This window comes from Solanum verrucosum, unplaced genomic scaffold, assembly GCF_900185275.1.
Source record: "Solanum verrucosum unplaced genomic scaffold, falcon-dt-bn FXZP01000008.1, whole genome shotgun sequence".
NCBI lineage: Eukaryota > Viridiplantae > Streptophyta > Magnoliopsida > Solanales > Solanaceae > Solanum > Solanum verrucosum.
Genome location: NW_026020195.1, coordinates 1480054 through 1552142, shown reverse-complemented (window position 1 = coordinate 1552142; position 72089 = coordinate 1480054). Strand labels below are relative to the sequence as shown.

The window sequence follows — 72089 nt, the reverse complement described above, 5'->3', positions numbered from 1 at the left end:
ATGTCAGATTCATGGTGATTTGATTCGGGTTCCACCGAATGAGCTAAATGTGACGAGTTCTCCTTGGCCATTTGCAGCTTGGGGCATGGATGTCATTGGCCCTATTGAGCCAGCCGCCTCAAATGGACATAGGTTCATTCTGGTAGCTATTGATTACTTCACAAAGTGGGTAGAAGCATCTTCATACAAGTCTGTGACAAAGAAGGTGGTGACAGATTTTGTTCGCAATAACATCATTTGTAGATTTGGGATCCCCGAGTCAATTATTACAGATAATGGAGCTAATCTCAATAGTGGCTTGATGCATGAGATATGTGAGAAGTTCAAAATTATTTATCGCAATTCCACTCCTTATCGACCTCAGATGAATGAAGCAGTTGAGGCCGCCAACAAAAATATCAAGAGGATATTGCGGAAAATGACTGATAACTACAAGCATTGGCATGAGAGTTTGTCCTTTGCCCTTCTTGGCTATCGCACCACAATCAGGACTTCGACTGGGGCAACACCTTATCTTTTGGTTTATGGAACCGAAGCAGTATTACCAATGGAAGTTGAGATACCATCTCTAAGGATCATCCAAGAAGCTGAGTTAAATGATGCCAAGTGGATGCAAAATCGGTATGAACAATTGATGCTCATTGATGAAAAAAGAATGAATGCAGTTTGTCACGGGCAACTTTATCAACACAGGATGGCCAAAGCTTTCAACAAGAAAGTAAGATTAAGACAGTTTGAACCAGGACAATTGGTGTTGAAACGAATATTCCCGCACCAAGATGAAGCTAAGGGAAAGTTTGCACCTAATTGGCAAGGACCTTACATAGTTCACCGAGTACTGACTGGAGGAGCTTTGATTCTAGCAGAAATGGATGGCAAGATATGGCCAAAAGCTATCAATGCAGATGCGATTAAGAGATGCTACATCTAGAGGTTTCTATTTCATTTTCTTGTAATATTTTTGTCATGTATTGGAACTACGTCTTGACCTGATTCCCATGGCGGGATACGTAGGAAATCCACATCGGATTTGGCCTTTATATAGGTTTTGCAAAATTTCTTTTCTATGTAATATGAACTACGCTTGGCCTGATACCCTTGGTGGGATACGTAGGCGGCCTATATCGGCTTCGGTCACTTTATTAGATTTTTTTTTCATTTTTCCATTTCTTTGTATGTAGCGAACTACGTATGGCCTGATTCCGTTTGGATACGTAGGCAACCCGATGAGGGGTCGGCCCATTTATTTCAATTTTTATTGTATCCTTAGGTTATGTTTGGCTTGGTGCCTTAATAGAATAGTGTGCAGCCTATAGAAGGTACGGTATTATCGTGACCAAAAGACAACGTATCTCTTTTGCCAAAACTGGGACAATTTTTAAGGGGCATCACTGCAAGAAGATATCAAGATATTTGAAGAGTATATGGTCAACCGAATCATCTGACAGAAGAAAGACTTCAGATAAAGGACGTTCGCTTTGTTTCATGACATGTCACAATTTGAAGTTCGACAAAATTCTTACTATATATACGTATATAATTTTATCTTATTTTCAAATATGATTTTCAATCAAATGTTTCCTTTTTTTTTTTTTATGTTATTCATTTAACCAAGATTTAGAATGGACGGAGGTTATAAGTCCAAGCAAAGATAGAAGAAAGAAGTATGAAGAGCCAGACCTTCCAAGTCAACGCAAATCAACTTCCCCCAAAACTTATAATATTTCTTTGAGTGCAGGTTTGTCAGGATTAACAGAAGTGGAGAAGTCAATAACATCTATAGCATCGAAAGGACTATATGTCGAGTGGTTTGAACTACTCACTTATAAATTTATGACTCGAAAACTTATAAGTAAAGCTTTATAAATTTTCAAATGTGTTGATAGCAAATACTATTTAATAAAACATTGCACATGATTTTGCTCTACATAAATGCCTTTAAATGCACTGCACTCCAAGCGCACTGCACATTTGCTTCGAGATATATTTCAAAAGCACCGCACAAATGCTTTCAGATTTTTCGCATGCATGCTTTCAAATACTTTATATGCACTGCACAAATGCTTTCAGATATTTTCAAATGCACCGCACATATGCATATTTCCAAATGCACTGCACAAATGCCTTCAATTATTTTCAAACGCACTGCACAAATGCTTCTGAATATTTTCAAATGCACAAATACTTTCAAGTATTTTAAAAAAGGAATCCCACATTGCTTTATCGCTTTTCTAATGCATTGCACAAATGTTTTCAGTTGATTGCACATATGTTTTCAAATATTACTTACTAGTCTGCATTGCTTTCAATGACCTCCTTTTCACAAATCACCTGACTTAAAAAGTCTCATTTTTAAATCATTTGGCTAAAAGCCTCATATACATAATTTATTTGGTTAAGGCCTCATTTTCATTAATCATCGCTAAGAAGCATCATTTCTCATGAATCATCGGCCTTAAAACCGTTTTCATAAATTTTGCAAGATTTCATCTCATTAAGTCATTTCGGCTTGCAAGGCCGCATTTTCATAAATTCACACCCAGGAGGTGTTATTTCCATATGTTTATCGCACCATGCTTTTTGTTTAATATTATTAACTATTTTGTCAAGTTTGAGTTCTGCAGGAGTTTTAGCACAACATGGAACTTTATCTAAGCAGTGAATTGGGGCAATTTGTTGAGAAAGTTCAGCTTTCCAACAAAGGTCAAAGGTCTACCTCGAACTATACTAGACTCCAATCTTGAATACTCCCCTAGATCACAATACCAATAACATCATAGTTTAATACTGGGGCGACTTTTTTAAGCTTGCGACTACCTTGTTTTCAAATCCTATATCTCATCAGTTATACAATGTTCATATTGTCTCATACTCTCTCAAGGTCTTATTTGTTGGTCGGGACAAAATTGGCTATTACGTCAACTTCTTTGCCCAAAAACTCTTACATCGTCTCTGGTCAAAGAGGGACAAGCTGTTGACACCCAATTTTGACCCTCCTTTCTTCTAATTTATTGTTTTCGAGCTTCTAATTTGATAGCATATAAAATAATCCTTTTTCACAACTATTTTTACTATTACAACTATTTATCTATTTAAAATTATACGTTTATTGTTGAGATGATTGTTATCACTTTCTATACCTCTTTTCTTAAATAATCAATTGTCGTCATCTTATTTCTAGTTTCGTATTTATTAAATTAATTTAAGTCAATATTTTGCACATATATTTTATATTAGCGATGTTTTATTACGTAAATTATTAGTTGTCATCTTAGGGTATATTTTATATTAATTATAAAGTAAGAAGCCCAAAATAATTTAAAAGAAGAAAGGAAAAGGCTAAGAAATTCGGCCCAAAACCCCTCAAATTAGCCCAAACCATCTTTCAACCCATATAATTTCCTTCTAAATATCTCTGAAAAGCCCATTATCCCCTGGGAAATATAATTTCAAAATTTTCAACCCAGTAGTCGTGTCTTGTCTTGTCTTGTCTCTCTTCCACCTTCCATTTTTAGAAAAAACAACAAAAACTTGTCAGCCATGGACATGGCTCAACTGCTCTATTTTCATGTCAATCACGCAACGTTCAAAAATTCAAACGGGTGTCTTGACTAGAGTTTAGAAAAATCCCGCTCAAAATCGCTAACCCTATCACTTCTTCTCCTATAAATAAGCAGTCTTGACATTCATATTGGGGCAGATTTTTCAGCCTCCATGAAAGCCTTGGCAACATCCATTTTTAGAAGCCTTTTCATGTCCCCATATCACTATTTTAACTACTATTTTCTTCTCTAAAATATTGCCTTTACATCCTTTTTCGATCTCGACCGAAACTCAAGTTTCAAGCTTGTTCGAGTTTGTCATTGTTCGAATATAGACACTTGATCGCAGCAGCCCCGTTCACTGCTCTGCAACAGGTGATCTTCGTCCCTTTACTTTTACTTCTATTATTGTCTTCGTGAAAATGTTATGCCTATTGTAAGAAAACCACGCGTCAAGTATAATACTCACTTATTTTTAGCTATCATGAAAGTGATGTTTAAAAAATATGTTTCTTTTTATTTAGTTTGAGGCCTGGAGAGATTTGAGTTCATATTTCCTTCACATTTTAATTTAAAGAATGATTTTGTTTTGGAAGGGGCTGGTGATATGTAATCTGTTTTTTTTTTGGTTCAAAGTTTGGTATTTATTTGTATCTCTATGTGATAAACCGATATTGTTTTCGCTATTCTTTATATTTTAAGATTATTATGTTGTGTTGAGAATCATGTCATAGATATATCTATTTGTTTGTTTTATATGCAGAGAAATTGAATACAAACTTGCCGCATTTATTAGTAATCTTGGTATTTATAAGCTGTAGCCTTATTTATGCTTAAACTTGCCAATGAATTTTAAATTGATAAAAAGCAAAATCCTTGCGCTAAAGTTTATTGCTATATGTATTTTTATTTTTTATTTTTTCTCAACAGTATGTATTAAAATACATTTTGGAAAAGAAAACTTGCTTATTGGATTTAGATTTGGTTCTAATTTGACTTGTGAATGCTACTTTATAAATATATATATAGTTCGAGCTTTAGTTTCTTCTTACATTACATATTTGAACCAAAATGTGTTATATATACATTGAACTCAATAATATTACCTAGAGTCTTTCTATAATTGATTAAATAGGCCTTAGACATTAAATAGATATATTTGTTTATATATTGCATCCATGTGAAGCTATTCTTTCTTGTTTAATATGTTGTGATGATTGCTATCCTTTAATGAGAATGGTATTGGTTTAATTTAAAGGCTTTGAGATATTTATTCACTGTAAGCATGCTTGTAAATATTAGTTAAAGAAATTTTATTTTCTTCCTATAGAAGAATGTATAAGTTAGTTGGGCGTTACAGTTTATTTCATACTTACTATTAAGGTACTTATATTGGAATTGAATAAATAGAATGTATATTTGTTTCACCTATTAGTTACCTGCATGTCTAATCCTTTCTTATTGTTGTACATGTACACTTTGGGAGGAAAAAACGGAGTTTCGATTAGGACTCTACCAATTATCGAGTCTCATAGACTCAACATTATCCTCACACTCGCACATGGAGTCTTCACTATATCTTTGACCATTCGAAATTGCAAGCAAAACAAGTGGTCCTATCTTGGAGTCACTTATGGCTACTTACATTTTGCATTATTTGTTTACGTGTTTGTCTTTACATGTTATACTTGCTTGTGTGATTTAGATATTTCTAGTTTGGATTCATGATAGTTGACTTAATATAGGTATTTGGATTTGGGTTCCTTTAGTTAGAAACAAATCGTATTAGTTACTTTAGCTTTTACGAGCTTCATTTGGCAAACTTTTTTTAAAAAAAAAAAAACACTTCTTTTTGCACCACTTTAAACTCACTAATTTATTAAGTTTTGTTCACACTTTGATATGTCTTTCAAATAATAATAATAATAATATATGTTTGTTCTAAATTCTTATTTTTCTAAATCTTTTTCTAAAGGGAGCACCTTGTTAGTCAATGAGCAATTGTCTATTTTTTTTATTACTTATTTTCAGTCATGGATTTATCTAATTTGATCCAAAGAAATTACTCTTTCTTAAAAAAAAAAAATTACAATTGTAAAAAGAGCTTTGAAATAAACAATGTTTTACAACTTGGTTACTCAATTACTTAATCTTTAGCATTCATATCTTCTTTTTAAAATTAATTAACCTAAGTTTGGTCGGTAATCGTATTTTTAACGAATCTTAAAGGATGCCTTATCCCTTCCCTTTAGGATAAATTAGAACTCTTACCTAAAATCTTTTTAAGTTGGTAGACCTTAATTGAAGTCAATTTTGGCATTACTTAGTTGAATATTTAGATGTCCTAATTCACCATAATTAATTCGGTGGCGACTTCTTAAGTTAGTTAATAATTTGGAACTCACCAATATGTTGTACACGTTTTGACCTCGAGTTAAAATGGGGTATAACAAACACGTTTGTAAAAGACTTCTTAAAATATGGTTCATACCGAATTATGGACATGAACTACTCAATGCAAGGTTTTCAATAACCATAGATAGAACTCAAATACTTGGAACTCAAGAACTTCAATAATACTACTCATTTCAAGAATGCTCAACTCAGAGTTCATGCGGAATTATGAGCATAAACTACTCAACTCAATGACTCAAAGATACCTCTCATCTCAAGATTGTTCGACTTATAAGATTCATGCGGAATTATGGGCATGAACAATTCAACTCAAAGACTTTATGGGTAACATGTAATAGTCCCATGCTTAGAAATATAATCTCAAAGGGTATTAGGAACTCAATACTCAAGACTTAGAACTTGAAGATACTACTCCTCTCAAAGATACTCAACTTCTGGAGTTCATGCGGAATTTATGGGCATGAACGACTTGACTCGTAGGTCTACATAACATTATGAAACTCATGTATGTGACTCTTCTCATTCTCTGACTTACTTCCTCAAAACTTAGTTCAAATCGATAGTTGATCTCAAAGGATTCACAATTGAACTCAAAGGCTTTCTTGAACTCTACTCTTAACTCTCTCTTGAATTTGAATTATGAATTATGAATTCAAGAGTTATGATTCATGATATGAAGGATCTCAATAACAATATAGCTATTCGATAATTAGGAATATAACTTTTAAAAGAAACATGAATTCAAGAACTCAAAATCAACTTATCTCAAGAATACTCAAATTTAGGGAAAGTATCCTAGATTACTCTTTTACTGATCTGAAAGTAGATGTAGGGCGTAAGGATGAACTAGTCCAACACTATGATAACCTTACATACCTAGAAGAACAAGATTCTTGAAGAATCTTGAAGAAGAACTTGATTAGAAGCCTTGAAACCCTAACTTGAAGGTAAACAATCAAGAAAACCTTTCTTGAGATTTTTGAATTAGTTTCTTGAAATCTCTATGGCCAAGAATTATGATTTTCATTAGTGAAGATGAAAATCTGATTGTTTTGAGCTTTTTATTTGTCAAGAAATTCGTTGATGGTTTTCTTGGAGGTAAAAAGACAAAAACCGATTATTTTCAATATTTTCCCATCGGCTAATTCGTAACAGCACTGTATAGGTTACTAAAATAGTCATAACTTTTTACTCAGATATTGGACTGACGTGAAATTTGTGGGGTTGGAAAGTAGATTCAATTACCTTTAATTGGATAGGTTATGGCTCACGTAACTCTTAATATTCTAAGAGATATGGTCGTTTAAAGTTGACCTAAGCAGAATCTTACTTCAAAACTTAATAAACTTCAAGAACACTTATCAAGAACTCATCAAGAACTTAAATCCATAAATTTCAAGAACAAAATTACGCTGAATAAATCATGATTGGCGTGTGGGTGAAAGAACCCAACACTATGGAAGCTTACATACCTCTTAGGGATCAAATCCATGGCGAAAATCCGCTACAACACGCAAAAATCTCGACGAACACTTGATCCTCTCCTCTTTTCTCCTCTTTCTCCTCTTTTCTCTTCTTGAACTCTCAACTAAAACCCTAGGTGTATTTTACAATTATAAACTGAACCTAATCAGATTAGACCCCTAAAATATTACTAAAAACGAATTAAATCTGTTTTGGTAAGGAAAAACCAAACTACCCCTCTAAAACCCGGTTTTGACTTTCCTTAACTGGACAGCCTAACTTCAAAAGGCCAAAGCTCACTCATACGACCTCGAAACTTATCAAACTCGGCGGCGTTGGAAAGATAATTCAAAGATGTTTCCTACGGTAACTGGTAGAACGCCTAAATCATCCTGAGCTAGGAGTTATGGTCATTTGAAGTCAACCCAAAACTCATACTTAGCTTAACTTGTAAAATTTCAGATTTTGCTATTTCCAATTTAATTCTTTTTGGAACTCAAGGTGCTACATCTAGTGACCTTAACACTTAATAAATTTTAATTCCTCGGTAAAATCTCACTCACTACGAAGAATGGTTCGAGTCTTAGTTCAAAAAAATTTCTGGGGTGTTACAGATGAGGCCATAAGAAGCAAAAAATTGGAGTAAATGACATAAATAATCTCTCAACTGTAAGAGTAGGTCTAAAATAGTCCCTGAACTATACACTTAACAAATTTAGTCCTTTAACTATTCAAAAATTTGTCAGCTTTGATCCCTTAACTATACACTTAACGGTTTTAGTTCCTTAACTATAAATTTACCAATTTTAGTCTTTAAGTATTCACAAACTTATCAAGTTTGGTCTTTGTCCATTTTTTTTTAATACAAATAGCTTTCGTTTTTAATACGCACCATCCTAAACTTTGATAGTTTTTATTCGAAAAACTTATCATGCATCATGCTAATCAATGCGAATTTTATTTAATTTACTCAAATTTCTTTACGTAAAATAAAATGAATAGAATAATAAAATTGATCTATTTTTTAAAAAAAATTAAAAAATTGCAAATCTACCATTTTATAAATTACCATTTCTGTAAAATTAAACAAATTCCGTTCAATGAAATCGTTGGAGTACAATCTTTGGATTTAACGGATAATAACTTTTTTCTTTTAATAATAAAGTTTAACATATTCAAGTCATTAGTAACAATAATATGCTTTTGGATTCACTTGAAAAAAATGTCGCACTAATGCAAAAGGTGTTTTGGAGGGAGTAAACTGTTAAGTATTTTGAAATAGCAGAATAGCAACAGCCACTTTATAATGCAGTACTTGACAAAATAGAGCTGAATTTAAGAACTTGAAGGACTTGTTCACCTTCAAATAAGGACCCAAAGAATTAGCTTTAATCCAGGGAATAACAATAAAACGTTCTTAGTTTATAGTTCAGCTTTTGACAAAATGTACTGCATTTAGGGAAAAAAAATAGCAAATCTGGTATGTTAAACCTATTCGATAAATAGAACAAGAGGCGGTAATAGCAAGATTAACCATACAAGAGATGTTCGCATTATTTGTTTTAGTAAGAAGACAATTATTGTGTCTCAATTTTGGAGATGCCATTTTCACAGCTATCCATATTACAACTGTCTTCAGAACCTTTAACTTAATCAACATTTAAAAGTAATAAGTCAAGGAAACAACAACATAGCACTAAACTTGGATAAATATCCACAAAATAAAAGAAAGTACTTAAATAATTAATTGTTTGGGAATTTTTTTGAACTATAGATGGATAATAGGTATAGATTAAATTGATAAACGAAAACATGGCCTTTTTAAGGGAAGAAATCCCCGATTGAATAGATGGGTAATTTCTTGAACAAGTTCTATTTTAGATAATTGAAGCACCATTGGACAGAGACAATTAATATGACAACACAAATAATGTCAAGGACTATGACTTATGTAAAATAAAATTTAATAAGGTCAGGCTCAATTTCAATGAGTCTTCTCATTTTGTAGTCCATCTCTTAGGCTAACCTAAAATATTGTTCGCTTCAGAGTTCAGACAAAGATTCGAAGAAACTACACATTAATTAATGATGTTAAATTTATTATTGCTTGTTATTCCCTCCGTTTACTTTTACTTGTCCATTATTTTTAAAAAAAAATAGATTTTCGATTATACTTGTTACTTTTAACATATCATTGAAGTCATCATCAATCAATATATTACTTGATTTGATGTCTCGATAAACAACTTTGGGCTCAATATTCTCATGCAAATAGGCAAGACTGCAAGAAATGATAGCACAAGGAGAACTTACGCTTTAGCTGTCCCAAAATAGATTTATCTTAACTGAATGACCTTACACTTTTGCTGTCCCAAGGAGAACCTTCATCCTAGCCTTCCAAGTGAGATGAATGTGGTGTCGCATGGCTCCATGAAGCCACTGTTCCAAATTTCCATTGTTGACATACTCGTAAACCAACATCTTGTGGTGATGCTTTAGAACAAAGCATTTTCAAATGCTAAACAAGAATACTCATTCAATTACTTCACATGCGCATGAAAGTAATTGAACAATCCAAAGCTTCATATTTCGTACCCATAAAAGGTATAGGACTATCAGGGACTTCCAAATGGGGAAATACCTGTGCATTCATTCAATGCAGTATCCTAGAAGGCTAACCAAGGTTTTGTGACGTACGTGGCCAATGGCTTCAACCTCCACTTGAAACTCCTTCTCTGGGACAAAGATCTTAAATTCAAACTCAAGTTGGCAACTAAAACAAAAGGACCATTAAGGAAAGCATATAATTTGATTTTATCAACTCACAGATTGTTGAGGAACTTATTAATATCTACCAGTGTTCCATTAATCAAATTTCCTTGGTAGACCATGCCATATCCTCCCACACCAAGAATATTCTCCTTTGAAAACCTTACTTCAAATCCTCCAAAAGTAGAATCTTTTAGGATGATCCAACATGGGTGCGCCAATACTTTTGAAGAGTCCGAGCAACATACTCTTCAAAAATGTCAATAGGTGCATATCGGATCTTCCAAAAGTAGTGCATGTGTAATGAAATGGATCTTGGGCCTAACTCAACCCCAAAAGCTAGCTCATAGGGTGAGGATTGTCCAAGACCATCCAAGGCGACCAATTTCCCGTCCATATCCGATATGGTACTCTCAATAGCTTTTTGGATGATTTGACATGAGTGTGACAATACTTTTGAAGAGTTCGAGCAACCTAGTGAACAAGTACCTTCCAGACAAGCCTGATTAATAACATAGATATAGAAGAGATAGAGCATACTTAATGTATAAAAAGCGTGTAGTTCATGTAGATGCTAAAAACACAAAACTTTGGAAATTGCCTACTCGTATTGGCATTCACTTAAGTCAAAATGACAGTAAATCTTAAAGCCATACCCTTATTAACAACTTTGTCTTCATCAATTCCTAAAAAGAGAACACTTGAAAGGATTAAAAAAAAAGATTAAAGGAAAACTAAGTATTTAGCTTCCAAATTCCCACTTCACAACAAGCAATACCAGTGGCCATTTCCTCATCCCTATATTATGTAAAGTTATAACAGTTCATTTAATTCAAAGTTGTGTCGTCAAAGCACAGAAAGGTTGAGCTAGTTCATTCTGAAATTGGGGGTTCAATACTGATACACTTTCTGGCCCCCTTGGCATCAACCCTTAAATTTTCATACACAATCAATTCTCTTGAAAACCAAGTTCTAAAACTACCTACATGAATTCATGCTCCTACATAATTTTTCAGCCCTCAAACCAAAATAGGTAGGATTGTAAATAAATGTTAATGACATTTATTGATTGCTAAATTGCCAAAAATACAAAAAGTTACTTACCTCATCTTTGTAAGAAAGATTCAACTTCTTCATCAAGTACTTTTAGATGAATAAACGGGGAATATTGTCATCCCTGCAATAGAATGTAAAAGATATGAATACAATCATGAGCTATGCATTTCAGTGAATATAAAAAAATGTGCATATAGTTGCTTCATCAAATTCTTCAGCAAAAAAGGTGCACACTTTATGCAATCAAACATGTTGAGCACCAACTTTCATTTTCAACCACAGAAGTTGTGAGATTCTATGGTTAAACTTTATATTCTGAGGCTAGATGACGTACAACTGTAAATACGTACGGGAGGTTCTCAATAAATCATAGATATGTTATTCACATTAGATTACATTTCAGATGACTTGAAGGAATTAAACTAAATGTTAAGTTTGTAAGGAAGGTCATCTGTGCCTTTGCAGCCACGTAGAAAGGAAAGTTATATAGCAATCTCAACCAATAGAAATAATTATAACATTGGCTATGAATTTAAGCCATCAAATTGGGAAATCTGACGATAACGGAGAGAAGATAGGACAAATATTGAGAGCTAAAAGTTTTCTTATGAGTTCTCTGTTTTGTTTCCCAGAGAAGCAAATATTGAAAAAATTAACTTACCCAAATTCGGAAGATTTTGTTGAGAGACGACAGAACTAAAGAATTGTACTTGAAGTGCCAAGAAATTAGGTTTGAAGCAAAATAAAAAAATATGGAGATTTTTGAGTTGTATTTGTTGATGGAAGAAAGTACAGAAATGGTTACTTCTAGAACTATATCGAGTATTTTTATTAGTCACTCTTAAGACTTGTGAAGAATCATATGATTCATTGTTGTAATCATTGTTGGGGTTGGAGGAAGAGAAATGGAAGAACTTGATTCTTCTATTCAGAGGGGTTAGAAAATCTGGAGTCCACTTTGTGCTAATGAGGAAGATGTAGGGTTCTAGAATTATGGAGAAAGTGTAATGTCAGGTTAAATTTATCGTTTTGTCCTTGGTCGTCCTAATATTCTTCACTCTTCTATAAAATAAAATATGCTAAATGGTGGTTGCAAACACCTTTTTTTATTAGAGCGATTTAAAATCGAACTAAAACTGATAATTCAAATAAAAAAAGTTATTGGTTTAAAGGTTTTATTTTTTAATCATTGGATTGTCGGTTTTTAACGGTTTGAAGTTTTTTCTTAACGGGTTAATCGATAACCTAATAGTAAATTAAAAAAATTATATTTATAGCATTCAGTATATAAAGTCCTCGACTTAGGATTTAGATTCATATTTTTATTTCTGGCAGTGACAAACTTTCGATTATTCTCCAATGTGTTAGTGTTGCTTTTGAACAAGATGCAATCTATCAACTCATATGCATGGTTTATTCAGTTTGTCATCGTGTTTCTAAGTGATTTTGATTATTTAATTTTTGTGTCAAATCTTAACGGTTAAATAGATAAGTCAATATCTTAATGGTTCCATAATGATTTAGCATGTCTATAAACCAATAACTAATAAACTTTAAAATCGAATCGAACCAACCGATAAACAACCCTTTTTTTTATTTTATTCTTTGTAACTCTATTTTTCTTGAGAAGAAAAATTAGAGTCGAAGAAAAGAGTAATTTTATTGCCACTTATGATTTTGCATATTATTACTCCTTATTAGAAGTGAGACTTAGATGGACGAACACAGCTATACATATTTGTACAACAACCAATAAAGATAGTACTTTTAAAGTAGCAACATTCAATATGAACCCTTCAATTTTTATTTTCGGTACACGTGTCTACCTTTTAGTTCAAGGGGAAGACAGTTGTTTTCCACTTCTATATGCTCCTTCTACTTTAACTCTATTACTAAAAATTTATGGAAAATTGATGGTTCTCTAATTTCAAATGGATTGATTTTACAAATGACTTAAAAAATATTAAAAATTACAATAATTATCAATTTAAAATATTTAAAAGCTATATAATACAATACGTTGACTCTCAGAATTCTATCAAGCTCACATATATTGGGACAGAAAAAATAACACATATCATTTTCAAATGAACAAAAAAGTATTATAAATAATAATAATTAACAACTTAAAATATCTGAAAGACATTTTAAAAGGGTTAATTTTGTAATTTTATCCATATCACATAAATTAGGACAAAGTGACCAGTAATGTACGTTATTTGAAAGTTACATAAAAATATTATAAATCACAATAATTAATAATTTAAAATATTTTTAAAAAAAAATATCAAAATTTACATGACTCTCCAAATTTCATTTGTGTCACATAAATTGAGACAACAAAAATAACATATATTGGGTCCATTTTAATTTATTTGTCTTTTTTTTAATTTTTTTTAATTTAAAATTGCGTAAAAATACTATAAATCATGATAATTGACAATATAAAATATATTTTAAAAAAATACAAAAAATTCCACTGATTCTTGAAGTGAATCTATCGTAAAAATACTATAAATCATGATAATTGATAACATGAAATATTTCAAAAATGTTGTATGTGGGTAGTCTTATTATGCCTTAAATAGCGTCAAAGAAAGTACAGGTTTGTGATAAAAAAAAAACTTATTCCTTTATCCACGCATACAATCGCTTCAAAAACTCAGTTATTAACCCCAAAACATACCATTTATATTATTAGCACAGGCCACATTTGTTGGGACGAACACAACATTAAAAAATTGTACCGAAAGCTGTCCAAATTGAACACAACACTAATTGATTATACGAACAACAATTTAATTCCTATTGTACAAGTGGGCTCCATTTCATTATTAATTGAGATTTATGGTTGTTACGACCCGATTTCGAAAACTAAGGTTTCGAAACCATTTTCGCAACTTTGGCAATTTTGTTAAGTTTTTTTTGGGAAAATGGGTAATTTGGAAGTCCCCACTTAATTTTTAGGGTAAAATTAAGACAACCATTTAAAAGGTAATTTTGAAGTAAAATCTTTAATAAACCAGAGTCGGGTAAGGGTTCAAATAATTCTCCAAGGAAGGGTTTAGGCATCTTAGAGAATCCGCTAACATGTGGTTGACCGACGGATTGAAAAGTTTGGCTAATTTTTTAAAAAAGGGTTAAAATATCTATTTTGAAACTTAAATAAAAATCTTTTGAAACTTGTGAAATCTCAAAAATAATCCTAACTTAAAAATTTATCCATAGTCAAATTTTGAACTTATACAATTAATTTAAACTCATAAATATGGAATAAAGAACCTTGTTTAATGACTATGAAAGGTTATAAAGAATCCTCAAGTCATTCATGCAAAGTCCTAAGTTAAATTAAAAGACAACTAATTTATTTTAAGAAACTTAACAATTTTATCCTATTCAAAAATTTGAACTAAATAGTTAGTTCAAACTCATAAACATGGATCCAAAGCTAATTACTAACTATGAAAGAATATGATAATTCTCAAGTTAGTCTAACAGCTTAAGTTGCCTAACTTGCAAGAGTTTTGAAAATTTAAATACTTAAGGTAAACAACTAACGAAATAGAAGAGTTATATAAAAACTTCCAAGGATTCACCTAAGTTAGATAAAATAAATGTTAGAAATAAATGTTAGAAGTTAAAAGCAAATATCACAAAATCACAATATAAGGAAAATAAAGTGCGAACAAAACTTGGACAAATTTAAGTCCTTTTGCTGCTTCTTAGCTGCTGCTGCTGGCGCCATTTTTGAACTTTTTTAAGTCTGAAAAATGTGAGTTTCAGCCCTTCAAAGCTGCTGCAATTCTGCCTCATTTCAGCTGTTCAAATTTCGGCCAATTTGAACGGAAATACCCTTTTGTTTCAGCTCTTTTGAGCTGCTGTTGCTGCTGGTTTTGGGGTCTCAACCCAATATATCGGCTTCCCTTTCGTAACTTGGTGGAGGTTTGACTCAAAAAGAAGAGAATGCAAGAGAGGGGGGTCCATTGGACTCATTCGGAGAGAGTTCATGCGCAAGAAAAGAAAGAAAAAAAAGAGATTAATATTCTAATCTAACATACGAAAATACTAAAGGAAAATACTTCAAAAAGTCATAACAATTAAACCAACATAAGAAATAAATAAAATAAAAGACAAAACACATAAACTGAAATTTAGCAATTAGACGAAAGGAAATCATGCAATATTTATTAGCAATAAACATAATGATACAAAATGACATAAAACAAAATAAAACAGTGAACACTATCGTAGACATGGATGTGAACACATAGAAATCAAATCCTTCACTTGATCATGGTTTGGAAACACGTTGGTGTTTAGACATTAAAGTAAACTTTATTACAATCAGCCACAAATAACAAAGGGAAAGCATTGAAATTTAAACAAGAAATAACAAATTTTCACTCTAAAAATATTTTGTCTAATCTAAAATATCCAGAGAACTAAAAAAAAAAGGCTTAAAATCTAATGAACACTTCTTTCTGTGAACTTTAAAGAACCTGAAAAAATAACAACATTGCAACACAAGCTTTCTTCTCTAAACTATTATCCAAAAGCAGACGTCAAGCTAAGACACACATAGACCAAGATATTAAAGGAATATAACTAAAGCAAACTTGAAAGAAAACATATGCATGCTTCTATCAGTATTGTACTTCCAATAAGACAGATAAATTTTAAAAATAAACAACTTTTGGCAAAAACAGAGAACAAACTTTTGCAACATGGTAAATGAGCAACTTTAGAGCCAACAAGCTCAAAATAGCATTTTCAGACCAAGCAACCCAATGTTAAAGAGCACAACTTATATTTCTAATTATATGCATTCAAACAGGGTAGATGGAAGGGAGGAAACCATCAGTTTTATAGCATGAATTCAAACGGCATGTGAGGATAAAATAGTAAACGGACAAAAGAGGATACACTCCAGTCAGCCAAAGCATGATAACAAACAAACGGTAAATGGAAAGGGTCCAAAGATTAGATTACGAACAAATCACATCTTTAATCTAAACTAGCCAGTCCGAACTCATCAAGAACAACAACTAAAGCACACACTAAAGAAGATCATTTTAGCTATGGAAAGCGAAATCGAAACTAAGAGCTCGACTTAAGATCAACATAACTTATAAAATAAGAATCTGAAGAAGAAGTTGTTCAACATTTAATCCCCAGAATCTCAAAGATTGGCATAGTAGTCATATGCATATCAACATCTAGACAACTGAATATTCAAATCTGGTAGCTCACTAGATTTGCTTAACTGTTTATTTACACATATTGCTCGAATGTCAACCTGCTCCCTTTTTTCCTTCACTCTGCACTTTGAAAAATATTTGTTGTCTATGTATTTTGCATCTTTGTTGTTTCAAATACAAGTACTAACACCTAATCATTACTTTATAATTGTACAGGTATTCCATTTCAAGTTTATAAGGAGGCTACAAGAAGTCTAATTTATGAATAGTTACCTTGTGTGTGATGTTAAAGAGTGTATTTTAGCATTTATCAATATAAAAATGAAGTCATGGACATTGTTCCAAAATGTCTATGAATTATGTCTTGAGTTGCTTTTCAAGGAGTAAGGTGTGAGAAAGTATTGTTTAATGAAGAAGGTAAAAAGGTGCAATTCAATTTTGAGACCAAGTGTTGAGTTGGTCTTTCACATTAAACTTGAGAAAAAAAAAAGGAACTAACTTCAGTGAATGCATATTAGTACTGTAGGATCTTACTCATTCATGATGGCTTTCTTTTGTTACTTACTTGTAATTTTTCAAAACTTGTTTTTCTTGAACAGGGTTCATCGTTTAGGGAAATATCAGATCCGAAAATGTTTTGCCACGAATTGACAGGTTTGTTTATTTGCTTCTTATAAACTTCTGTAAATTCTTCCATACCTCCGCTTTACTTTTTATTGTTCCGTGAATCTGCGAAAGTTTTTGTTGTCACTTTGATAATAGAAGTATAGTAAGATTTATAAATACTAGGATTAGTCTAATAACCTCTAGAATTCAAATTTTCGCTAATGTTTGAGTATATTTATAGTGAGGGACATTCATGTCACGAGTTTCAACTCTGACGTCGACCCAAAGTTGGGGAAAGTATTTAAGTGGAAACATAACGGAGGGGCATGTGCATACTCTTGAGTTTTTCTGATGAACAATGAGGTTTGACTAGCTAACTAGAAGGGAATTTTTCAACTATTAAATAAGACTGAGTCTTTACTCGACTAAAAGGATGTCTTTTAGTTTTAAACCATATACTTCTATTGTTTTCTCCTTAGAGTTGTTGACCTCATCCAATCCTTGTCATTTTGATCAATGTATTTGTTCCGCTAGATTGTTGGACAGATTGTAGGAGAAACAACACAGTAAATTGGATAATGAAGCTTATTTGGATGAGAATCGCATGCTATTTAAAAATATCCAGTTCCTTGTCGAAGTATTGCACCCTCTACTCTATTTTATTTCGTATGAAATCTCTTCTAATTGCTGATTTCTACACTTCAGAATCGCACACATGGGCACATTGCTGATTTCGTATGTTGTTGTTATCGTCGTCAAATTAGTAATGTTTTGCTCCATTTTTAAGATTCTTATATTTGAATCTGTGCATATGATGTGTCTTTTACTGTAGTCTACACAACACATCAAATTGACACATATTTTGTTAAGTGGTTGGGGAAGAGTACTCCTGGTTTGTCATATGGATTGGCCCTGAGTGAGGCTTTGATTGCACCTGCAATGCCCAACACTACGGCAAGAGCTGGTGGGGTATTTTTGTCTATTATTAAGTCTCTCACTTTCAGCTGGAAGTAAGCGTGGTGATCCCTCCTCCAGGAAGCTAGGATCTTACTTGATTCAATCTCAATTTCAGGTATGCCTTGGTTTTGCCTGCTATAGATGTATGGTGTGTCACATAATTAGATGACTTTAATGAAATGTAAAACACTCTCTATGGATACATGAATTAGTACTGACCAAATATCCTATTATTCAAGAATTCAATCTATATACACCAATGGTGAAAATAGTTTTTGAGCCATTAAGGTAACATTAAGTTTGTAACCTGGAAAATAAGGTTATTAGCATGCTAAAATAGGTTAAATTATTAAGTAATATCCATAGGGTAATTTTTTATTGCTCTTTGTCTGAAGACTGATATTTATCTTGAATTTGCAATAGAAGACATTATGCATTTGATCAAGTATTACTATCTTTTCGGTTGTGCATCTGTCTATTTCAGGAATACATAACATATATGGGGTATGGAATGATGTCAGCTATATAAAGCTCTTAACTTGTAAATTCATTACTGAGAATTCAAATCTATCTAGAATTGCTTTAATAGCTTCCATAACTAAAAGGGATAAAAATGAATTGTTTGGTTGTTGAAAATAGCTTTACATGTCAGCACTTTAATTATTTTTTTTGCCTTTAAAAGCAATGAAAACCAATTTTATCACATGTTGTTTCGTATTTTTAAATTAAAATTTGCTATATGTTAAAAAATAGATGTCAAAAAATATGTGTGGAAATATAATCCTCTAGCCTTTTGATATTCTCAACTCTCAAGTGTATAAAAGATCTTGATTCTGGAGAAGAACAAAGGGGATATAAAGGCATTTCGATATTGTTGTGGTGATTCCAAACATTTTCAACATGTAGGTTGAAAAATCTGATGCGAAGTCTTTGCTGACCAAACTGTCTAGAATATGTGTGCATTCTTCCTGCTTCTCGAGTTCTTGGTTACATTGCTTGGCTGATTATCCCTTGTGCAATAGACATAATATATATGTTGATATTCTATCATGTTGTTTATATATATATATATATATATATATATATAGAGAGAGAGAGAGAGAGGCTTTAATAAATTTTAACATGTGTGCTTATTTGTCGTTCAATTGGAAAATAACGGTAGTTGTTTAAGCCAACTAAACCAGAGAGCACGTAGTGGAGGCCTATGTTTCTATACCCCGCAAAAGCTAAGGAAAACATCTCTAACTTGTTAGCATGGATGCCGATGTACTTGAAAACATGATCTGCAAGGAGGCCAGAAAGAGAGAGTCGCTGCAATTGCTTGCATTGTTGCAAATGGCCCCAAAACCAGCATCAAGTGCATGTATTGCAAATGACTCAATACAGTAACTACATTTGTAAAAAAATTGAGAATATCTCTTGTTAATTTTTGCATTTTTCTTTGTAGATTACCCTTTTTTGAGTACTTGTGTCCTTAGGTGCAAAAAAGCTTTGATCTTTGCATCTGAATGTAACAACCCTAATTACCTAATCTTTGGACTGCTTGACATTGGTTTTGGGGCCATTATTCACCATTGCAGGCAATTGTGACGACTTCCCCGTTCACGCCTCCATTACGTACTCCTCCAGTTGTGTAAGCCTTTGTAATCTGGAGAAAAGAGACTGCCCCTTCAGCAACGAGTCTCTGTTGGTCAATGTTGCAAAGCTGGAGACGGTAGGATATCTTTAGATGCCTTGTTGTTCAGTAATTTATGGATCAGAAGTTATCAAGGGTTAATGTGTGTAATGTGTACTTTTACTTTTTCTTAAGTGTGTAATGTGTATTGCTTTCTGTACACGTGTAGCACGTATTTTATGTCAAAAAAAGAGAAGGAAATATCCCAATTCATATTGACTCTCACACCTTCCGCTTTACTCTTCTCTCCATTGCAATTTCCATGGTAGTCATTAGCGTGTGAATTTCAGCTTCGTACTCCCTTTTAAGATATTTTTGCTTAATTAATTTAACAAAAAAATTTGCTCCAGTAAATACTCTTATGAAGCAAATACACTCTTCTTCAAGTGTCTAAGAAATTCTAATCATTTGATCAATTTCATTGTTCATCCTTCTTAAATTTTCTACTTCAAATTTCAAGCTTTGCAAGTACTAAAATGGGTGAACAGAACACACAAAAAAATGACTTAGGCTTTTGACATTTTATTAGGAGCAATCTCGATGACATTCATACAAATAGAGAATCTGTGTTGATTCTTATTTCTGGTGCGTGTTTGTTCTATTCTGGTGTGTTGCCTGGGCCTATCTTATTGGCCATTAAACTTTTTGACATCTCTTTCAAACTTTGTGATTTGCATCACTGAAAGAGGGAGAAAGAGTGTTGCTTCTGGCTTCAAATGTCGTTTCTCCTTGCTGGTAAAGACGTTTTTTCTCCCAAACTCTTTCAATAATGCGTCTGTTTGTTTTAATTTGTATATTGTAACACCTTCTTGGTGCTTTCGGTTATGAATTTATATATTCTTTGAAATACTAAAATCTATTTCTGGCTAATGTAATGACTTTTTACAGATATCTGATGCCATCAACGTTTGGCATTTTAACTGAAGACTATCTACATGTTGTATCCCTAGATAACTTTTTGCATTCTTGTATTTTCTGCTGCAAAATAGATTCTAGGGTTAAGGTAACTAATTTTCTAATGGGTTTTATATGTATCATTTACCTGGTATGGATCTGAAAAGGGGGTTTATGAGGATAGAGTGTACGCAGGCCTTACCTCTACCTCGAGTAGGTAGGAGACACCAGCTGAGAAATGTTGTTTCCAACTACATGGTATGAAGCTACAAATAAAGAGTTAAGTTTTAAGCTTCTAATTATCTCTACATTTTTCTAAACATTCTAACTTATCTAATTTTTTGCTTTCTTATTTTATATTTTGTGTTATATGTGTACTTAAGACCCTTACATATGTCGTGTTTATTAAGGTATGTTTACTATGCTTCATTTAAATTAATATTTTACCTCTTTGTTGTTCTCTTCTTTTGTTGCAGTGGTGTAAAGAATATAGTCAAGAGCGAAAGAATTTAATTACCTAAACTTGGTTTTTGTGATTATACTGTTGAAAATATATTTATATGTATAATAGTAGAGTTATTCATTTATTAATCTCTCAATATATTGAAAGAGCTCTAATTACCCTTAGCCTTAGATTAGCCCAAAGCAATCTCAATTGCTCACACGTGGAAATAAAAAGCCTTCACTTGTTAATACCCAATCAAATTGAGCCATAAAGGGCCAAAATTATGAGGCCTTATAGTACAACTTAAAATGCTTTTGATATTATAGTACAACTTGAAATGCTTTTGCTACCAAACTCTGGATTGATTGTTAGAGGTGAACACTTTGCATATAATATAAAGAAATAATTATTATATTATACAGTTTTGTACAATAAATTATTTATTATAGTCATGTTGGCCCCGTGCAACGCACGGCCATCCCCATCTAGTACTAATAATAGGGGTGTTCACGGTTTGGTTTGGGTCGGTTATTAGTTAAAACCAAAACCAAACCAACTTAATCGGTTATAAAATTATCAAAACCAAACCAAATATAATATACATTTATCGGTTTGGTTGTTTTCGGTTTTGGTTTTGTTTGGTTCGGTTATTCGGTTATTAACCATACATAAAAATAAAAGAAACAATTCATTCAAAACGTGAAAAAAGTGACAACAATCCATTCAAAACGTGAAAAAAATGACAACAATCCATTCAAACACAAAATTGTTAGAATGACTGGCATTACAAAACTTTCGATTATTAAATTTACTGAATAAAACTTCAAAATTCACTATTTTGGCATAGAAGGAAGAGACAATGACATTTTCAGTCCCACAAAGAATTTCCATAGATACTCATATACATGAAACCAATAAGAAAAATGTTCTCACCTTGGACATTTTTTCTTTCATAAGTAAATTATAAATAAATTTGATGAAACATATATAAAATCTTTAAAATTGTTTATGAATATAATATATTATGTATGTATAATAATAAAATTTATGTATATAACTTGTCGGTTCGGTTCGGTTATTTCTTCGATTTTTTCGAACAAAACCATAACCAAACCAAATACTATCGGTTCTTAACAATCTAAAACCAAAATCCAAATTAAATCGGTTCATTTAATAGGTTTGGTTTGGTTTTTCGGTTTGGATCGGTTTTTATCCAAACCATGAACACCCCTAACTAATAATATGTAACAGTATTGTTCCAATACCTCTTTTTCCACAACCTTCTCATCATATTTATAGAGGATATTCTTACAAATAAATATATACTTTTAGAAATCATGCAATCCATATTATTTTTTATACACCAAACAAACATCGGATAAGAAATAATCTCATAATACACCATATTCAACAGTATTCTTATACACCCTACCAAATGAGCTCTAATAGTTTAAATCTATGACACATTACTCTTGAATATATTGGTTATTAAAATGTCTTGCACCAATCGACATGCATTATTTTAGATTATCTTATTGGGGACTTGCCTCTTTTATTATGAAAAATAAAAAGATTGACTTGCATTGTATAACATAATTAATATAATTAGAAAAGCAATGCACCTACCTAAAGTGTGTCTAGAGAGGCTAAAACATATATAAACCTTGCTCCTATCTAATAAAGATGGAGAGACTATTTAATAACATATTCAGTAAAAATTTCATAAATGAACCAACAGAAGATAAAACGTATACAAACCTTATTCCTACCTAGTAAAGATTGAGAGACTATTTTTATACCATGAAATGATAAGAATCATAAAGTTAGACGTGCCCTAGGATTGGATTCAAACTAGCTCAATTATTGCCTCTCACATGGTTGGTGATTTAGCTCTACTATATATACATGTATTAATGAGTAAATATTTCATCCTACTAACTTAAAAGAAATACTCCATATATCCACTTGAAAACAATGTCAAAGTCTCAAACTTCTCCCCAAATTCCTCCCAAGTATTTACAAGAAGATGAACTTAGTGATGAGTGTAAGAAATTGCTCTTAACTCTACCAAAAGAAAGAGGATGGCTTGTATCACATATCTACAATTACCAAGGTTTTTGGGCAACATCAAGAATCATTCAAGGTGTGATTGCTTGTCAACAACAATTTCAAGCTCAAGATAATGATATCATCCTTGTTACAACTCCTAAATCAGGAACCACTTGACTAAAAACACTTTTATTTGGTTTAATAAATCGAGTAAAACATCATATTTTTGAACAAAATCACCCTTTACTTATTAAGAATCCTCATGATCTTGTTCCATTCTTTGAACTTAAACTCTATGTTGATGGGCATGCAAGTCCCTGATTTCTCATCCTTCACCACACCTAGACTCTTGTCAACTGATTTGGCCTTTGCTTCATTACCAAAATCTGTCCAAGATTCAAAAACCAAACTTGTTTATTTATGTAGGAATCCTAAGGACACTTTCATTTCTATATGGCATTTTGCAAACAACTTAATACTTCATCACAAAGATACCAATTCCATTGAAGAATTATTTGGTCTTTTTTGTAAGGGGGTGATCTTTTATGGTCCATTTTGGGATCACGTGTTAGATTATTGGAAACAAAGCATAGAAAATCCTAACAAAGTATTTTTCTTGATGTATGAAGAAATTAAAGAACAACCAAAATTGCATCTTAAGCGTTTGGCTGAATTCTTGGAATGTCCATTTTCTATAAAGGAAGAAAATTGTGGAGTTGTAGATGAAATATTAAGAATGAGTAGCTTTAAGAATTTGAGCAATTTGGAGGTGAATACAACTGGAAAGTTGTCAACTAGAGAAGAAAATAAAGTGTTCTTTCGTAGAGGAGAAATTGGAGATTGGAAGAATTATTTTACTACAGAGATGAGTGAGAAACTCACTTATATCATTGAACAAAAATTTCAAGGATCTGGACTGAAATTTTCATATATTTGATTAGGAATTATTTTATTTGCTTCGAAAAGTAATATTGGAGTATATGTTTTTGAGATATGTGTATTTGAGATTAATGTAACAAGAACATATATATCACAAAAATTCTACTAGTAATATAATGGTACTGTTTTAGATGCTCATTAATCATTACTCAAATTATTACAAATTATGTATTAAATTCATATTACTTTGTTTTGTCATGGACAAAAAGGGAACCACACTCTATACATATACTCACGTTTAGAGAGGGCACAAATTAAAGAACAACTTGTAACGATCCATTCGATAACCGTTTTGACACTTATTTTGGGTTTGAAATGTGAATTTTGACTTGTGAGGTCGGGTGACATGAGTCTCGAGGCATCCAAATGTGTATCAGAGAAGAAAAAAAAAGCTAAATGTTAGGCCAAAAAATTGATCAAAAACAACATTTGACGTAAATGGACTTGAAATAGAGGTTTGAAAGTTCTTATAGATCCAGATAATGATTCATAACTTAGATAGATAGTTTGAATGAGTCTCTAGGAACTTTGGAGCAATCCGAACACTTATGTAATTTAAAAAAAATCATCACTCGTGTTCTTCAAAAAATGGGTTAAATAGATGTTCAAAAAGTTTGTTCAAGTGATCAGAATCAAGCGGATTTGTTTTCAAGGCATTATCGACTTCAATATTGAAGAAATTGATATACAAGATCAGAATGCTAAGTGATATTTTAATAAAGAATAGTAAAATATGTGATGTACTATTTTCTCCTTAATCAAGATTTTATCCAATTAAACTTTCCTTATAAAAATTTTCATGAGACAACTAACAATTATATTACTAGATGTGTGTACTTTTTTTCTTAACTAAATATTTTACCCATGGATATGCCTAATTAAGAGCTATCTCTAGAGTGCTTTGTCTAGTTCTCTTACTTTAATTATTAGATGGAAAAAAAAGTGTTTTCTAACATGACCCCACAACAACAACTTTATTAATGTAATGTAACAAAACAAGAGCTCTATTTGAAGTTTCTTGTCTAGTTGTCTCTATATATACACTTACGAGTAAACCTTTATCATACAAATTAGAAGAAAACTCAATCTTCAAAATCATGACAACATCTCTTCCCAAATACTTACAAGATCAAGAGGGCTTAAGTGAAGAGTGTAAGAATTTTTTCTCAGTGTTACCAAAAGAAAAAGGATGGATGGGATCATATATTTATAACTATCAAGGTTTTTGGGCATCACCAAGAACAATTCAAGGTGTGATTGCATGTCAACAACAATTTCAATCTCAAGATAGTGATATCATTCTTGTTACACCTCCTAAATCAGGAACCACTTGGTTAAAATCACTTTTATTTGTTTTAGTGAATCGAATGAAACATCCCCTTTTTGAACAAAATCACCCTTTACTTGACAAGAACCCTCATGATCTTATTCCATTCTTGGAACTCACACTCTATGTTGATGGCCATGTCCCTAATTTTTCTGCTTTCACTACACCTAGACTCTTGTCAACTCATGTGCCCTTTGCTTCATTGCCAAAATCTGTCCAAGATTCAAAAACCAAACTTGTTTACTTGTGTCGGAATCCTAAGGACACTTTCATTTCTATGTGGCATTTTACAAACAATTTAAGACTTCATCACAAAGATATTCATTCCATTGAAGAAATATTTGAATCTTTTTGTAAGGGGGTGAGCCTTTATGGTCCGTTTTGGAATCACATATTGGATTATTGGGAACAAAGTATAGAAAAGCCTAATAAAGTACTTTTCTTGATGTATGAAGAAATTACAGTGCAACCCAAACTTCAGCTTAAACGCTTGGCTGAATTTTTGGAATGTCCATTTTCCATAGAGGAAGAAAATTGTGGAGTGATGGATGAAATATTAAGAATGTGTAGCTTTGAGAATTTGAGCAACTTGGAGGTGAATACAAATGGGAAATTGTCAACTGAAGAATTAGAAAATAAAGTGTTCTTTCGTAAAGGAGAAGTTGGAGATTGGAAGAATTATTTTACCATAGAAATGAGTGAGAAACTCAATCATATTAATGAACGAAAATTCCAAGGATCTGGAATAAAATTTTCATACATCTAATTAGGCATTAAGATTCTATATGTCAATTGAATGCAATTATTTGTTTTAAAACTCAATGTTGAATTGGAGCAGTTGTATTTGAGATTAATATTGTAATAAGAACATATATACTACAAGAGTTTTATTGTAGTACTGATACAATTATGTTCGCAACTTAAATTGTTGAAAAAATATGTATAAAATCATATATCTTTATTTGGTCGCAAACGGTGCTTTTCATAGTATGATCGTTTTCCTTTTCGATTTTGAAAATGTCTAGTATACGTATTGAAGTCGATTAATTTTAATTAGAGTTGTGTAGAGTTTTATTCGGGAGAAAACACTTTCTACCAAATCATCATATATATTTTTTTACTATGCTTATGTTTGTCCATACAATTTTTTCCACTTTTATTCAACAAAGAAATTTCAAAACACCATTTAATTATATATCAGATTGATTTCTGAAGTTTTTGTTTTAATTTTTTGAAGATGAATTTCAAGTTTGAAAAAATCGCTCTAGCTATTCTTTTTTCAAATGATTGCAAAAGGCATATCTTGAAGGATTAGTGAAACAATAATGCATTTTAACAAATTACTAAATTGACCCTAAATAAATTAAGCTAATGATGAGTACAAATCATCTTCTATCAAACATCAACCAACTATATCAGCATCTACCTAGTTTTTACACTATTTTATTTCCCCCCCCCCCCCGCACCCACCCCACACACACCCATATAATATATATATATATATATATATATATATATATATATATATATATATATCATGAATCATGACTTTAGTTATTTTAGTCTTGCATTTAATTTCTTTATGGGTAGTTAATTTATTAGTTTAATTGGATATATATATTTATTTATTTATATTTTATATATAGGAGTAAGCTAGCGCTTAAATGCTAAAATATGGATAGTGGTTGTATCGTCGTTTTACTCCTCTTATTATATGCTAAAATGGTGGTTGCAAACACCTTTTTTTATTACAACGATTCAAAATCGAACCCAAATCGATAATTTTAAAAAAAAAGTTATTGGTTTAAAGGTTTTATTTTTTTATCATCAGATTATCGGTTTGAGGTTTTTTCTTAATGGGTTAATCAATAACCTAATAGTAAATTTAAAAAATTATATTTATAGCATTCGGTATATAAAGTCCTTAACTTAGGATTTAGATTCATATTTTTATTTCTGGCAGTCACAAACTTTCGGTTATTCTCCAATGTGTTAGTGTTGCTTTTGAGCAAGATGCAATCTATCAACTCATCATATGCATGGTTTATTCAGTTTATCACCATGTTTCCAAGTGATTTTCAACTATTTATTTTTTGTGTCAAATCTTAATGGTTAAACTGATAAGCCAATATCCTAATGGTTCCATAACGATTTAACATGTCTATAAACCAATAATTGATAAACTTCAAAATCGAACTGAACCAAACGATACACAACTCTATTTTTTATGCTTTGTAACTCTATTTTTCTTGAGAAGAAAAATCAGAGTCGAAGAAAAGAGTAATTTTATTGCCACTTATGATTTTACATGCTAATAATATGTAACAGTATTGTTCCAACTATACCTCTTTTTCCACAGCCCTTTTCATCATATTATGGAGGATATTCTTACAAATAAATATATACTTTTAGAAATCATACAATACATATTATTTTTTATACACCAAACAAATATCGCATAAGAAATAATCTCATAATACATCATATTCAATATTATTCTTATACACCCTACCAAATGACCTCTAATATAGTACTTTAGATCTATGACACATTACTCTTGAATATATTGGTTATTAAAATGTCTTGCACCGCGACATGCATGATTTTAGCATATCTTATTGGGGACTTGCCTCTTTTATTATAAAAATAAAAAGATTCATGAGTTGCATTATATAACATAATTAATAAAATTAGAAAAGCAATGCACTTATCTAAAGTGTGTCTAAAGAGGGTGAAACGTATATAAACCTTGCTCCTATCTAATAAAGATTGAGAAGCTGTTTAATAATATATTCAGTAAAAAATTTATGAGTGGGTCTAAAGAGGGTATACAAACCTTATTCCTACCTAATAAAGATTGAGAGACTATTTATATACCATAAAGTTAGACATGCCCTAGGATTGGACTCAAACTAGCTCAATTATTGCCTCTCACATGGTTGGAGATTTAGCTCTAATATATATACATGTATTAATGAGTAAATATTTCATCCTACTAACTTAAAGAAACACTCCATATATCCACTTGAAAACAATGTCAACGTCTCAAACTTCTCCCCAAATTCCTCCCAAGTATTTACAAGAGGATGAAGTTAGTGATGAGTGTAAGAAATTGCTCTTAACTCTACCAAAATAAAGAGGACGGCTTGCATCACATATCTATAATTACTAAGGTTTTCGGGCAACACCAACAATCATTCTGTAACACCTCAGAAAAATTTTCGAACTAAGACTCGAACCGTTCTTCGTAGTGAGTAAGATTTTACCAAGGAATTAAATTTTTTTCTTAAGTGTTAAGGTCACTAGATGTAGCACCTTGAATTTCAAAAAGAATTAGATTGGAAATAGCAAAAATCTGAAATTTTGCAAGTTAAGCTAAGTTTGAGTTTTGGGTCGACTTCAAACGACCATAACTTCTAGCTCAGGATGATTTAGGTGTGATACCAGATACCGTAGGAAATATCTTTGAATTATATTTCCAACGCCACCGAGTTTTCTCAGTTTCGAGTTCGTATGAGGGAGATATGTCCATTCGAAGTTGGGCTGTGTAGATAAGGAAAGTCAAAACCGGATTTTAGAGGGGTATTTTGGTCTTTTCCTTACCCAAACAGATTTAATTCGTTTTTAGTAATATTTTAGGGGTCTAATCTGATAAGGTTCAGTTTTATAATCTTAGTTTACGCCTAGGGTTTTAGTTGAGAGTTCAAGAAGAGAAAAGAAGAAGAGAGAAGAGGAGAAAAGAGAAAGGATCTAAGCGTTCGTCGAAATTCTTGAGAGTTATTGCAGATTGTCGTCATGGGTTTGATCCCTAAGTGGTATGTAAGCTTCCATAGTGTTGGGTTTGTTCACCCATACGCCAAACATATTATTTTCAGCGAAGTTTCATTCTCAAAAAGTTGAAGGATTTAAGTTCTTGATAGGTGTTCTTGAAGTTCATTCTAAATCTTGCTTTGTTGGGGTTTAGATGATATCTTGAGATTAAAGTGATTGTTTTGAGTGGATTAGTGTGTACTTAGGTTGGGTGATTGAATCTAAGGAAAACTTGAGAAAAGAAATCAATTAAAAGCGATTTAGGATTAGAAAACGAGAGGCGAAATTCGTCGAACTTGGCCTGGGGAGAGGCTAGTGCGGCCCGCCCCTGCAGTGCGCCCATATGTAGCCTCTGAAGTTAGGGGCTGGCGCCCCGCGCCCGGAACGCGCCAGGGTCACCTGCCCCCACTCATTCTCCGTTAGTTGTCCCGTTTGAGCTCCTTTGAAGTGTATCTTCACCCCTTTTGATTCTAAACACTTCAAACTACTTCCAAACACTTAGAAATCATTCATAACATGATCATAACCTTGAATTCATAATTCAAATTCAAGGTAAAGTTAAGAGTTAAGTCTTGAGAGTTCTTCCAAGCATTTTGAGAAAGTCCATGTGAGTCTTTTTTAAGAGTCTTTTACAACTTCTAGTAACTTGTTTCAAGACTCGAGTAAGTGAGCATGAGAGTGAGGAGAATGTATTCATAAGTCTACACTATCATCTATATCCTTCATATCATGAACCATAACTCTTGAATTCATAACTCACGTTTAAGAGAGAGTTAAGATCTAGTAAAGTTCAAGCAAAGCTATGAGTTCAATTATGAATCCTTTGAGATCAACTATTGATTTGAACTTGTCACGACCCAAGCCTAGGTCCTAGACGTGACCGGCGAATGGGGAACCCGTAGGAACCCCAAACAAGCCTCATAGCGTATCATTACACATCATTGGCCATGGAAGCAATTAAAATGACCATAAGCGATAAGCATAATCAAGGGGGAAATCAGGACTAAGGGAGCAAGAGAAAAAAAAGGAATGATACATAAATATCATAGATGAGTCAAGCTCAAGCATAATACACAACTTGTCCAACACCACCTCTAAACATGGGTACTTAGCGGGGGCCAAGACAAACTACCGGGCTCACCCTCATAGTCAATACATAACTAAAAAGGAAAAGTCTTATACATAGCAAGAGATCATCAGCAACGTCCCCAGAATGGAAGACTCACCAATAATCTCGATAGAAAATCGTATTAGCCACGCGGAGGAGGATGGTCAAGCGATGCTCCGGTTCCTACATGGTGACATCATGTAGGCATAGAGTATGCATTAGTACGTTTGAATGTACTAAGTATATGGGATGCAATGCAATGCAACAATAGATTGACATCATAGGCAAAATGCATAATCATACCCGATAGATAGCATATTAATGAGATGATATGTATAATGATGCTTACATAAAAATCATATTTAGTGGGGAGTAGTACATGTGTGGCGAGTGACCATCAATATAGTATTTCCAAGGCCTACCACCCCCTTGGAGAGGCGAAAGAGGTACAAATCCCTCAATGTGGTTACCCGGGCCTACCACCCCCCGAGCTAGGGACCAAGGTACAAACCCCTCGATATGGTTATACGGGTCTACTACCCCCCGTACTAGGCAACCAAGGTACCAACCCCTCGATACGGTTACCCGGGCCTACAACCCCCCGAGCTAGGCTTGGTCGACTCACAACACATATATAGAGAAAATCATATACATGTGTCTATTTCATCATCATTTCAGTAATTATATAACCATCCGACTCATAGGACGTACATTGGACCTTCCATTTCCTAAGAATTCTATAAATGGGCATTTTATCAAACACATGGTGGGCTACTGTTCATGTAAATAAAATCATGTATTTCAAGAGTACTATGTCCAACCAATTCCAAAATCCATATAAATCAGCCCACCAACAACATATATATATATATATATATATATATATCAACCTTCATAATTTGATCATGGAAGCATGAAAACCATAAACATCACATAATAATTTCATTTCATGATAATATGCAAAATAGACCATAATAGGGTGTGTAGTAGTAATTTCATACTTCAAGAGTTCATAAATAACCATAAGGACCCATAAACTTGAAGTAGAAATAGAGGATAAATGGTTGGACTTGTGGAAAGGAAGGTTTCCACAATCAAACCCACATACCTCAACTTTGGAGAATCCTTGATGAAGATTGGAATGGAGAATTGAAGCTTGAGATTGAGTCTTGAATCCGGAATTAGAGCTTGAGATGTTTGAATTTGGTTGAGGATCTTGGTGGAATTTTGGAGAGGGCTTAAAGAGTGTTTTTGAAGTTAAAAAAAATGACTAAGTATGGGACATATCCCCTTTTAATAAAAAAAAACGTCCCCAACCCGCATCAAAAAAATAGCTCACTGGAAATTACAAATTTGCACAGACAAGTTTTACGAAAATGGTCATAACTCTCTCATCCTAACTCGGAATGAGGTGAAACCAAGTGTGTTGGAAAGCTAACTCAAAGAGCTTTAATTTAATAGGTTGTGGCCCTTCCAGTTCCTTGTGTGCTAAGAGATATGCCCCTTTAAAGTTGACCCTCCAAATCGCATTTTTTGCGATTTTCGAATTTTGATACGGTTGCTCTAAAATTCGGGTTAGACCCATCTCCCACTCAATTTGACCCCATGAATAAGAATATGAAGTCAAATTTCCGAAATCATGCACAGATTTTGAGATATATGGAAATTACAATTATAGGTGTTTTCGAAGCACATTTTCGTGCTTTTTTTTTTTGGGTCGTTTCAATACTAGATTCTGAAAAAGTAAGTATGAGAATGAGAAGGGTTGTATTCACGAGTTCCATATTATTATGTAAACCCTCGAGTCAAGTCGTTCATGCCCATAACTTCCGCATAAACTCTATCAGTTGAGTACCTTTGAGAGGAGTAGTATCTTCAAGTTCTAAGTCTTGAGTATTGAGTTCTTAATCCCCTTTGAGATTATGTTTCTAATCATGGGACTATTACATGTTACCCGTGAAGTCTTTGAGTTGAATTGTCCATGCCCATAATTCCGCATGAACTCTATAAGTCGAGCAGTTTTGAGATAACAAGTATCTTTGAGTGCTTGAGTTGAGTAGTTCATGCTCATAATTCCGCACGAACCTTCTAAGTTGAGCATTCTTGAAATTAGTAGTATCATTGAAGTTCTTGAGTTCCAAGCATTTGAGTTCTATATATGGTTATTGAAAACCTTGCATTGAGTCGTTCAAGTCCATAATTCGGCGTGAACCATATTTTAAGAAGTCTTTTACAAATGTTTAAATTTTTTTTTTAAGACTTAAGCATTGAAGTTGAGTAAAGAGTAAGAGCAAAGTTCATTTTCTTTAAAATGATATATAGGAACTAAGTATTTCCAAGAGTAAATGTTTACACAATTAAGATAAGAGAAAACTGAGATTTTCAAAAGAGTTTTGAACAGAAAAATGGAACATTGATTCCAAGAGAGCTTTTAAGCTAAGTTTGAGTAATTATCTCAAACCAGAGAATAAGTTGTTTTAAAAACATATGAGCAAAGTATATTTTGAGAGTAGTATTGAGCACCGATATGGGGATGCGAGTTTATATTAACTCAAGCTCCCATAAACCATGTAGCCATCATGGGCAGAAAAAGAGTCATACTTTTTAGATGATTCCTTAGTGCTTTTCAGCATAGACTAGTGGATCCACTTAGTAGTTCAGGTTCTATACCGATGGCAAGGTATATGACGGTCCTTGACAACATGAGGTAAAACGTTGTACCATCACTTAGGCTCATAGTGATGTTGTCGGTTAGAGAATCTCCCACAGAAGTTATTGTACTCTTATATACACAGTTATTTATATTTTTACATACATTTCAGAGTTATGTTGTATCTTTGCATACACACAGAGTTGATAGTATGTTTTTAAACAGTTTGTTTCTTTATATTGCACTTGTTTTAAATTGCTTTATATTGAAATAAGTTCAGTCATATTGAGTTAAGTATCCAGAGTTGAGTACCTAGAGTCGAATATCATATCATATCTTTGAGTTGAGTATCTTATTTCTGAGTTGAGTAAGTTTGAATAGTTTTGAGTATCCTTGAGTATTCCTTGAGTTGAGTAAGTTTGAGAAGAGGTAAGTATGTTTCCTTTTTATCAAGTTTCAAGCTTATGTTTATGTTTTAGAATTTCCCTTACATGCTCATACATTCCACGTACTGAGCTATCTGGCTTGCATTTTTCATGATACAGACACAGGTATTCGAGATCATCAACAGGAGATTCGTTGATACATCCGGGAGTTCGAGTTAGCTATAATAAGTCTCCTTAATTCCAGAGGATTTCATTTACTTTTCAGTTTAGTCAGGATGTCGTGGGTCTTGTCCCAACTTCCATCCTTATCAGTTAGAAGCTTCATAGATAGTCAATAAAGTTGAGAAGTCTGCATTATTCATTTATTTTATTAAATGTTTTAAAGACTTAAGTTACCCATTTTGGGGCGAGTTAAATATATTATATTATTCAGAGTTTTCTTTTGAGTTAAAGCTTTCTATTTAAGTTTATTGAATTTTATTCAATTTTTAAGCTTTTGCATGCTTGAGTTAGTCTTCTGCTTGTAGTCAGCCAGGATGAGGGTTCGCTTGGGGACCAGCAATGGACTTCAAGTACCGGCCACGTTCAGGGTGTAGACTCGGGTCGTAAGGTGTGATTGCTTGTCAACAACAATTTCAGGCTCAAGATAGTGATATCATCCTTGTTACAACTCTTAAATCAGGAACTACTTGGCTAAAAACACTTTTATTTGGTTTAGTGAATCGAGTAAAACATCCTGTTTTTGAACAAAATCACCCTTTACTTATCAAGAATCCTCATGATCTTGTTCCATACTTGGAACTTACACTTTATGTGGATGGACAAGTCCCTAATTTCTCATCCATTACCACACCTAGACTCTTGTCAACTCATTTGTCTTTCGCTTCATTGCCAAAATCTATCAAAGATTTAAATACCAAACTTGTTTACTTATGTAGGAATTCCAGAGACACTTTCATTTCTATGTGGCATTTACAAATAATTTAAAACTAGATCACAAAGATATCAATTCCATTGGAAAAGTGTTTGATCTTTTTTGCAATGGTGTGAGCCTTTATGGTCCATTTTGGAATCACGTGTTAGATTATTGGAAAGCAAGTATTGAAAAACCAAATAAAGTAATTTTCTTGATGTATGAAGAAATTAAAGAGCAACCAAAAATTCAGATTAAACGTTTGGCTGAATTCTTGGAATGTCCATTTTCCATAAAGGAAGAAAATTGTGGAGTGGTAGATGAAATATTAAGAATATGCAGCTTTGAAAATTTGAGCAATTTGGAGGTGAATACAAACGGAAAATTATCATCTGGAGAGGAAAATAAAGTGTTCTTTCGTAAAGGGAAAATTGGAGAATGGAAGAATTACTTCACTATAGAAATGATTGAGAAACTCAATCATATAATTGAACAAAAGTTTGAAGGATCTGGATTAAGGTTTTAATATATTTGATTGAACATTTATTATATTTGTTTTGCCAATTATTGCATGCAATGTCTAATTGTTGTCACTTTATGTTTAAAATTGAGAAGTTTGTCACATTAATATTGTAAAATTGTGATAGCTTGTTGTTTGAGAAAATAAAAGAATGCACAAGTTATTTTGACATTTATGGGTATCCCGATTTAATTATTCTAGCTAGTTGAATAAAATAATTTAAGAGTGAGAAAAAGCATGAAAATAAATAATATAGAGCAATTCAAATCTAGCTGTCACTTCTTGATCGATAATCATCATTATCTATAAAGATCTGAAATTCGATATTAAATTAATTCGATCACTTCCTTACTCATACAAAAATCTTAATCTAATTGATTTTATTTGATCTCCTTGACTTTGAATAAGAAGAGGAAAATATATTTTTTCACCCAAAGAACAAAATTATGCAATAAGTTAACATTTTAATAATATTATCCTCAGCAATTGCAACATATTAATATTATTTTTTCTTTTATTTACATCTAATTAAATATCATATTGTAGCACAATTTTATTTCTTTTTCTTGTTACTTAAGTAATAAATAAAGTTCAAATTCTAGTACCATGAAGTTGGTGTGGTGTAGTGGTTATCACGTCAGTCTTACACACTGAAGGTCCCCAGTTCGATCCTGGGCATCAACATTACTTTTTTTTCCCAACGGAAATGAATGTTTTATTTATTATAACTTTTTTTGCCCAACGAAAATGAATGTTTCATTTATTATGGTTTTCATCGATATTTTGTACTCATATAGTAACTCGACTAAATTCAAATTCATGCATTGCATGACTCTTTTTCTGGAGTGACGCTCTTGACAAGACTTTTTTCCATTTCTATAGACTCAAATCTAGACTTCTGGTTAAGGGTAAAAGGATCTCACCTATATTTCGCCACAATCCATGTCGTTATTATCTACTTAGAGGGCCGTCGACTTACCTACTTAGGTTATTGGGCCGTAAAGAATTCCCCTTACAATTCAAAGCCCAATTTATTGGGCCCATGATAATTAGCACCATTTTGATTATCAAATAAGTTATTTTTCCAATTCCACATTTTCTCTCATATATATTATTTTTCCTTGCATATTTATTTTCAACCTTACATCATATATAAGGCCAATAAATAGAACATACATAATTAATTAAATGGTTTACCATTTATTAGTTTGTTAATTTTGTGAAAATTCAAACTCGCAAGGATTAAAAGTGCGTGTAGCAATTACATGAAGGTTAACTATGTTTAACCAGAAATTAATCACAAATATCAAAATCAAAATTTATCTATATTTGATGGACTACCATGCCACAACCCAAATGACATATATTGTCCAATGTCCACATTGGTTCTATATCCACATGAATTTATCTTTCAAGCTACGTTATATTGAGCTTCAAAAGTATGTGTACCATGTGAACTTACATCACTTTCTTCTTCCATTGCGACGTGAGATTCGTCTAAAATGACATGTACACCTTATCTTCAAAAAATTTATCAACCTAAAAATCTGCCAATTCTATCTAACCCGCCCTCATCTATCAACCCTATGTCAAGAGCGTTACATAAAAAAACACAAAATTCTATCATTACAATTTACAATGACTACTCTTTCGTATATAATAGTAATGGATGTGAACTTAATGTTTTATTAAATATAGTTTCGTTGAAATCACTTTAACCTAATGTCATCCATTCTAATTAATGCAAGTACTTTAATATTACTGACCAAAAAAATCAAACATTTTCTGGTTCTGCCGCCTCATTCATCCCCTCTAAAAAATGATCATATGTTAAATATATTTAAATAAAAAAATCATACATAATTTATATGCCAAACGTCATTTCTAAATTCTAAAACATTGGAGCATTTTTAAAGTCAATATTAGACTATGGACACCTGTTATTTGAGGTTGACAGATCATTATGATATCAAATTCATCTGAATCGACATTTTTTTACGTAAAGTATAAATTATGTGTAAAATTTTAGTAAAATTAAAACAAATAATAATTTGATCTCCAATTCTAATATATATAATAATTTTTTTATTAAAAATTAAATTCATAAAATTTAAATCTTGCTCCACTTCTACTTATATACATGCTACCAAACTTATTTCTTAAGTTGCTTAGTTAAACTATTAGCCAAAATTAAGAATTCAACGTTGATCGAAGAGGTGCTTGCATTAGCAATTTGTAGTATAGTTTTTCTTTTTTTAATGAGAGTGCAAGTGTACACAATTGACTCATGATGATGCATACGTTTTTACGCATACCTCAATTAATTTATCCGATAATTCTAATTCAAACTATAATCAAAGATGAATTTAAAATTTGCTATGTAGTATGTATTCGATAATCTAACTTTGAGTGAATCGAAAAATATGTCTGATTATCTTTATTTCATATACAATATTACATTCTTCAAATAATTCAAATTAAAGTAATTGAATGTCTAGCTCGTGTCTATGTGGCATGCATGACTGATTAATATATTTCATATATCATAGTCGATACTAATTCATGAAATATAATTCACTTTCAAGATGTCTCGATGGCTAAAAAGTTATGTATTAGGTTTTAGTATATATCCACATCAACAAAATAATAAATCAATTACATCTCTTGAAATAATCTATAATTCTTTATTAGTAAATAAAAAGGTTAATTTCTAGTTTTTTGTATTTTTACATTGGTCACACGTGGGGAGTGGGCTTCCTTTTATTTATCCAAATCAAATATTGTGAATTGGTCAAAAAAAATCTGCTTATTAATTATGGACAAATTACTTAAGTACACAACATTACTTTACCTATTCTTAATATTTCCCTACTCTTTTACTAAAATACAAAAATCCCTTATTTTCCCCCAATTCAACTTAACCGGATACTTTATTAGTTTAAGTATCCACCCGCTATTAATTAAAGTATTTGTGCTACTATATTATGCATCCGCTCGTTAATTTAAGTATCCGCCCGTTATTAATTAAAGTATCCGTGCCAACAACTTAATAATTTAAGTATCCGCCCTTTATTAATTAAAGTATCCGCGCTGCTATATTATGTATCCGAAAGACACTAAAAAAGGGATTTTTGGTAATTAATAAAATAGTAGGGATAGGAAGTAATTTCTTTTTTATACTATGTGATTTGCCTAATTTTTACAAATTATTAATAATAACAATTAATGGCTAAGTAACCAATTAATCACTTTTTATATCACAATGAAACGTCATAACGTGTTTTTTTTCTTTTTTTAAGAAAAAAAAAGTTTGGGTTAAAAACTTATGCAAAACATTTGTATCCGTACTACAATTGCACTTATGGTTTTGTTGCTATAATAATCTTGAAGTATAATCGAACCTCGTTATAACAATTATTATTCGTAATTATAATACTAACATTTTTACGGTATGGATTTGATTTTCTCGAAAATTGATTTTTCTTATTATATTTTACTTCTTTATAACACTATTATTTTAATTATAACGATCATGAAACATTATTATAACGATACTTTCTTTGTAAAATTGCCAACGAATATCTAAAGAAAATTATTTTTTCAAAAAATAAAATGGTAGTAATAAACTAATAATACATGCAGAACTAGTATGAACATGTCGATATATGGTAACTATAGATGAATTAAAAAAAATGAATTTTGGATCTAATTAATAAAATATCATAAAGTTCACATTTGCATGAAAACATGGAAACAGGTTCTCTTATATGTTTTCATTGACTTTAATAAATAAGTGAACCGACCATTCTGTATCCCCATGATACCAAACAAATTAAAATTTCCCTTGTTATATATCCCTTCGTCTCAAATAATTTATCGTATTTTACTTTTGTATATATTTTCTTTAAAAATATTAAGTATAGAATTTTTTTTGATTATTTTATTCTTTTTTTATAGATCAAAATATAATTTCATAATTATGTCTTCATATTTAAAATAATTATTTTAAAAAAATTACGATAGATAATTTGAGACCGGAGAAATCCTCAATTTGTAGTATATAAAAGAAGAGTGTAAGTCAAAATTTTGGAATTATGCCAAGGTTTATTGTACTTTCAATCTGTATTGGTTAACTGTAAATGTATGGTTGACTTTTATTATCTTTATCTTTTTTATTTTATAACCTATAGTCAAATCAATCGAGAAAATAATAACAAGGGCTATGTGTATAAACTACGTGGAAATTAGATTTTTTTCTTTGGTTTAAAGTAAGTTTTGTTGAAATAATATGAATTTCTATGCCAGCGACCTCAATTCAAAGGTGCATGTTGATCTCTCTTGCCTACTGCCTAGGTTATATTTATCTATTCTATTCTATTTGGGGGGAAAAGGCACACGATTCTTTCGATAAATTCCTTCCTCCTCCCAGCCTCACCCAAAGGTGGATAAGAATTTAAGCTTTGTTGGTTTAAACGTTATAATTTTGTGTGAACCTAAATTAATCAGTATGATCTATTTCGATGATATTATAGTTTTATTAGTATTTCCCTATTCTATTTTTTTTTTTTGCTGTTTCTATGCTTTTGGTGTTTTTTTATTTCATTAAAAGGTATAATAAGTACAATAAAATAGAAACAAATGTTTTTTCGAATGTTTAAAGTAGACACATTGTAAAAAGCATTTTTACATTGGCCGACATGATATCACGAATGTGGTGCAGCGGATGAGTCGAAGTTGCTTTTTTCTTAATTAGAGGTTTCGAATTCGAGCCTTGTAAATGGAAAAATTCTTGATAGGAAGCACTTCCCCTGAATGGAATCTTATGCAGTGTAAATTCAAAATAGTCGAACTTCAATACACGTATACACGGAAACAAAAAAAGCATTGGCAGACAAGCAAAGTCTTTTTCATGGTATATAATGCTTTATTAGCGTACTCCATTAATAACTCCATTATTATTTTTGTCAAAATGTATTGAAATATTTTGTTGTATGGAAAGAACGATGAAAACAAAATTGAGCACACAAGTGTAACATATTTTGTCCCTTAATAATAATGTCTATTTAATTCAGAACAAGAGCCTAAATTAATTTACTTTATGTTGCTTTATTGCCTCATGAGACTCTTACGTCTGTCTGAGTCTTACTAGGCAAAAAAATAATAATATAATAGTCGATAAAGTTATTGCATATGTGATCAATTAGGAGGTTACAGATTCAAATTATGAAAACAATTTTTTTTTATAGAAATATAGAATAATATTATGTATATATATAAATTAATCGAGTTAATAAATATAAAATAGCAAGGCTCCTATTATCTTGTACGTGTAACTCATCATTGACATCCATTTTTCTACTATAATAATATTATTATTTTTAAAAGAATTAAAGAAAAGTTTGTTTTTTAAAAAAAAAATTGTGTGGTCAGAATAAAGAATGCTTTCCAGTTTTATATTTTATTTTTTAAATTATAATTATTGTTTCTTTGAAATGATGACATGCATAGAATCTTAACTAGTAAGTTGTTAGGTATGGACCGGATTCAAGCGCATTATAGTGAAAATGACACGTGTGCTCCAAAATGATCCTCGAATCTTTTTGATCACCTTCAGCAACAAATCGACTGGATTTAGAGTAGGACAGGAGCGTGGGGCGAGGTTCTTTGTTCATTCTTTATTCTTGATTCTTCTGAATGAGGTGGTTGATATTGCTAGAGAGAAGTGATGAACGACTCGTATAAATCGTTTCAAATCTTTATGATCTAGAGTCTATATTTCAAAGGACGTTTGAAGAGTATGTAACTTTCGAATGGTCTAACTATTCGTTGATTGACGAACCAGCCTTGATACATTCTACGATTGATTACAATTCTCTCTACACTTATCATGTGTTGGGTAATATAGTCTTGCTTTGAATACTTTTACCTATATACAATTATACATTTAATTTTATTTTTTTTCATGAATATATCTACATTTAATAAAGCAGAACTTAGTAATCTTCTCTTAAATTATGCATTAATTTAACATACTTCATATGATTGAAAGAACAATTTGCACACCAAATTGTGAATTTAAATGGACATTCTTAAATGTATTTTGTGTGCATACATTTAACAATTTGACAGTTAGGTGTAGTCGAACCCAGAAATAGACATTCTTAAATGTATTTTGTTTAGGAAAAAAATAATTATACGTACTCATGAGTGTATTTGTTCTTAATAAATTAAAATAAACATGTAGGACAAAATTAGTGGTCCTTGGATAAACATTTAATATAGCTACCAACACATGAAAGGAGTAAATGCAGAAAATAAATTTGTAATATTATTATAAAGAGACGTATAATGAAAAATTTTGGAAGTTACCACCAACGGACACTGTGAAAGGGATGGAGTTACTCCTTCCTTAATCAAAGTTTTCGAATTTGAGTTTGGATATGAAAAAAATCATTAATAAAAAGTGTGTTTCCTCAAATGAGCTTCTACGCGACGCGAATTCGAAATAGTCCAACACTTTAATCTCTCAACTACAACTCAAAATTATTTATTTGTGATCAATCAATTTGGTTGAAGAAATTTAAACCAAACAATTATTGAATTTGATTATTGAAAATACAATAAATTTATTGAATATTTGAGTTGAATGTAATCATTAAAAATCATTATTAGAATCAACATTAAAATATTGAATGTCAAATTTAAAGTCATATAGACCAATTTGTCCAATTGTAAAGAAAAAACTTATAGGTGAAACTTCTGATTATTCGTTAATAATGACAAACAGTTCACTCTAAAGTTATGATACTGTTTACATAATTTCTCAAATTTATTTTTTTAATACTTAAATTAAGAAGTGTATTTATTGGACATTTAAACTCGAATTAAATTGTATTTATAATCTTATACATTAACTCTAAGTTAAAGAAAATAATATGTAAATAAATTTTATCCTTATCTCGAGAGTTAGAGAAATAAATTTTAATAGACCATACTCAATTAAAAAGCATCATAAGCATAGTTTATATGTAGATTTACCTTTTAAGGGCTCGCTTGATGATATGAGATGAGAGATAAGAAATGACTAATTTCAAATTTAATTTTATTTATGATAAATTTATTCATATTTAATTATAATAAAATTGATAATCTCAAAATAATTAATTTCAAAATAATATATTTTTTCAACTAAAAAAATCCTAAGAAACTGAAAAGACTCATTTTCGATAAACCCTCGACTCAACGAAGAAAGTAAAGAGACAGATATGTATGAATGCGGCCAAACAGCTTCGTCCCAAATGAAGTTCACCTTTTGACTATCTCTTGTGCCCTTTCTCTCCATTAAAAAAAATACTCATACAAAGTCAGCTCTTACATTGTCAGAATCCCAAATATCCCTTTTTCTCTATGGATCTAACAAAACTACAAAAAAAATTCTAAAATTATAAGTACTCTGTACCGCCGCCGTCGAGCTGAATCGGAATCGGAATCGGAATCGACTGATCTATTTTTCCGGTAAACTCTGCCGTCCTCTTTTTAATTTTTTTGAAAATGTATTTTTTTTAATCTATTTTGAGTTTAGAACAATAATTAATGCCTTTTTTGTGCCTCTCTTTCGTGCACTGCACCTTTATTATTATGACCAACTGACTCTACTCTGTTTTTTTTCACGTACAAAAAAAAAATGACAATAAGTGTATATTAATTGCTAACACTCTATTTTCGTTCGTTATATTAAAAATAGATGTTTTTATAAATGTATCCAATCTGTCATGATCCAATTTCTCAAATCATGATGATGTGTCTCAAAAAAAGTTAGATCGTGACAAGTTGGTATCAGAATCAAGTGCCAAATGAATTTTGACTTTAATTGAATCTTAAAAGTTGTCCAAAACATATACGTTGACGAGTAAAGATGGATGGAAGGGAAGGGAGTATTATAATAGGTATTATATGTTGGACAAATTACTTAACTACACTCTTTTACTTACCTTAATATCCATTTATCCCTACTTATTTCAAAATTTTCAAAAATCTCTTATTTACTTACGTATCCCGCATGTATCCCGTGCGCAACGCTATGTATCTCGCTATGTAGAATGTATCAAACGTTATGTATCTCGTGCACAACGCTATGTATCCCTCATGTATCCCGTGTACAATGCTATGTATCCGCTATGCGGAATGTATCAAACCTAATGTATCTCGTGCACAACGCTATGTATCCCGCTATGTGAAATGTATCAAACTTAATGTATCCCGTGCACAACGCTGTGTATCCCGCAAACATCATTTTTAAGAGATTTTTGGTAAATAGAAAACTAGAAGGAATAAGATGTTATTTAGTACTTATAATATGTGGTTCTATTAATTTATACTATGTTGTTTGTGTATGTATATACGTATAGAGAGAGAAAGAGTTGACAATTTTATTTTTGTATTAGCTGTATATTAATGTTTGCTGGCTTCCCACTCTCTCTTATTTCTTCTTACTTGTTACTTAAAACTCTTTTCTGTCACATTCATTGCGTTTTCTAACTATCTCCTTTTTAGACCATTTCTCTCTCTATAATACTCAATGAAGCAATTCAAAACGGCATGATTTGTTGTCGTTTCATGAGCTTACTGTATATTATTCACCAACATCCTCTTCTTCTTCTTCCCAACAATACAAAGGTTTTCTTGTCTTTCTCTGTTTTTCTGTTTTCTTGAATGTGTTGTGTATTTGTGGATTGATTTGAGTTCTTTGAAATTGTGATTCTTAGAATTTAAATGTTGTGTTTGGACGTGCATTTTACTTGGAAAAAATTTAATCTTTTGGTGAGGGAAAGTCCCAAAAAGTCAAAAACTGGTTTGACAAGCTCAGGCCAATTTCTGGGAACTTGAAAATATTTGAAGATCAGGTCAAAATCTATGGTCAAACGCTAGCCTAGTTTGGTTTTCTAGTTGGGTTTTCAATTTTCATGGCAAAGATTGGATTTTTGTGATGGAAAGTCCCAAAAACCAAAAAACTGGTCTGAGCTTGTCAGACTAGTTTTTGAGAACTTGAAATTATTTGAAGATCATATCAAAATATATTGCCAAATAGATATTTGAAGACAATTTATAGTCAAAGGCTAGCTTATAGTTTGGTTTTGTAGTTGGATTTTCAAATTTCATGGTAAAAATTGTTTGTTTTTTTTTTAAGTACTATTTATGTCTTTAATTTTGATGAAATTTGGTGTTTTTATGCTTTTTGCAGTGAAACCCAGAGACAGAAGTTTGTACTAAAGGGATAAAGAGGAAAATTCTTTTGATTCACTTTTAGAAAGGTAAAGTTTATATGTTAAATCATTTGATTATAATCATTTTATATTTAATAATTAACAGTCCTTTTGTTATATATTCTTTGTTTATTGGATTTTATGAGATTGTGAATTTTCTTGGGATCCTATGACAACCTGTCAGAATGTATCATTGTGAAGAAATCTTTCTTTTTTTTTACAATTTTTTTTTAACTTTTTGTGAAGAGATTGCTATTTAAAGAATTAGAACTAGATCTAGTTGATTATGATTAGGTAGTATAGCTGAAGAACAAAATGGATGGTAGAGATTGATCTTTTGACTTAGCTTTTACTCGGAGGTAGGGATAAGGTTAGTGTACGATGTACCCTCGTCAGACTCCACTCGTGGGATTACACTGGATACGTTATTGTTGTTGAGCTTTTTATACAAATTTTCAAAATGGTGACCACTTATTGTCTTTTTCTTCACAGATGGACAAAGTTAAGATTCCAGGTTGTTTGGTAATTAGACCATAAATTCACTATTCATTGTCAGGACAAGAATTTAAAATAAAGGATGTCTTGAAAAGACAAAATAAAGATGAGGTCTGAGTGAATTCCCTTTGTTTTATTTCAAATTATTGGCATCTTGTGATTGAGATGATTTTGCACCTTTTTGTTTCTTTGTTACAAAATCTCAACTTATGGGTGGCATTTACAAGTTTGAGTCTTACCTGATTTATGGACACGGATTACGGTAGAAGGTTAGCAGGTAGTAGAGCGTTGTCTTGCTTATCCTTCCTTACTAGTAGTCGTAGTATTTTTCTTGTTACTGTTCCTTTTTTTCAGAATGCTTGTCATGTTTTCCTTAGTATCTGCTTTTTCTTGAGTCGAGAGTCTATCGGAAACAGTCTCTCTACCTCCCAAGGTAGGGGTAAGGTTTGTGTACACTCTATCCTCCTTTGCAGGTTGATTTATGTTAAGTAGTGGTAACTCAGCCGACCCCAACTTGTTTGGGGCCGAGGCATAGTTGTTGTTGTAGTGGTTTATCAGACCTGTTGAACGCTAAGTTTGCTTCATATTGTATTCTTGGACATTATCAGTATTCATTAACGATTAATGTCGTTTGGCCTGTTATGTATAGTAGCATTTTCTTCAGAATTCTGCTGGACATGTACTAAACTTGAGGAGATTTCAGCGAATGTTCTTAAATATTTTCTTGAAATTTATGTTGACACAGGTCTGTGAGCTATTTTTCTCCGCGACTACTTCTTGATGTTTGCTTCACAGCTTTTGAGACTTCTCCAGACTCTACCAGCTGATGTGAACAATGAAAACTCGTAAGTGTACAAACTGTGCTTCTTCTTTATACTGCAGCTTCTTAAGTACAAAGTACTCGTGTGAAATAAAGGATCCATGTACACCGTAGTATTGAGCAAATGTGTGTATTTTTCTATTTAGTTTCGAGTAATAAGGATTGCTAATCTGATGCTTTCTTCTTTCGTTTGGAGACTCTAGATTTTCATTTGATAAATGTCGAGATGTTTCATTTTGTTGTACTACTCGTCTATTTCTTGATATCTTTACTTTAAGAGTTCATCGATGGATTTTAATACACTAGTATTCTTACAAAACTTGATCCCTGCATTGAGAAGTTAACTTCGACTGCAGATAATCATCCTCTGTTTAGTGATTCCACACTAGTCTCTGTGCATGATTCTAAAACATTTGAATGCAACGACAGCGTCTTTGACACAACTGAAGAGAAGCCTACGATGAATGGAAATCAGAATGGGATATTAAGTCATTCAAATGGTTACAAGGAAGCAGATTCTTTAGGTTTTCCTGTAAATGACTTCGGAAATACAAATGTCCACGACAATAGGGAAGATCCTTTGGCGTGTGACAGAAAAGATGGGAATGAATTCTGGAAAGTTCCTGAACTCGATGACTCTATATTTTTTGATAACAACAATGAGATTAAGGGTTCAAATGTGAGGGACGATCATAATGTAGATCTGTCCAAGATAAACGGTGACAATAGAGGTGGAAATCCTTTTGTGTGTGATATTCCCTCAAGTGAAACAAATGAAATTGTTGCTGCAAGTGTTACGGATGATCAAAATGGAGGCTTGTCGAATATCATCCATAGCAAGAGAGGTGGAAATCCATTTGAATGTGATACAAAAGATAGAGATCAGCCATGGAATATTCCAGAATATGAGTCCCTTGGTTTCCTTGATGACAAAGAAAATGAAACTATCGACTCTGATTCGCCTTTTACCTCTCACTCCGAGTTGTTTGAGAATAACAAACATTTTTATTCTGATAAAGGTGTCACCGATCACGAGCTTCCTGAATTGACAGTTTGCTATAGAGAGAACAACTTTAACATGGCTAAAGACATATGTATGGATGAGGGTGTACCTGCAGTAGATAAAGTTCTAATCGAAAGCTGGAAAGATGGTCAACCGAGCACGTCTGTTTCTGTTGATGCTGATGAAGAACAGCAGAGCAACACCAGGAAAAGTGTCGATATGGGGTCGACCATTGCATCTATATCTCAAGATTCATCTTTCAAAGATGCCAAGAACATTGCTGTGACTCGTGATACAGAAATAGAAGCTACTGGAGCACCTGTTCCAAACGGTTTCAATCCGTCCCTAGAGAATAATGCCAACAAAGATGCGGATAAGGATTCTTATCTCGAGGATTTGTTGATGATTTTTGGTTCAAAATGTACTACTAATGCATCAGAAAAACCATCATCTCCTAATACCGTTGTTCGTGTGGAAGAGTCCAATATAAAGACTTCTGATGGTGATCAATCTACACTGCAACCTGATCAGGTTTGTTCCTATCATTCTTACAGATTCGCGGAAATTAGGTGTGTTCTTCAGACACATTCTTCTGGTCGATAAAGTAAGGATTTCGTTTCTTGAACTGCAGGTGCCTTCTGAGCAAACTTTGAAAAGCCAAACTGCAGTTTCTGCACCCGATCAAACGAACAACAAGGGTAATAGCAAAGAGGGAGTGGGAACTAGTATTTTCTACGTCAATCTTACCAAACCAGAATCAACAAAAACCACGGAAGGAGGAGTCGGAAACTTGCCTGAACATTCTCACATGCCAAAGGCTGTCTCCGTTCACAAGAACGGAAACTCAGATAATAATTCAGCTTCAAGTCAAGTTCCTTTTGCTAATACTGCTGACAACGTGCACCAACAACACCTTGAATCCCAAAATATGGCTAATGGACAAGGTCATTTTGCTGATGGAGAGGCAAGTTTTTCTGCAGCAAGAGGTCCTATATCAGGTTCCATCACTTACTCAGGGCCTATATCTTACTCCGGCAGCGTATCTCTTCGATCCGAAAGCAGCACAACCAGCACCAGATCCTTTGCCTTCCCAGTGTATGCTACTTATCCTTTTCTTTTCAAATTTGATACTGATATTAGTAACTTTATGATGAACATTTTCATTCTTACTTCCTCACAGCTTACAAAATGAATGGAATAGCAGTCCAGTAAGAATGGCGAAAGCGGAACGGAGGCGTTTAAGTAAACAAAAAGGTTGGAAACAAGGCCTTCTGTGTTGTAGATTCTAAATTGTTGTTCTTAGTTAAAGAATATACATAACAAGACCTTAAATCTTGAATCTTTTGAGTATTGTAAGTATGCATACATGTTGATATTCATTGTTCTCTTAGGGGTGGCATGTTGTAGGGGAAATTACACATTTGGTCGCGTGGCCAAAAATATTTACATCCGTTAGCCAATATACATATATATTATGTGTATATTATATATCTATCGGCTATTATTTGGATGGGCGGCTATTTATGTCAATTTTCCCTTTGTTTTATTAAAGACATGAAGGCTACTGATGTAAAACCTTTTTCCTACATTTTTGTTCTTATACAATATATCATGTATACTCATGTTTAATGTCCCTTCTTTTTCTATGGTTAATTATTGTGAGAGATTTTTGTCTTTTTGACTCTTTTGGTCAAGGCCCATTGAGCCCAAATATATTGCATATATTTGGTTTTTTTCTTTTAAAGACCAATTTATTTATTATTACTACTAATAAATTTGTGTAAAATTCACAAATAACCATGCTATTGGAAGATAATTATCGTCATGGAATTTTATTTGTAGAATTTGAAACTCATTTACCTTTTTGAGCATTTGGTGCTCATAGTCCACTAGCATGACTAATTTGGATTTGCATCATAAACAGTCTAATATAATATGGTGAATTTTAGTGCTCCTTATCAAAGAAGACGTCATTTTCAAGACTCAAACTCGAAATCATTAATTAAGATTTAAGAGTTAAGGACATTTAACTTTTATCATTTCACAAGTCTGCTAATGCAAGTGAACCTTTTATCCAAAAACACTTAAATTAAATTATCATATTGGGTTTTCTAGCTAGACAAACATACGTGAAGAAGTGTAACAATTTTGTCAGCAAATATAACCTCCATTTATTACTGTCCTACAGTGGCAAATTCAAGATTTTCACAAACAAGATTCAAAATATAAAATAAGTATAAACACATGAAAAAACCAACAGAAATTCAACATTTACTGTATATACATAAAAAAAATGAGATTAAGATAAACTCATTTGACCCTACTTGACTTCTCCCCGGCCTACAAAGGGGGCAAGATGTTAGGTAACACAAAATCAACCCAAATGGTGTGAAGGTTCCTAAAAAAGCAAAACTCATATATATATATATATATAAATATATATGGAGTTTTACACCTATTTTAATTTATTTTTGGAAGTGTGAGTTTTGTGCTTTGTGTATGTCTTTTTTCTCTCTTCTTTTCATTGAACTTTGTGGGCTTTTACCTTCCTTCCTTCCTTCTTTGACTCTTATATATTCCTACTTTCATTTCAAAAAAGAATTACACTTTCATCAAATTAATACCATAACAATGGAAATAAAAAAATTCATCCTTACTCTTCTACTCATTTGCTTCACTCTTTTCATGTTATTTCCATTTTCATGTGCTGCTCCATTGTTAGGTAATTCTTTTTTCTATGTGACCTATAGGTTACTGTTCGAGTTGTGGAAGTTTAATCACTAATGCTTGCATTAGGGTAGACTGTTTACGTCACATTCCTTGGAGTGTAACATGTGACCCTTTCACGAACTCTATTAATACAACATGCTTTGTGCACCGAGCTATCATTTGCCTTTTTTTTTCTATCCATTGAATATTTTTTTTCCTTTTGCTTATATATCATTGCTAACTTCATTGTATTGTAATTTTGACAGATCATGAAGGGAAAATGACTCTCCCTTCAAGTCCTAGGAAGCTCAAGTTCAATGAACATCCAAATGTAATGAGTTTTTTTTTCATATATAAAAATAATTTTTTTTTAAAAAAAAACTTATTTATAGTATGTATTTTCCAGCATATAGTATGTATTTTTTTTCTTCATGAAAATGACATGTTATCATTTGTGTGAAGCAGGTGAAAAGCAATGGAAATCAAATGAATTTGGTACCATTGAACACTGCACAATTAACAGGTACATGTATATAATTTAGTAATTTTATTATAAAAATATTAACTGGTTTCATATGCATGACATATATATATATATATATAAGATAAATAAAAGTTTAATTTTTTTAAGAATCCTCCTACTTTGACTAATTAACTAACAAACCTTCCATTGATATGCTGATAATTCCATAATTTCATGTCTAGTAGTCTTTTCACTTAATATAATGTTGCCTTCGTCTTATAATACTTTTCACATTTTATTTCATCTCAAGAATCAAATTACATAATTTTTCATCAATAGTTTAAGATATATTTTTTCATCATATTAATATAAAAAAAATTACAATGTATAATGCTTTCTTAGATAGTTCTGAATATCCAAATCTTAATCTAATTTAATTTAACTTAAAAAATTAATTAAATTTACTTTCTGAAAATAAAATACAGTAACAACTATTTTGGAACAGAAAAAATACTATTAATATATGGTGTAGAAATCTTAAAATACTCAACTTATGTTTCAATTTGTCTACACTTTGACCAACTTAATTACAACCTACTATGTCTTTTAATTAAGGGAAAAATGATAAATATACCCTGAACTATCGTAAATGGTATGCAGATACCCTCTCTCATACTTTTGGGACATTGGTGCCCTTGTCATCTAAAAACTAGAGCATATATGCCCTTCACTCTAACGGAAGACTAAATAGGGACACATGGTACAATCTTATCCGTCGATCCAATGTTTAATAAATGTTGGGTCGGTGGATAAGATTATGACACGTGTATGTCCTTTAGTATAAATAGTATATATGCTCTAGTTTTTGGACGGCAGGGGCATCAATATCCCAAAAGTATGACGGAGGATATCTGTATACCATTTACAATAGTTCAGAGGTATATTTATCTTTTTTTCCTTTAATTAATATTATTTTGCATGCCCCTTAAAAAAGATATTAGTAATTATTTTTACATATATTCGATCCCTTACTTATGTATATATATCGTCTCACCTAATTAGCACTAACGATAATATGTTACATAATAATGATCAATGACCTTTTATTTATCTAGAACTTAAAGATATTTCAAATTTATTTTATCAAAACGACTAATATTTTGCGCGATATGATCGCACATGTGTCTAGGTAAAGAACATGAGGGAGAAGTGGTACATGCAAGAAAAGGGACAAGGCAAGAGTGGGTTGAAGGGAAAGACACTTCTGATTTCTACACAATGGACTATCATTGGGTTAGACGACGACGCCCCATACATAACAAGTCCATTCGCCCATAAAATAACAATCTCAAACTAGTCAGAATCGACTTTTTAGTTTGTATGAATCCTCAATATAGTATCATATAGTAATTCCCGATATCAAGTATAAAAATGTAGTAGATTTTTGGGAATACAATTTTGACGTGTGTTACATTTTGTTGTAATTAATTAAGAGTTTAATGAGGATTATGTCGTGTTGTAGCTTTGTTTATGGCCGACATTAAACCCTAATTTTTGGTATTAACAAGAAAAAGTTTTGAGTTTAGTTCCAAGGGGACAAATTTTACGTTTTTTTTATATATATTTTATTTAATGTAGGCAATTTATAAATTGTAGTCAAATTAGTTTTCTCAATCCCCAATAAAATATATATTGAGATTTGGTGTCACACATAACAAGTTATTTTTTTAATATATAGTTTTTCTCGAAAGACAAATTCTCCGTACCTGAGGAGCATGAATGTAGTATTTGGCCATGAGGGATGTTTAACTAATCCCTTGAAATTTGCAAATATGTCCACTTTTTGATATTTTCAAGTACTAAGTTTTCGTATGGAAAAGGTCCAAAAATTTTATTAAATTATGAGAAATGAGATAATCGAGTTAAATCTATCTTTATCGTTAGGGTAGGTTTATCCTTGTTGACTAATGGTAGAAGCTTAGTCTCTAATGGTAATGTTTAACACTCCTTGATATCATGTGTTTAATCACAAGAGTTTTTTTTACAAAGGACAAAATGGTTGCCTTGTCGCCGCGAATGGCTAGTCCAAATTTGTCATTGAATTATGAGAAATAGAATAATTGGGTTGAATCTATCTTTATCGTTATAAAAATAAGTTAGATTTTTCCTTATTGACTAATGGCATAAGCTTAGTCTCTAATGATAATGTTTAGCACTCGATGATGCAACATATTTAACATATGAGTCTTTTCTACAAAGGACAAACGATCACACTGATTATGCTAATGATCGGTCCAAATTTTCTATGAACTTTAAAGAACAAGGTAAATGTTTTAGTAATAACACCATCGTCTTTATTTTTCTTTTGTTTCCTTGCTTGGAGGATAATAGAGTGTGCACTTCTAGCAATTTAATCCCTATTAAAATTTGATGCACTAAGTTCTAATAACAATATAAGTACTTAATAATAATTGACACTTTTATTTACGTTAGCGAATTAAGACATGTCTGATTTAGATATTAAAAAAATAAACGATAAATAAAAATTAAGATGATAACTTTCAAGATCCAGTAATCCATGATTTTGCGCCTTTCCTTTCCCCATTCCATTTTAATACTTTTTATCAAGAAACAATTATCTAAGTTTATGTGTGAGTTTCTTTCATTTAATATAATTATATTATATATATTATTATTCTTTTGTTTGTTATATGAGTTTAGTATATAAATAGAAAAACTTGCAATTCTAGTGACATGAAGTTGGTGTGGTGTAGTGGTTATCACGTCAGTCTTACACACTGAAGGTCCCCAGTTCGATCCTGGGCATCAACATTTTATCAAGGTTACTTTTTTGTTTCAATGGAAATGAACGTACGTTCTCAACACGACTTTTTATTTGAGACTTTTGGTTAAGAATAAAGGAATCTCAACAATTCCGTCACAATTCATGTCGCTACTATTGTATTATATTTTAGGAAGATTCATGACTATAAACTTTTATATTCAAATGTAACAATTTGTTGAAGTTTCAAACTCTATTAATAATTCATTAGATTGAAACTTGTATCACTTTCAAAATTCAAGTGCAAAAATTTTAAATTTCATAAGCAATTCTCGATTTCAACTCTCTGTCAATACAAACTTTAAGAACGATTGATGAAATTCAAATCGATAAATATTCTTAGATTTTTCCCCGCACTTCATAGTTAAAAATATTATTTATGCATTAAAAATAACTAAACATTAAATAGTTTCCCAAATTGAAACACTCCAAAACTACAAGGACCAACTTGACTTTTTCACTCTTTACCTCCACCCTACCATCGCCGCCGGCGAATCCCGTTCGCCAGAATCACGCCTATCCTTCGCCATTAACAATGGCTTCCTCAGCTTTCATCTCAATCAAAAGGACCAAAATACCCTTTTCTCTAAACTCATTCTCCATCATAAAATTTACCCTTTTCTCCACACTAATCAAGAACCATCACCAAAAAATTTCACCTCAAATTACTTCTCCACCAGTGCCAAAAAAGCTTCCTTTTACTGTTTCTGCACATGGGGTTACGTGGAATGATCCTTACCATTGGATGCGCAAAACCAACGACCCTGATTTCATCAACTATCTTCAGCAAGAAAATTTATATGCTCAGTCTTTTATGAAGGATACTGAGGAAATGCAAAAGAGTTTGTTTTCTGAGATGATTAGTAGAATGCCTTCCAAGATTTCTACTCCACCTGAACTATGGGGTCCTTGGTTTGTCTAAAAACTCAATTTTTCAACTTTTTTATATGCTTTCATTGTATGAAAATGTGGGAAAATGATTGATTCAATAGTGTTTTAAATATAAGTTTGAAATGTTAAAGAATGAGGTAGTTTATATGAAAATATGATTTGAGAGGAAAAGTTTGTAATTTTAAATTGAGCTAATATATAAACAGACACTCAAACTTGACGTGATAATTAAGCATTTCAATTTTGAGTATGCATATTTAGGCACATCAACTAGCCTCCGTTGTGTTAGTTAAACGTTCCAACTTACAAAATGATCAACTAGACATGTTCAATGTTTATGTGTCAAGTTAGCGTCGGGAGTCCAAGAGATACAATGGGGATGAGTTGGAGTGTTTAAGTTGTTAGTTGAGACCAAGTTAAGGTGTCTAGATGTGTACTCTCAAAGTTGGAGTGCTTACTTGTAAGCTGATGCTAAGTTTGAATGTTTGTGTATGTATTATGCATTTTATATTCCCATGTATCAAACGTTGTTGTTCACTTTTGTTTAGTTCGCGTAAAAATGATCTCTTTCATATGTTCCTTGCACGAATACTAAAGAATTCAGACTGTCGACTTTTCATTTTTTCTATAAGTCGAACTAAGTCATTCTATTTGAATTAGAGAAGACGAGTCATAAATTTAGTAAAAAAGAAACCACTTTAATCAAAATGATACAAATCAACTATTATTTTTCTATATGAAGTAGATTTAAGTCCATGTTAAGCCTATTACATCATGTACAATCTGCATTAAATCTGCAAATACTTAATGATTGAGTTATGCAATAGAAATAGCCTAATCAGATTAAGAATTAGTGTAACTGTTGTGTGAACTAAGGAGTTGTTAAAATAATGTCTTGAAGTATGTACCATATGTTCTGAAGAATTAATAAGGGTATTTTGTGAAATGATCTAAATGCTACAGGCTGCATTTAGTTTAGCGGATGCTTTGATATGAACATTGATTCTAAATTCTGTTCGAGAATCTACTTGCTACGAAATTCTTTCTTTGTTGGTTGACTATCGGTCTGTTTTTTGGGTTGTTAACAGGTTATACTACCAGTACATTCCAGAAGGGAAGGAGTTTCCAGTATTATGTAGGAAACTGGCTGCTGAGAGCAAAGGTTGGATGAAGACTGTATCAAGTTATGTGATTGGCGTTGCTGGGAAGGAACAAATACTGCTTGACTGGAATGAAATTGCAGAAAGATATGGTATATCATTTTCATATTATTCTTTTAACAACCACTTTTTGCTCATCTTGTTTCTTTTCCAAGCACTTATAATCAATTTTCTATCCTTGTGTATTGGTTTAAGGACTGAATCCACTCTGGAAAAATATCCATAGCAGCATATTGAGGTTAACAGGACAATGAAGTGTTAAAATTTAAGAGAAAAGGAGGAGAATATTCTTATAGGCTTCATGATATGCATGCAAATCATTGGCCATTGTTTTAGGTGTGGTTAGTTTTAAAGATAGTGTTTCCATTATGTTTTGATTTGTTCTTGTTTTTTGTAGGATATGTGCATGTGGGTACATGTAGAGTGTCTCCAGACCACAATTATCTTGCTTACACAATTGATGTTACTGGTAGTGAGCAGTTTGTGCTTCAGATTAAGGACCTCCGAAATGACTGTGTTCTGCCAACCCTGGGAGTTGAAGGGGTTGTCAGTGTGGAATGGGCTCAAGATTCTTGTACTTTCTTCTATACATTATCCGACCAGAACCAACGCCCTTACAGGCAATTCTCTATACTATGATTAGTTGATTACTACTTTAAATTGGATATTCGGATGTGTTATTACTTAAACATTATGTGGCCAGGGTACATTGCATAAAACTGGGATCAGATTCTGTTCATAATGTCCCATTGTTTGTAGAAAATGATTCCAGTTTCTGTGTGGATATAGCAAGTACAAAAGATGGAAAGTTTATTACTGTGAATTCTAATTCAAGAACTTCATCTGAGGCAAGAAATTTACCCCTAGCACGGCATAGATACTTCTTTGTATTGGTGAGGATGTTTTCTTAGTTTTGCTCATTGTCTTATTGCAGGTTTATGTCATCAATGCAACCAATTTGCAGACTGGAATTCAAAGATTTTGTAAGCGTGTGTCTGGTGTGCAATACTTTCTTGAACATCATCATGGCTTTTTCTATGTTCTCACTAATTCTCCTAATGCTGGTGAGGAATCACCTTTGAGTGGAGAGTATTATTTGGCTAGATGCCCTGTTGAGAACTTGCAGTCAACTTGTTTGCAGGTATGTCTTCTTCCATCATATATTGATTCTAGAAGGGGCTACCGCTGCTGATAAAACATTTATACATGCATGAATATACAGCTTTCAAAGTGTTCTCCAAAATCGTTCTATCTAGTGGATACTTTGACATTTCTTTCACATGGATTTAAGGCTGATGAAGGATTTGTAGTTTTGCTGTGTACCTCATTCCAGCTAGTCGTTTTGGTTGTAATTTGAGGCTACATGCTCGTTATCTGCCTGCATAATTATGATATGTTGGTTATTTGGATCCTAAACTTTTCTACCTGGGCAAGTGCAAAATTGAGTTATATGAACACATGTTGATTCATGAGTTTTTGGTCTTTAATCATTTGCAAACTTTCTCCGCAGAATATTATAGAACCCAGCGAGGACATTTTCATCCAAGATATGGACATGTTTAATGAACATCTGGTGCTTTTTCTCAACAAAGAGGGTTCCTCATCGATATGCTCTGTAGATATGCGAACGATCATCAATTGTGAGGTATAATTAAAACTTATGTCACTTTTTTTTTTAATTTTGATACTATTTTGTCACCCTTAATTAAAATTCCCTTGTTTCTTAATGTCTACGTGTTGTGCAGGAACAAATGAAGATTGATGGACTTAACCCATGGTTCTTTCCTCTTCCCTCTGATATGTGTACAATAGCTCCAGGGTCAAATCATGATTTCACACGATCTGTATACCGCGCTGTTGTTTCTTCCCCAGTGGTAATGCTTGTCAACTTTTTTTCCTTCCCAGTGGTAATATTGTTAATAGTCTTCAAATGCTCTGCATCCTGTTGGTTGTCATATTTTTGCTTTTCAACTTATTCTTGTATTCGACTAATCAACGTTATTGATTGATAAGCTTGTACCCATATTACTCCACTTTGAGGTATTCTCGCTATATTCCCTGGAAAATTTAGTGCAGATCTCTGTTATGTAGTCTTAATATCTCAAATGCTAATCATGATGTATCGTATGAATATTCAGCTTGTTTCCACATATAAATTCTTCTTTTACTAAGTTGTTCTTTTCTTTGAAAAAGAACCCAACAATTACGCCTCAAGCCTAAACTAGTTGGGTTTAATAAAGCATCATGAAAATTTTGATAATTCCATCAGAAATACACCTTTCCTCCCTATTCCTGTCATAGTTAAAGACTTCTCTACCTACCGTAGCAGCCTAGCAGGTGTCTACCTGTATGGCCAAATAACATTATATGCTTCTCAGTGTTTCTCTTTTGAAATGCAGATGCCTGATGTTATTGTTGACTATGATATGTCTAGAAGAACGTTCTCTGTCATTCATCAAGAAGAAGTAATTAACGTTTCCCACAATACAAAATACCACTCTAACAATGGAGAGAGGAGCAGAAATGAGTTTCTGGGCACCCCTTTAAAGAAGGAACACAAAATTCAGAATAATGGAGTCCACAGATGGAGTGACTTTGCTGAAATTTATTCCTGTCAAGAAAAAGAAGTGATATCGCATGATGGTGAAAGGATTCCTTTAACTATTTTATTCTCTCGCAAAGCACATAAGAAGGGTCAGTCTCCTGGGCTTCTACATGGATATGGAGCATATGGAGAAGTGCTAGATAAAAGCTGGTGTGTTGACCGCCTGAGCTTACTTGATCGTGGTTGGCTGATTGCATTTGCTGATGTAAGGTACAGCTCTCTTTTATTGTAAGTTGGATTGTGATATTTGGCAATGCTCAAAAAGCTTTTATCCGAGCATAGTTTGGCCACTGGTTGGGGGGATTTGCTTGTCGAGAAACTGCTAACTCAGTCACTCAGAACTCCTTATGCTTCATCCTCCCAAAGCAAAGAAAAGGAAAGAAGTAGAAAGAGGAAAAAGAGAAAAGAAAATGAATGTACAGGAAACTGTTGATTTAGATGCATTCGAAGTGGTTAACCTTTTACAAACATTTGAAAGCCACTTGTGTTATTTTGGTAACTTATGCTGTGTTTGATAACTTATCACTGATTTTCTCAATGCAATAGAAGTGATAAAACGTTTGTGATTTAGTTTGCCTTGAAACATTACTTATCCGTCCATGAATTGAACTCCAATGGTAAGGATGAAAAAACACTCTAGCTTGGTCACTCTCTCACAAAGTTCCATTTGTTGCTGTCAATTTCTCTCTTTTTCAAATGCATGTAATGGTGCAATGATATAGGCTACCAAATTAACAACATAATTTGCTTCAGAGAGTCTGGAAAGAAGTACCCTTGCTTGTGATTTCTTGTAACAGAACAATTAGGTGACATATTTTACTTGTGCAGAGGTGGTGGTGCTCCAGATCCTTCGTGGCACAAATCTGGAAGCGGAATGAACAAGTTGAACTCTGTGAGTGATTTCATATCATGTGGCAAGTATCTTGTCAGTGAGGGTTATGTTCATCAACATCGGCTGGGAGCTGTTGGTGTAAGTGCAGGAAGTCTTCTTGTCTCGGCAGCAATTAACATGCACCCTGAACTTTTTCAAGCTGCAATCCTGAAGGTAAGCACCAATTTGGGAATCCTTTAGTGTTCTTTCATATTCCTATAGATTCATTGAATTGGATTCATATTGCATATTATGGTTTGATTTGGTCTCCGTATATATGTCTTCTTTAGCGGGAAAGGAAACAAGAATTCTAAATACTTTGGTTTGGGACGATATATACTAGATGCAGTCTGCTTTTGTTTCAAGTTTCTCTCGAGCTAAAGAATATTTAGTGTCTTTAGACAACTCTCTATAAACCTAAAAGGGAAAAGGGGCAAATATACCCCTCAACTTTGCAATTTAGAGCTAATATACCTTTCGTTTAAATATAACCTCGCTGTCTAATTTGGATGGCAGGAAGTGTCTTTATTTTTTGTTTGACGCTGATGTATTATAGCTGTTCATGTATGTAATGTTTGTCCCAGGTTCCTTTCCTTGATGTGTGCAGTAGCTTGTTGGATCCCACCTTGCCTCTCACTGTTCTAGACTACGAAGAATTCGGAAATCCTCAACTACATGCGCACTTTGAATATATTTTGAAGTATTCTCCTTATGACAATATTCCTGAGGGTGTTTGTTGTCCGTCGATGCTTGTGAAAGCTTCATTAAACGACTCAAGGTATAATTTTGTTCTCGTCAGAATGCACATCATATTTATGTAATACTTGAGTCTATTGAATGGTTTGGCTGAAATGCTAAGGCATTTTCAGCCTGCTAAGATTCTTTCTCTCAACATCTTATTTTGATCTTCACGAAAACTCCCTGGAAAGGATCGATATCATATTATGTCTTTAAGCAGAGTTGGCGTTTGGGAAGCAGCAAAATGGGTGGCCAAGATACGAGATAAAACGTGCACTAGGTGTTCTTCTTCAGTTATACTGCAGACAAACATGAGCGGAGGACATTTTGGTGAAGGTGGTCGTTTTGGACAATGCGAGGAAGCAGCTCATGAATACGCTTTTCTGATGAAAGTTCTCGGGGAATCTTGAACTAAAATGCAGCTTCTGGATTTCGATGATGGAGGGTTGGTCTAGAGCTATTGTCCTAATGACAGAGAGGCTAGCTGGAAAACGTTAATCAGCTATAGCTCTGCATTAACCAAATGCACTCGGAAACTCCTCGTGGTACTTGAACTTCCCATTGGTATTAGCATGAAACGAAGATAATGTGTCTAAACGTTTTAGCCACTCGATTGATGTGTCTTTCTTTATGGCTAGTTGCAGAATAGCGTGACTCATGAGAAGAAGAGCTGGAGACACCAGAGGTCGACTGCTGTCATTGTCAAGCTTAGCAATATTTCCATGTGACTTATAAGTCATGAGTTCAAGCTGTGGAATCAGCCATATGGTAAGCTGCATACATTACACCCCAACGAGTCTGTAGGATGTTTCGTGCCCCCGACTGCCCTTTTCTTATGCTCAACATGATTTCCAGCAGAAGGGTGTTAAATGACCCCAATTGCTTGTAAAGCTTACCATCCAACAGTAATTGTCAGGTTTTGTGGATTGAAGTACTCTTATTGTTATAAAACTAAAAGTGATCTGATGAATTTTTAGGTTTCTATGTATAATACTGATGTGATTTTAACTAGAAAATGTACTATTCTTGCTCCGTTTCAATTTGCTTGCCTTACTTTTCTCTTTAGTTTTTTTTTTTTTTTCCATCTCTTCATTTTTCAATAAAATGGAAAATTTGAATAAAATATAGGGTGTTTACATAACACATCTGAGATCATCAAATGTGTTTGTGAAATTTTTACACAAGAAGCTATGACGATACATCAAGATCGATTCGTTACGTTTTGTGGTCAAAATTCTGGCGATCAGTTAGAATATGACGTCAAGATTTGTGCAAAGACAAACTTTGCCCATCAATTTATAGCATAGCATAACAACATTGCTTCTAAATATAAATAAATTGTTGACTTCAGAGACTCAGAACATGTCGAATTCGTGTTTAACTACAGACAAGGAAAAAGGAAAGTTCTCAAAAGAAACGCAGGATATACACTCAACTGATTTACGCGAAGGTGATGCAAACTTGAGTTGATTTGACTTGGTATTGCCATGCTATACATAGTTATATCTATTTTTTCAGCCTCTTTTGAGCTCGGTCCAACTCTTCATCATTGTTTATATCCCGAAATTCCTCCATAAATTGATCGCCAGGTGCAGGTGGAGGATTTTCTGTATCCTAGAGTGAAATGTGTGTAGTATTGGTCAGCTAAATACCGTGATTGATCTCATTATCCTAAAGGGAGTAGGATCGGTGAATGACTACACAGAAGTCGGAAAAGGTTCATACCTTAGCATCCTTGTTTGCCCGCTTCCCTAGATTAATCTGCACTGATATACTGGCCTGTGAAAGATCAAGGCCAGTAGCCTGTAGCGCTTGTGTCAACGAATTCAGTAATCTGAGTAAAAGCAAACAAATCATCGATCAAGGGTCAGCATGAATAATACATCAATATCATTAGATAACTTGCAAATATTCAACTTGACATGAATCTCAGGAGAAGTTGTAGCAAATGTAAGAGAGGTAAGAGCCAATAATTATTTTCTTGAACAACTCTAGATCTAACATAAGCATCCACGAATAAAAAACTCCGAGTTCAACAACTCTACACGCATATGGGCAAAATTGGTGTATATGTCCAACGACTCAGCTTCATGTATTTCAATTTTCAAGTATAAGGATGATAATATAAGTGGTATTTCTGGCTATTGTGCTAGAATATTGATAAGCCGGTAATGTGAAACACAAAAGCTTTTTGGAATACAAAAACTACGACTCATTAACTAGAGAAATTTCAACATGCTAGCTTAAGCAATAAATATAGCAATCATCGCAACTGTTTAGAAATTCCAAATTTGTGATGAGAGATACACAAGCTTCATCATAACAAAAAAGGCATACTTAAGATACTCGAGATATCACCACATTCTTTCATGCAACATCATTCAGTGACAGAGATAGCAGTGTCTTAAAACATGAAAGCAGCATATAGAACGACTACTAACAAAAAAGGAAAAGCAAGCAAATGCCTGCAGAAGACAACTAATATACTTCCAATATACAGAGACCACACACTTTATTTAATATTATAAACTCTAAAACTAGATAAATGTACTCACCCTTGAGAGTAAGTATTCGAAAAGTTGATTGTGCCGCCTTCTACCATAAACTCCTGATTATTCAGAGCATTAGTGGTGCTGGGGCATTCATCAGACGCAGGCGTGGGTAGTGAGTCAGAGAAGGAACTATCATTCTGAAAAGGGACTGGCATACTAGCCTGAAGAGGCATCGATGTCGTGATTGCCATTCTAGCTAGTTCCTTTTCTTGATCCATCGATTTAACATCACCACCAGGATGAGATTCAAGTGGATTCCGTTGATTGGCTTGCATAGACGAAGTGACGGTTAAGAGATTCTCATCAAACCTTCCTGAATATGTTGGTCCTGTGTCAGTACCATTGTTCAAGGCCTGAGGGTTTGCAGGAAAACTCTGTGCGTGCCACTGACTGTTTCTCTGAAGGATTTCAAAAGTAGCACACACTTATAACTAAACACATGTTGTTCCCATTACGAAGTATATGTAGTCATGCCCCTCCCTTCCTTATATTAAGAGATGCAAAAACACAGTCTAGGTAGTTAATAGCACAATTTATGTTGCACCTATGGACTTATCATTGCCTAAATAGCAACCTCCTTATATAGCCTAAGTAGCATCAATGGAATTTTACATCTGGAAGAGAGAGTAAAGTGGAAGAAGAGGGGGATATGTCATAATCTTGCAGGACTAAAGGCGAACACCGGAAAGCGATCGAGCCAACACCAATCTAAGGTATAGTTACCCATAGATCAGATGCATCCATAATGTAGATCTATCTATTTTCTGAAACCATGAACATATTCACATATGAAATAGTGGAAAGATAAAAAAAACAATGGAACCACAAAATGAGAGCACCATGCATATACCAGTACATAAAATGTGACCTGAAATTACATGCACCTCAATGGTCATCAGAGAGTGGTGCATGTATGTGTGTGTTTGGTGGGGGTGGACGTAGGGGGGGAAGGAAGAGAAAGTTCTCTTTCCAATTTGACTCGACTTGAAAACGATTTACAGAGCATGGGTGCAATTACGTGGAAGTCTGCTAGACAGACTAGAGCTGAATGTGTCTTTTACAAGTTCACTGTTCAGCTGTACAGATCAGCTCTGAATTATTTTGCAACTTCTGTCACTGTTAAAACTAGAGATAATTGCACCGAAAAAACTTGATTATTTCCCACAAGCTTGGTTGGGATTTATAGTACTTCAATATGTACAACTTTAGCAAGTGTATAATTACAGAATCCTAATCAAATCATTCCTAATTGACGTGGATTACATAATATCTTAACAATCTGAAGCAAGAGTATTTTCTGTTAGAGGAATAATATTTAGCACAGCTAAGACCAAAAGAGCCCAATTCAAAAGTTCACAACCAAAAAAGTTATGGTGAGAATAGAGATGTTATAACTATAGGTATATAATTTACCCATGGCATAAGTTTTGTAGGCTCCGAGCTCCAAGGTTGATATGATCCTTCATACTTCTGCACTGTATCCTGTAAATACTGTACGTACTGAATTACCTGCATACAAACATCAAAATAAACCAATAAATCTAAACTTTAAAGAAGAAGAATGTAAAAGTTTCTTTCTAAAATGTACCTCGAACAAGAATGACGCGGTATCTCGTTTTTGATCAGTATGGGGTATCAAATTTCTCAACATCTGAAATCTAGAGATAGACAAAAAACTTTGTCAAGAGTGCAGAAATTTTGTTCAGGCATTTTACACAAATCTGGCAATTGTTACAAATTCTAAAGATAAAGTCACAACAAAATAAATGCATTATCTTGTAAATCAACTTGAATATGTATAGAGCGCCTTTGCAACACAAACATGAAAAGAAAAGAAAATCACAGAACATACAAATGGAGAAGACATCAGATGTTCATCAACATGACGTACATCAGCACCGAGCAAGTGTATTTCAAAGTTTGCAATGGTACCAAGAGGTAGGCTTTCAAAGCAAATATTCAGTTCGAAGATCTCTGTGGCCTCAAAATGTAGGACATGCATTATCTTTTTTCTCAGGTTTGCAACTTGTTTTTATTTTAACTAGTGCTTTCCAGTTCAGAATCTACTGCTTAGGTTCGTAACTTGATATCCGTATCCAATATATTTTCAGTAAATGGGAAGTAATTCCTAATGGAATATTAAAGCTTTTTTCTGTATATATTTTTCTATTCATAAATGTCTCCTTCATGTTAAGACAATTAGGTGTAATTTTTGCCACCATAGTTAAGAGCATTTTGGTGCCTTATGTCAGCAACAGTTAATAAAACAAGCTCACCCTAATCATTTAAGAGTTTATCAATACAATTACTCTATTAGTTCAGTTTGTGAGCTTGTTTCTCAATTGAATTCCAATTCCTGAGCATGAACTCGTGGTTCTCGAGTTGCATTCATACCTTATTGTTCCTACCAAATCAACTATAACTAAAATTAGAAAATCAAAAACAAACCTCTCATTGATCTTGCTCCTCCGACGCTGCTCTGTAACAGAATGCTTCGACCTAATTGCATTTGCCTTGTCACTGTTCTTCCCATCTGTCACTTCCAACAAGTAAATAAAAATTACATTTTAAAACAATTAACCTAAACCAAAATAGTCAAAAAATTTATTCCCACCTCAAAATCCAGTTCAAAAATCCTTTCTTGCAGAAAATTCTACCATTAAACTACAACAAACACAAAAATAAAAAATTTCACAAACCTTTAGTACTGTTACTTGAAGGTGTGGCATCTCTGTTAGAACCAAAATCATACTCATCCTCTTCTTCTTCCACATGATGACCCTTTCCAGATTTCATCCTATTTTTTCAAGATTTTGAAATTTTCTGCATAAAATCAACAAATTAGAGACCCCCACAAGATCAAAACAACAAAATAAACTCATTCATCTAAGAAAAAGAGATCTACTCAATCAAAAGAACAACAAAAAAAAAGGTTCCCACAGAAATTGGTGAAAGAAAGATTACATTTTTACTGTTTTTTTGGAAACCCCAAGTTTTTTTTTTTGGGTAATTTGAAAAATTGAAGAGTGGAACCAATCTTTTGGTTTTATTGGTATTGGAAAATGGAAAGTTGGCTGCTTTTTGTTTTTGGTACTAACTGTTTTCAAGTTTTTTTATTTATTTGTTTGGTCTTGTTATTTATAGTATATTGTGATTAGTTGTTTTATACTTAAATTGGTGTCATGAGTCATGTGATTCAATTAGATATTTCACAAGTTAGGCAATTATGCTTACATGTGAGCTGTGAGTTATCAAGCAAACATGACCAGATTTGTGTGTTTTTAATTTCATTCAGCTCGTTCACATTATCGATCTCAAGTTTGGATAAATAAAGACGATTGCGGAGGATCAGTCAGAAATAATGTTTCTACCACTAAAAGTAGGGGCAAGATGCTTTGGTTTTCGCCAAAAAGGGTAAGGAAGCTTTTAGTGTTCAATTGCCAACTTTGAAGTATGAAATAAACAATAGTAATTCTTGTTGCAAGTCTCATTTCAAGCATAAGCAACAACATACTCAGCGTCATCACATAAGTGAGGTCTGAAGAGGGTTGTATGTACGCAAAACTTCACCCCTACCTTAGGAGGTAGAGAGGTGATTTCTGATAGATCTTTGGTTCAAGTAAAAGCATAACAAAGCAGTTCGAGAAAAACAAAGTTGAAGAAACAAAAGCACTAGGCAAAAACTGATGGCAATTAGGCAGAATATAGTAACAAAGTTGATGAAACAATATATCCATCCACAGTAGTTTATATCCCCAAAAACTCAGTGTTATACTACTGCATCAACTCAGTGTGAAAATCAAACAGGACCGGGATTTGGATGCTTATCCAACTTATAAACAACTTCTGCCTTGGTTGATGCCCGCTGAAACTGTATTAGCTCAGTGAGTATTTTGACAGTTGCGGATTCTTCAATTACACATGGCTCGATTATGATTTTCATCAGCTCGGGAGACTTAGCCAACAGAAGCTTCATCAGTTGTATCTCAGGGATTGTGCCATTAGTCTGCATTAGCTTAATTTCCCTGAGGTGATTAAACGTCACATCTGAGAAGCGTTCCACTTCAAGAGATTCTAGAGCTGGTATATCATTGTCATCGCACTCCACCTAAGAACGATGAACCAAAACTCATCTTTTTCAGCTTATTGATGATTTAAGGAGCACGGAAATAAGGAGATACTACATAAAAAGCGAGAAAAGAGAACCTTAATTTCCATAGATTGTACATTCGGGAAGCTTCTTATCAAGCAAAGAGCACATGAAACCTCGTTCGGGTCAGACAGATAGATGCTAGATATGCAGAGATGTTTGACACAATAAAGATCGTAGGAAAGCCTCGTTGGTACTTCACCTGCTCCTGCAACAAAGAACTAGGAAAAAAATACCATAAAACAGAATGACTCAAAGCCCAAAAGATGTTCCATGATTGAAAATGCAGTAATGAAGCAACATTTACCATGTCATTCAAGTGGAGGTGCTCGAGAGCAGAGAAAAACTCAAAAAACTTGGCGATATTACACTTTCCTGCTCCCACGTAATATTCCCTATGCGAAAGTGAAAGCTTTGCCAGACGAGGGATATTTTTAAACAGATAGATCTTATATTGCCTGTGTAGTCAAAGGATCTCAGATTTGGAGCACTAATTTCAATGACATTGCTTGAAGCACCTGAGATCTGCAGCACCAACTGCTCGAGCAACAAGGAACGAGAGATTAAACGTTCAAGCAACTTGGAAGAAATTGCAACATCACGTAGTTCTAAGCTAATCAACCTATCAAATCCTTTGACGGATGGTTGAGCAAGTATCGAACAATTCTGGAGAGTCAAATGCCTTAACTCGAAACATGTGAAGAATGAAAGAGGCATTTTGTATAGGCTACCCCTGATTGGAAGTCTAAGAACAAGGTGTTGAATGTCGTTTCTAGAGAGGAAACGTATCAAGTTGTCAATATTAGGACATGTATCCAAATAAGGAACGCAGAGGGTAAACTTTGTAACTGGTCCTGTATGAAAGATCAAAATGTGGTTGATGATCTTTACAAGGTTACTTGTAAGATCAGCTAAATCCTCCTCAGGTTTCCAAAGTGTGTGAGAAAGCGTCAACACAGGAAGTCCATGCCATATATTTCTCCATTTTTTCGATAAGATACTTGTCCTCACAACATCTCGAAAAGGCAAACACATAAGGATTTCATCTAATACATTCCTAGGAAGGTCACAAAGTAATGTTCGATGGGAACATTGCTTTCTGCACTTATGTCTCATATTATTTAACAATATTCACCAATAAGAACCTGTAGGAAATACACAACAGAACACAAAGATGAGAAATGTAAGAAGAGCAGAAAGATGTGTCTCGTTCTAATTAAATTAATCATCCATCTCCTCTTAATATGAAAAAGTTGCATTCTTTACAAATACAGAGGATTAAACAGAATTGTTATTCGAAATTAAAATTCAAACGAAACTCAAACAGGTTAGTAGGGGTATCTACACAATAAGGTATGGAGGTCGAGGATCAGTCATTAGGCTAGAAGGTTAGTAGATAGTCGATCGAGAATGTTGTCCCATTTTGTTTCTTTTTCTTCTATATAAAACTACTATATGTTGCCCGTATCTTATTATTTTGTTGTCATATTTTCTTGCTATCATGCTTCGAATTCATCTTCTTAGCCGAGAATCTATCAGAAACAGGTCTTTTCTACCCCACACCCCCACAAAGGTAAGGGTATCTTATCCTCCCAAGACCCCACTAGTGGAATTGCATTGGATATGTTGTTGTTGTTATTTAATAGGTCGATTTCATTCAGAAATTAGTCCTTTTTTGGTCGAGCTACGAGTCTATCGGCATGGGAGGAGTCAACTTGGGCCTAGGTGATTCACCTGAATCCTTCAACGGAAAATTACACTATTTATACATGGCTAAAATTATTTTTTAGTATATACAGTATATCTCGAACTCTCTTTAGCTAATTTGTGTATGTAGTTATTCATATTTTGAACCCCATAACTAGTAAAAATCCTAGTTCCACCTCTACATCGAAAACATCCTTTTTATCTCACACCCCCACAAAGTAAAGGTCTACCTAAATCTTAGCCTCTGACCGATAAATCTTACCCTCTGTAGACCCCACTAGCCGATATTAGCCCCCCCTCCCCACACACACACCAAATTACAAAACCCTAATCTCCAAAAAGATTAATAAGAAACAAGAAAAAAAATACATTACTGGGAAAATAGATATTAAACTTACCAAGAACTAGATAAGGCCTTTCGCCTTTCTCTTTGAAGTGTTTATTTGTTGGCCTATGCTAAATTTGAGCACAAGATATAATGGATTTAATTATGTTGAAATTGATTATCTGGTTATTGTTTTTTATTATTATTAAAATTAATATTTTCTGACTTATTTAAAAGAAAAGGTTTGACTTTTGAGGAACCTTAAATTTATTTTTTCAGTATGAGAAATTTGACTCAACATATTTAACCTTCAATCAATTAAAAAAAATGTCTTTTTGATTACTTTAGATGAGAAATATGTTATATTTAAATTATTTTTAGAAGGATATTGCCCTGAATAATAAAGTAGCAATACAAGTATAATATTTCACATGGATAATTAAATAATGAAACGGTATTCTAAAAATTCATATATATTATAAACAAAGAGACCAAAAGTGTATTTCAAGTAATTGAAGGTTAAATATGAAACTCATAATTCTCAAAAACCCAGTAAATTTTTTCTAAACCTTGCATTATATTAAAAATTTATTAATATAATAAATTGACAGTTCGAAACTCATAACTAAAACTTGGTGCTTGACGCGGGATCGATTCTCCCTGGAGTCTTATTGCTCAATTCTTTATTAGGTAAAAATAAGATTCCACGCGGCAAGTTTAAATACCTGTTAATATATTTTGACTTACTAATACCTATCTAACATTTCACGCGGTAAATTTAAATATCAGTTAATATATTTTTTTAACGTACAAATACCTACCTAACATATCACGCGGCAAATTTAAATATCTATTAATGTATTATTTTTAACTTACTAATACCTACCTAACATTTTACATAACAAATTTAAATAGTTATCAATGTATTTTAATTTACTAATACTTACATAACTGTAAACCTAGAAAATCAATGTGTTATGTCACATTATTTAATTAACACGTATGTGCTTATATATATATAAAAGGTGTTACTTGGCACTTTTTTTTCCCCTAAATTTGTGTGCGGCTGTCTGAGCTTATATCAATTGACGACATTTCTTAATCCTCTCTGGTTAGGTTAGTAGATTTTAATCTTTCTTAAATTCTGTGGGATTAAATTATAAATGTGTGTGTATTGATTAAATTGTTGAGATCTTAGATTTGCGAGTAGAATGTTGGAATTGAAATTTTGCTAAATGTAGAAGGAATTACACTCAAGAACAGACCAAAAAAAAAAATGTATGATACCTAAATTGAGATAAATAGAGTATTGTTTAATCAAGTAAATATCACATTTTGATCTTATGTCCAAATGGCTCTCAAAGTTTTTGTAAAATGATGTTAGCTTTGTAAAGGTTAAGTTTTTTTAATCTATAGACCATCGGATACTATAACAATAATAATCTATCTAGTGTAATTCTACAAGTGAAGTTTGGGGAGGATAGAGTGTACGAAGATGTTACTTTTATTTTGGGAGGTAGAGACAATGTTTCGATAGACCATTGGGTCAAAGAAAAAGAAGAAATGAAACGAAATGAAAAAGTGTGATGAAGTCGTAGCAAAATACTAGAGAGAGAATGACAAAGCATATTGAAAAATAAAATAACTTCAACGAACTAATATGATAATTTAAGTGCAATAAAACAACAGACGTCGAAGGACAAGAAACTCCATGAGTAATACTACGACTACTAATATGAAAAAATAAGTGAGACAATGTTCTATTACCTACTCGCCTTCCAACCATATGTGTCAATGTGTCCTCCACTACCTCCTTTCTAAAGGCATGTCCTCAGTAATCTGAAAGTGCATCATGTTTTGTCCAATCAGGTCTCCACAATAATTATTTGGCATAATTATATATACAATGTAACCCCCTAGGGTCCACCTAGGTCCGCCTCTGATTGTGTGTTGACTTGATTAACTCATTTATTAGATACGACTATTTAAGGTATCTTGACAAGATATGAAAAGATAGAATATTAGTGGAAAAACTGTAGCATCAAACTAGCTGGAAAAATAAAGTAGTTTTACTTATTAATCTAAATTATAGAAGTAAAATTGGAAATTAGTGATGGAATGTAAGGACATTGGAATGGAAAAATGTTTATTGCTAGTATCTCTAAGAGTAAGGTTAAGCCCCCAAAAGTTAAAAACCTCTAAAAATTTTGCGTTTATTATATAACTAGTCATTCGTGAGTACTATTTATAGTTTATAAGTATATCTATTGGGTTTATCATCAAAAATCTTATTAGTATATATAGCTAATAACGGTTAAATAGTTTAAAGCGAAGTAATGCAAAGTTATAAAGCGAAAGAAGAAAATTGAGTTATCAACCTCAAACTTCCTTGTACAAATGGATGAATTAAAAAAGATAGATTGCTCTTCTAAAATCTGTCCAATAGCTCTTGATAGTTCATCACTTGTGCTTGTGTTCATTAGATCTTGTTGAAGTTGTTGACATTGTCATGTGATTCTGTTTTGCTAGTCGCATCGATAGGTGCTTTGGAACAACTCCTCAGTCATCTTACCATTCTAACTAGTCATTCTTTTATATATGTTTTTGTTATTGTGTCGTTGCCTAAGAGAAATATCTGCATTCCTAGCTGCATTTGCAGATATGTTCTCATCTTGTAGGTTGTAGGTAATCAAATCTATCAATGGAATGGAATTAACCATATTAGCAAATTGATTTTCCTTTAATGTGTTAATCTTAGCTTCTTGATTAGCGATAACCATTTTAAAAGTAGTTAGATTGATCTCATACACAATATTATTCGAAAGATCATCAAAAGTGCCTAAAATTTGCTGTATTGTGTTACGAATTGGTAAACCAAACCACACTATCTAGTTGTTGTTGAGGATTTTGTTGCACCAAACTCGCTTTGCATCTAATATCTCCCTCACATCACCTTGATATTTTTCAATATAAGTTCCATCTTTCAATGAATCTTCTTGTTTTTTGTTGCATTCTTTATCAATAGCAATCAACATTAACATGGAAGACTTTACTTCGCCATTCAAGTCGTCTTAGTAACAGATAAGGGAGAAGGGTTTTTTTTTTGACAAACCAATTAGTGAAAGAACCTTAAAAGGATAACTTATAGCTTTGCGTCTAAAAAAGTTAAAAGAGTGAATTGTACTAAAAATATTAGTAAGTTTTCTCTTTAAGCCACTGATTGTATTGAGTCCCCTGCTGGTAACATGCATTGTGTTTGTTTAACTTATGAAGCTAACGTAGCAGCAACTGCTACATTGATCTTGCTTTTAATTTAAATCGTTTACGTTTATGCAGGTTTCCATCTTTGCTTCTCACCACAACTATGGAGCAAATAATAAAGGAGTTTGACAGTGATATTCTACATCCTGAGGTTATTGTTCCCTACTCTACAAGTTCTTCGGAGTTTATGCTAGGCCCATGCTTCAAGGATGGATTTCCTTCGGAGCTCGAGTCATTTTATCCCCTAGCAGAAGGGGAGAAGCTACTTCTACACACACTGCAACCTGGTTGGCAGGAGAAAAACACATGGAAGTCATGGCCAACTGCAACAGAAGGATGGATCGGTTGGGTTAACCGAATGGAGAAGGTTAAGGGGGATACCTGGAGGACTGCAGATATATATGATACCATACAGTTATCCAAAGTCAACATACCATGTGACCCCGATCTGTTGTATGCTGCATTGTGCTTCTGGTCTACATCAGGTAATGCATTCCATTTCAATTTTGGAATGATGAGTCCAACGGTGTTCGACATTTCTGCTTTGACAGGAATTAGGCCTCATGGTGAGGCAATTAGCTCAGTCCTCGACATCCAGAGTCCAAAGAGGGAGAAGAGTAAGAAAATATACTATGAGAAGTTCATCAAAGTGAACACGCAAAGAGAGGACGTAACTGAGGAGGAACATTTGGCGTTCCTCAATATGTGGCTCTGCAAATTTGTATTTTGCATTGGTTCGTCTATGGTAGCCAAGGAGTATAACAATCTAGCCATAGCTCTTGCTTCGGGCAGAAAGGTTGCTTTGGCTCCTTTCATACTATCTCATCTATACCGAGGTTGTAGAAGCTTAGTTACCCGAGGATTTGCTCCTGCAGGGGGGCCCTTCTGGATCCTACAACTCTGGCTGCAGTCTTACTTTCCGCAGTATAGACCTTTTCCTTACGATACACAGAATTGTACGACTTTAGGGATTGCCCTGGCTCAAGGGAAGTTAAAACAGAACAGCTTCCAAGAATGTTTAAAGTTTTTCTACTTATGTTCTTCCATATCTCCTAGTCAGTTCACTCCATATTCACCTGGATGGCTGCAATTGGCGGAGCATATTCCATCTAATAAGCTAGCTCTAGACGATATCTGGTCCAACTTCCTTATTCCTCGAGACCTCCAGTATGGTCTCGCAATAGGCAACTCAAGTGTTGGAAAAGCTGGAGTGGAGTATTACTCTCCAAATCAGTTTGCACGGCAGTTCGGCTTGACACAAACAATTCCTCTTCCTCCTCATCAGTCTGTCAACGCTTCACCACTTGAAAGGATCGTTTTCAATTCAGAAAGTGGCATTAGAGAAGTGGATTCGAAGTTTGATCAACTGAAGAGAAATTTCTCAGTTGTCGAATTTCATCCTAATCCAAAATGTACGCCATCATTTGAGTCGTGGTGGTCTACTTACATAAGTAAAACACGGACCGAATCAGTTGAGCAGATCCTAGATAGGATTATCGGTGAGGAAGCAA

The 72089-nt window shown here is 32.9% G+C and overlaps 6 protein-coding genes, 2 non-coding genes and 3 pseudogenes across 9 annotated transcripts in view; 9 read left to right on the top strand and 2 right to left on the bottom strand.

Moving 5' to 3' along the window:
• LOC125829660 (uncharacterized) overlaps positions 1–931 on the top strand; it is a 4121-nt gene extending 3190 nt beyond the window's left edge. The window contains 1 exon segment of the mRNA XM_049508850.1: positions 1–931. This exon segment is cut by the window's left edge and continues 676 nt beyond it. Within this exon segment, the coding sequence (XP_049364807.1) occupies positions 1–931 (931 nt within the window).
• Positions 932–22995: 22064 nt separating this feature from the next.
• On the top strand, positions 22996–24007 carry LOC125829788 (cytosolic sulfotransferase 12-like; annotated as a pseudogene).
• A 1099-nt stretch (positions 24008–25106) lies between these two features.
• Positions 25107–26229, top strand: LOC125829790 (cytosolic sulfotransferase 12-like). Its single transcript, XM_049508988.1, has one exon. The coding sequence runs from the start codon at positions 25107–25109 to the stop codon at positions 26100–26102; it is 996 nt and encodes a 331-aa protein (XP_049364945.1). The 3' UTR covers positions 26103–26229.
• Positions 26230–28370: 2141 nt separating this feature from the next.
• On the top strand, positions 28371–34738 carry LOC125829791 (cytosolic sulfotransferase 12-like; annotated as a pseudogene).
• Positions 34739–35334: 596 nt separating this feature from the next.
• TRNAV-UAC (transfer RNA valine (anticodon UAC)) lies at positions 35335–35407 on the top strand. The gene has a single exon. It is a non-coding gene; the product is annotated as a tRNA-Val (tRNA).
• A 6790-nt stretch (positions 35408–42197) lies between these two features.
• LOC125829763 (uncharacterized) lies at positions 42198–47690 on the top strand. Its single transcript, XM_049508963.1, has 6 exons — positions 42198–42238; positions 43965–44034; positions 45227–45326; positions 45731–46835; positions 46936–47399; positions 47485–47690. Exons 3-6 carry the CDS (start codon positions 45262–45264, stop codon positions 47591–47593), a joined length of 1743 nt encoding a protein of 580 aa, XP_049364920.1. The 5' UTR covers positions 42198–42238; positions 43965–44034; positions 45227–45261; the 3' UTR covers positions 47594–47690.
• A 1245-nt stretch (positions 47691–48935) lies between these two features.
• On the top strand, positions 48936–50814 carry LOC125829810 (uncharacterized). Of its 2 annotated transcripts, XM_049509004.1 has the most exons (4): positions 48936–49026; positions 49280–49344; positions 49476–49536; positions 50666–50814. In XM_049509004.1, the coding sequence occupies exons 1-4, from the start codon at positions 48936–48938 to the stop codon at positions 50812–50814; spliced, it is 366 nt and encodes a 121-aa protein (XP_049364961.1). The 2 variants fall into 2 exon arrangements, 1 of the variants encoding a protein (XP_049364961.1); XR_007443106.1 differs by lacking the exons at positions 48936–49026; positions 50666–50814 and having other exon boundaries at positions 49285–49344; positions 49479–49539.
• Positions 50815–52235: 1421 nt separating this feature from the next.
• TRNAV-UAC (transfer RNA valine (anticodon UAC)) lies at positions 52236–52308 on the top strand. Its single transcript has one exon. It is a non-coding gene; the product is annotated as a tRNA-Val (tRNA).
• A 513-nt stretch (positions 52309–52821) lies between these two features.
• LOC125829811 (uncharacterized) lies at positions 52822–59136 on the top strand. The gene is made up of 11 exons (XM_049509006.1): positions 52822–53230; positions 54298–54461; positions 54767–54989; positions 55073–55217; positions 55304–55510; positions 55880–56014; positions 56115–56243; positions 56769–57184; positions 57803–58019; positions 58430–58623; positions 58804–59136. The coding sequence occupies exons 1-11, from the start codon at positions 52854–52856 to the stop codon at positions 58991–58993; spliced, it is 2397 nt and encodes a 798-aa protein (XP_049364963.1). The 5' UTR covers positions 52822–52853; the 3' UTR covers positions 58994–59136.
• Positions 59137–60089: 953 nt separating this feature from the next.
• Positions 60090–64171, bottom strand: LOC125829659 (transcription factor BIM2-like). Its single transcript, XM_049508849.1, has 8 exons — positions 64100–64171; positions 63835–63958; positions 63584–63668; positions 62724–62793; positions 62549–62644; positions 61139–61533; positions 60309–60417; positions 60090–60197 (listed from the first exon to the last, which is right to left on the bottom strand). Exons 2-8 carry the CDS (start codon positions 63929–63931, stop codon positions 60090–60092), a joined length of 960 nt encoding a protein of 319 aa, XP_049364806.1. The 5' UTR covers positions 63932–63958; positions 64100–64171.
• A 762-nt stretch (positions 64172–64933) lies between these two features.
• LOC125829771 (F-box/FBD/LRR-repeat protein At1g13570-like) lies at positions 64934–66404 on the bottom strand (annotated as a pseudogene).
• Between the last annotated feature and the right edge of the window lie 5685 nt (positions 66405–72089).

Excerpts from the sequence above, each read along its gene's own strand:
- LOC125829659 (XM_049508849.1), bottom strand. The coding sequence starts at position 63,931 with ATGAAATCTGGAAAGGGTCATCATGTGGAAGAAGAAGAGGATGAGTAT. Across the intron at positions 63,669-63,834 it reads TTCAAGTAACAGTACTAAAG|ATGGGAAGAACAGTGACAAG; the intron begins GTTTGTGAAATT and ends TGGAAGTGACAG. Across the intron at positions 62,794-63,583 it reads AGGAGCAAGATCAATGAGAG|ATTTCAGATGTTGAGAAATT; the intron begins GTTTGTTTTTGA and ends GTCTATCTCTAG.
- LOC125829811 (XM_049509006.1), top strand. The coding sequence starts at position 52,854 with ATGGCTTCCTCAGCTTTCATCTCAATCAAAAGGACCAAAATACCCTTT. Across the intron at positions 55,511-55,879 it reads TGCAGTCAACTTGTTTGCAG|AATATTATAGAACCCAGCGA; the intron begins GTATGTCTTCTT and ends CTTTCTCCGCAG. Across the intron at positions 57,185-57,802 it reads ATTGCATTTGCTGATGTAAG|AGGTGGTGGTGCTCCAGATC; the intron begins GTACAGCTCTCT and ends TTACTTGTGCAG.
- LOC125829763 (XM_049508963.1), top strand. The coding sequence starts at position 45,262 with ATGTTTGCTTCACAGCTTTTGAGACTTCTCCAGACTCTACCAGCTGAT. Across the intron at positions 46,836-46,935 it reads CTACACTGCAACCTGATCAG|GTGCCTTCTGAGCAAACTTT; the intron begins GTTTGTTCCTAT and ends CTTGAACTGCAG. Across the intron at positions 47,400-47,484 it reads AGATCCTTTGCCTTCCCAGT|CTTACAAAATGAATGGAATA; the intron begins GTATGCTACTTA and ends ACTTCCTCACAG.
- LOC125829790 (XM_049508988.1), top strand. The coding sequence starts at position 25,107 with ATGACAACATCTCTTCCCAAATACTTACAAGATCAAGAGGGCTTAAGT.
- LOC125829810 (XM_049509004.1), top strand. The coding sequence starts at position 48,936 with ATGGAAATAAAAAAATTCATCCTTACTCTTCTACTCATTTGCTTCACT. Across the intron at positions 49,027-49,279 it reads ATGTGCTGCTCCATTGTTAG|ATCATGAAGGGAAAATGACT; the intron begins GTAATTCTTTTT and ends TAATTTTGACAG. Across the intron at positions 49,345-49,475 it reads AGTTCAATGAACATCCAAAT|CAGGTGAAAAGCAATGGAAA; the intron begins GTAATGAGTTTT and ends ATTTGTGTGAAG.